Source organism: Culex pipiens, chromosome 1 (assembly GCF_016801865.2).
Source record: "Culex pipiens pallens isolate TS chromosome 1, TS_CPP_V2, whole genome shotgun sequence".
Classification (NCBI taxonomy): domain Eukaryota; kingdom Metazoa; phylum Arthropoda; class Insecta; order Diptera; family Culicidae; genus Culex; species Culex pipiens.
The window spans coordinates 80,793,509-80,864,379 of NC_068937.1; the positions used below are offsets into that span (position 1 = coordinate 80,793,509).

Genomic DNA, 70,871 nt, shown 5'->3' on the forward strand with positions numbered 1-70,871 from the left:
AGAGAAAAAAAAACACTAAAAGTTTGTTTATGTATTTTTCTCAAAATGAAAAATTGATGCTGCTTCGGAGAAGGATACGGCGACGCAGGAATCTACGAATAATCCCGGACGTGCGAACGGTCTTGTTTTTTTTTGCAAGCAGTGACATGACCAAAATATTTGGCACCCTCCGCAAAAGTCAAACCAGTACCAGTTGCTGGCGGATCTTTTTCCGGAAAAGATCCGGCAACAAATTTGTATGGTTTGAAGTTTGCGAAGGCTGCCGAAAAATGTCAACAAATCACTTGGTGCATTGAAAATACAGGAAATACATCGAACGCGGCTGGCAACTTTTTCCAAACCGATCCGCACACGCACACACACGCACAAATTCTCTTCATCCGACGACAACGATGGAATCTGCCACGGAGGTGCGAGCGGCCTCAACAACCGTACACGGCCGCATTCAACTTCTCCACTTTCCAAATACTTACCTTAAGTCTTCAAAGTCGCCGGATGTGGAAAATCCCCGATCACACGCGGAAAAACGAATCGAACACAGCGAAAGAACATGTTGCAAGCACGCGCGAGTGAAAAAAAATGACAGCTCGCTTTAATCATGGTGCGTTCGTTTCATGAGCGTCGGCTGCACATAGATTCAGAATCATGGTGCGTTCGTTTTGTGATCCTTGTTCCTTGCGTATTTTTAATTTTGAGTAAAAATGTTGAAATGTTGAATTGTTTAAATGTTTAAATGTTGAATTGTTTAAATGTTTAAATGTTTAAATGTTTAAATGTTTAAATGTTTAAATGTTTAAATGTTTAAATGTTTAAATGTTTAAATGTTTAAATGTTTAAATGTTTAAATGTTTAAATGTTTAAATGTTTAAATGTTTAAATGTTTAAATGTTTAAATGTTTAAATGTTTAAATGTTTAAATGTTTAAATGTTTAAATGTTTAAATGTTTAAATGTTTAAATGTTTAAATGTTTAAATGTTTCAATGTTTCAATGTTTCAATGTTTCAATGTTTCAATGTTTCAATGTTTCATGTTTAAATGTTTAAATGTTTAAATGTTTAAATGTTTAAATGTTCAAATGTTTAAATGTTTAAATGTTTAAATGTTTAAATGTTTAAATGTTTAAATGTTTAAATGTTTAAATGTTTAAATGTTTAAATGTTTAAATGTTTAAATGTTCAAATGTTTAAATGTTTAAATGTTTAAATGTTTAAATGTTTAAATGTTTAAATGTTTAAATGTTTAAATGTTTAAATGTTTAAATGTTTAAATGTTTCAATGTTTCAATGTTTCAATGTTTAAATGTTTAAATGTTTAAATGTTCAAATGTTTAAATGTTTAAATGTTTAAATGTTTAAATGTTTAAATGTTTAAATGTTTAAATGTTTAAATGTTTAAATGTTTAAATGTTTAAATGTTTAAATGTTTAAATGTTTAAATGTTTAAATGTTTAAATGTTTAAATGTTTAAATGTTTAAATGTTTAAATGTTTAAATGTTTAAATGTTTCAATGTTTCAATGTTTCAATGTTTCAATGTTTCAATGTTTCAATGTTTCAATGTTTCAATGTTTCAATGTTTAAATGTTTCAATGTTTAAATGTTTAAATGTTTAAATGTTTAAATGTTTAAATGTTTAAATGTTTAAATGTTTAAATGTTTAAATGTTTAAATGTTTAAATGTTTAAATGTTTAAATGTTTGAATGTTTAAATGTTTAAATGTTAAAATGTTAAAATGTTTAAATGTTTAAATGTTTAAATGTTTAAATGTTTAAATGTTTAAATGTTTAAATGTTTAAATGTTCAAATGTTTAAATGTTTAAATGTTTAAATGTTTAAATGTTTAAATGTTTAAATGTTTAAATGTTTAAATGTTCAAATGTTTAAATGTTTAAATGTTTAAATGTTTCAATGTTTCAATGTTTCAATGTTTCAATGTTTAAATGTTTAAATGTTTAAATGTTTAAATGTTTAAATGTTTAAATGTTTAAATGTTTAAATGTTTAAATGTTCAAATGTTTAAATGTTTAAATGTTTAAATGTTTAAATGTTTAAATGTTTCAATGTTTCAATGTTTAAATGTTTAAATGTTTAAATGTTTAAATGTTTAAATGTTCAAATGTTTAAATGTTTAAATGTTTAAATGTTTAAATGTTTAAATGTTTAAATGTTTAAATGTTTAAATGTTTAAATGTTTAAATGTTTAAATGTTTAAATGTTTAAATGTTTAAATGTTTTATGTTTAATATTTGTTAATTTACGGATTTGTTAATTTGAATTGTCCGCTAATTCGAATGCTCGCTAATTCGAACGAATTCTAATTAAAAAGCACTCAACCGTCAATGCCAGTTATCAAACTGATGTTGACGTTTCAACACCATTGTTCGACAATTTCCGAACACGTGATTTCAAGCTTTTGACAGCTGTCGATTGTTCCAATTAGCGAATTTGGATTTGCTCATTCGAATTCAGTTCCATTCGAATTAGCAAATCCGCTCTGTACTATCCAGACTCGATTATCCGATGTCTCGATTATCCGAAGTCTCGATTATCCAAAGTTCCGATTATCAGAAGATTTTTTTTTCGTTTTTTTCTTTTTCTTGATTTTAAATAACATTAAATTCGAGTTCTGCGACACCATTTCAAGCAAAACAATGTAAATGAGCCAAAGCCGAATTGTAAACATAGATTCTGTCCTGCTCGTTCCTAATGTAAACATACACTGACGTAAGCAGGATAGACTGTTTGTTTATATTTTAATATTTTAATATTTTAATATTTTAATATTTTAATATTTTAATATTTTAATATTTTAATATTTTAATATTTTAATATTTTAATATTTTAATATTTTAATATTTTAATATTTAAATATTTAAATATTTAAATATTTAAATATTTAAATATTTAAATATTTAAATATTTAAATATTTAAATATTTAAATATTTAAATATTTAAATATTTAAATATTTAAATATTTAAATATTTAAATATTTAAATATTTAAATATTTAAATATTGAAATATTTAAATATTTAAATATTTAAATATTTAAATATTTAAATATTTAAATATTTAAATATTTTAATATTTTAATATTTTAATATTTTAATATTTTAATATTTTAATATTTCAATATTTTAATATTTTAATATTTTAATATTTTAATATTTTAATATTTTAATATTTTAATATTTTAATATTTTAATATTTTAATATTTTAATATTTTAATATTTTAATATTTTAATATTTTAATATTTTAATATTTTAATATTTTAATATTTTAATATTTTAATATTTTAATATTTTAATATTTTAATATTTTAATATTTTAATATTTTAATATTTTAATATTTTAATATTTTAATATTTTAATATTTTAATATTTTAATATTTTAATATTTTAATATTTTAATATTTTAATATTTTAATATTTTAATATTATAATATTTTATTATTTTAATATTTTAATATTTTAATATTTTAATATTTTAATATTTTAATATTTTAATATTTTAATATTTTAATATTTTAATATTTTAATATTTTAATATTTTAATATTTTAATATTTTAATATTTTAATATTTTAATATTTTAATATTTTAATATTTTAATATTTTAATATTTTAATATTTTAATATTTTAATATTTTAATAATTTAATATTTTAATATTTAAATATTTTAATATTTTATTATTTTAATATTTTAATACTTTAATATTTTATTTTATTTTGTGGGAACAGTTTAATATGTAAAAATTTAAGTATTTTAATGTTTTAATGCTTATGTTTTAAAAATAATTTGATTTGGTTTGATTTGATTTTTTTACAAAATCTTTTGTGAAGGTTTGTATTTAAAATATAACTCGTTTTAAATACTTTTATTACATGATTCAAACCCGCATAAAGATTTACTATAAACCTACAGTAGATTTTATGGTTATCACACGATAAATTCTATGGTTATTTTTACCATGATTCTACAGTAGCCTTTATGTTTTTTCACCATAGAATATATCCTATTCTGGGAATTTACTATAAAAAAGGGGTATTGTTAGGCACAGTCACCATAAAAATTTCGACTTTTCCCCATACAAAAAAAAACCAAATACTATACATTCTACCGTATTTTCATTGATGCCTTTTCCGTCCAAAAAATTACCCTGACCATAGAAAACATCATACACTTATAATAAAAACAGTAACCATTACAATGGTTTGCACAGTAAATTCACAGTTCTTCATGGATTTTTCCATACTAAATAGTACGGTTTAAACTATATTCGTACATTGGAATAAATAATAACTACAGTATGTTTCATTGTATTTTCATTTTATTATTTTTTTTTCTTTCCACTACATTATACTGTAAAAAATGAATATGGACAATGAAATATATAATTAAATACAGTATTTTTATGGTTCTTATTGTATTGGCCCAAAAAGCTAGCTGTGTACGTTTGTGTTCGTGTTGGTGCGTGTTACAAACTTTGGCTTTGGTTTCTCTTCCACCCAGTCAGTTCAATTCGAATTCTGAAACGAAATCAAATTAGATTCGAATTAGGTTCCATTTCGAACGCAACAACCGGTTCGAACACGGAACCGGTTGTTGCGTTTGAAACGGTTTCTATTTAGAATCTAATTAGATTACGTTTCCAAATTCGAATTGAATTGCTGGGCTCTTGCAATCTTTTCCGTTCTCTTTCTCGCACTATTGTTTCGCCTTCCCGTTTCACTCGGCTTAGCTGCAATTTTTTCAGCGACAACCTCTATGAAAATCCGTCCGCCATCATCGAATCGGCCAGGTTCGCGCGAAGGCTCCGGTTGATTTCGTCCTCTTGTCACCACCAACACCACAGGAACTCCGTCTACGTTGTCGGTCTACCCTTTTCGCATCTGTAGCAACGCCTTCCAGGAAACGGCCAGGGAAAATTTGGCGATCCAAACAAGCAGCCTGCGGAATTTGAACAGTAAATACTCCACTTTCTGTTTTCCCCCGCTCCTGCTTACCTGGTTGCAGTAGGATTGCCCTCTTGGTGATCAGTTGACCCGTGGATGAGATTGTTGCACTGTTTCCATTGATTTCATCCGGAAAGAAACTCCCCGGCAGCATTACTTGGCTCATCCTTAATCCACGATCGAAATAGTCCCTGCAATAACGAAAACAAATAATAAAAAAAATAGTCAGCAAAAAAAAAGTTTTTTTTGTTTGTTTATTCTCAAGCAGGCCAAGGAAAATGTCTGCAAGTGCTGCAAAGTGAGATTCCACGAACACGGAACCGGTTGTAGCGTTTGGAACAGGATTTGTTAACTATTCGAATTGAATTTCGTTTCAGAACTCAAGTTGAACTGACTGGGTTGTTACGTTTGAACCGGAATCCGAATCGAGAACCGTTTCAGAATTGAAAATACTGGGCCGTAGCTCTGTCCACCTCCAATAGCGTAGAAAAAATGTCCCAAGAAACAACCACACTTCAAACTCACCCTGGTCCGTCACTCGGCAGAAACAACACCCGGAACGTCATGACGGCGGCCGGGAAAGTCCGCAGCTGGAGCCGTGCCTTCTTTTCCAAAACGAGCGCCTCCGTTGTGTTGAATCCCGGTAAAAAAGAGAAACACAAAAAGCAGGCCATGAAAAATGCCTACTGCTGGGATTCCGCCCTTTCAAGTTTCACAAAACAGCAAATACTCATCCAGATTTGCTCATTCCGCCATTTAGGAGCTGTTCCGGTACGGCCACCCGCACGATTTAACGACAGAGGATCCTTTTTCACAATCACACACTACTTCACGTTGAAAATCTCAAATAAATCCGCGGCCACCACCAACGTGATTGAACACGCACGCAAGTGAAAATTTTTGACAGCTCGCTGCGTTCGTCATGGTGCGTTCGTTTGGTGAGCGTTGCCAAGTTCAGTCATGGTGCGTTCGTTTAAGCTAAGTATGCAGATCGGAAGGAACTGTAAGGTCCGGAACATTCCCGTTTTTTACAATCACTCACTCAATCACGCACGCATCCGTCTTCTGCCGCTGCTCGTTGCATTCTCCCCGCACAAAGGGAGAGCCGCCCAACAAGTGGGGCCGCGCAGCTTCTTTGTTCCTCGTTTTGTGTCGTCCTTCGTATGCTTGACAATGTGGGGAAACTTGTGTTAATTAGAAACATCAAATTGTGCGCTAGCCGTGTTAGGACCCTACATCCCACCTTGCTTTTAAAAACAAAATATTTTAATCGCCCTTCAGTCGCGTTTGTCTATTTTGCAGAGATATGTGCAAAAACAATAACATCAGATTATCGCTTAATACATCAAATAAATTCAACAGAAACTTACTACTCTTTAAACATGCTTACTGGCTGTGCTAATATCACATGCTCATTAACCCACCGTTTGTAAGGGCACTTGTAAGAAAGGCGAAAACACGCGACTTCCCGAAGGTTAAGAAACGGTATACGATTCTTCACGAAGCACAATAAATTATATATTCTTGCAACACAATCTATTTACGCTGACGGCATTTTCTAAACTTTATAAACTGATCATTTTCATCAACTACATATTCTTAAATGTGATAACACTATCCACTTTCCTCCCCTTTGACTAATTTTTACATGTTTTTTTTTCAAGGTAAATTAAACATTATGAAATCAGGTACCTGATCGAAACCTGCTGATTCAAACAATGTACTTCCTTTTCATTGAAGAACATTATTTTTGAAGAAAGAAACTTCACCTAATTATGGCAGCAAACGAGCTACTCTAGCTGAACAGTCTTAAAGGAATATATAATGTTTTGGTATACTAAGTCAACTCATCATTTGAAAACATGATAATAATTACATGTAACTCTCGCCAGTAACAGATTGTTAATCACATGTTGGTTTGCATCGACTTTTGTAGATAATACGATTCTCAGGATTAATTATCATTCTGCTGCAATTGTATCCCGCACTCAATTGTTGGCATGTCCGATCAACATGCTTCATTTCATATCTAAATCAGGCTAATATCCACTTTTGGAAAAATCGAGAATTTATTTTCTCCAGGTGGTAGAAGATGTTCCAACGCATCTTCTGAAACTTGAACTTCTCTAAAATATTGTAAATGCTAATCACCAACCGGCGAAGATTCGGTGACGAACACAACAAAGCGTTTTTTTTTACGGAATACTTGATTTGGCATAATACCTGAATCCTCAACTATGGGCAGAATAAGTTACGTGATTCCAGAAGTTTGAAATAAACAAATCATGCTCGGAATCAAAGTATGCTTTATAGTCGCAGCCAACCAACAGTTCAGTACAAACCACCGCACTTTTCGCAGTAGCTAGACTGACGCTCTCTACAATCGCAGCATGTTAAAATTATCTAGCCAGGCATAATACTATCCTCCACGACTAACACATATTTTTTTCACGCTAATAACGAAAAAAACTTCTATCACTTGAGTAACTTTTGGTGCCATACAAAAACTCAACAAAACAATTGTATATGAGCAATTCTCTACAAAACCGGCCGATTTCGACCATTTTTATTTTTTGTATTTTTTGATTTGGCTCAAACTTTGTGGGGGCCTTCCCTATGACCAAAGAAGCCATTTTGCATCATTAGTTTGTCCATATAAATTTCCATACAAATTTGGCAGCTGTTCATACAAAAATGGTACGTAAATATTCGAAAATCTGTAACTTTTGAAGGAATTTTTTGATCAATTTGGTGTCTTCGGCAAAGTTGTAGGTATTGTTAAGGACTATTTAGAAAAAAATAGGTACACGGAAAAAAAAATTTCCCGATTTTTTTATTAACTTTTTTTTCACAAAAACTCAAATTCCCAAAATACGTATTTTTTGATTTTCGAGATTTTTTGATATGTTTTAGGGGACAAAAATCCGCAACTTTTGAGCTATAGAGAAACATGGTCAAAAAATCTGCCGCCGAGTTATGATTTTTTGAAAAACTGGTGATTTTTGGAAAAAATCGAAATTTCATACATAAAATTTTTTTGACCTCATTTTTTTATGCAAAATTGAATTTGCAATCGAAAAGTACTTTACAGATTTTTTGATAAAGGGCTCCGTTTTCAAGATATAGCCACCGAAAGTTTGATTTTAGCGAAATATTTGCAGTTTTTCAATTTTTAAAAATAGTGACCATGAGTGACCATTTCTAAAAATATTTTTTTTGAAAAGTTCAGAAAATTTGCTATAAAATTGTCCAAGAGACATTGAAGATTGGACCTCTGGTTGCTGAGATACAGCGGCTTAAAGAAAAAGAAACACGAAAATTGAAGTTTTCTAAGTCTCACCCAAACAGCCCACCATTTTCTAATGACGATATCTCAGCAATTAATGGTCCGATTTTCAATGTTAATACATGAAACATTCGTGAAATTTTCCGATCTTTTCGAAAAAAATATTTTGAAAAAAAATAAATCAATACTAGCATTTTTAATGGGCATAATATTCAAAGTTTGGCCCTTTTAAAATGTTAGTCTTGATTTAATTTTTTTCAAAATATTTTTTTCGAAAAGATCGGAAAATTTCACGAATGTTTCATGTATTAACATTGAAAATCGGACCATTAATTGCTGAGATATCGTCACTAGAAAATGGTGGGCTGTTTGGGTGAGACTTAGAAAACTTCAATTTTCGTGTTTCTTTTTCTTTAAGCCGCTGTATCTCAGCAACCAGAGGTCCAATCTTCAATGTCTCTTGGACAATTTTATAGCAAATTTTCTGAACTTTTCAAAAAAAATATTTTTAGAAATGGTCACTCATGGTCACTATTTTTAAAAATTGAAAAACTGCAAATATTTCGCTAAAATCAAACTTTCGGTGGCTATATCTTGAAAACGGAGCCCTTTATCAAAAAATCTGTAAAGTACTTTTCGATTGCAAATTCAATTTTGCATAAAAAAATGAGGTCAAAAAAATTTTATGTATGAAATTTCGATTTTTTCCAAAAATCACCAGTTTTTCAAAAAATCATAACTCGGCGGCAGATTTTTTGACCATGTTTCTCTATAGCTCAAAAGTTGCGGATTTTTGTCTCCTAAAACATATCAAAAAATCTCGAAAATCAAAAAATACGTATTTTGGGAATTTGAGTTTTTGTGAAAAAAAAGTTAATAAAAAAATCGGGAAATTTTTTTTTCCGTGTACCTATTTTTTTCTAAATAGTCCTTAACAATACCTACAACTTTGCCGAAGACACCAAATTGATCAAAAAATTCCTTCAAAAGTTACAGATTTTCGAATATATACGTACCATTTTTGTATGAACAGCTGCCAAATTTGTATGGAAATTTATATGGACAAACTAATGATGCAAAATGGCTTCTTTGGTCATAGGGAAGGCCCCCACAAATTTTGAGCCAAATCAAAAAATACAAATAAAATCCATTTCCGGTTTTGGTAGAGAATTGCTCATATACTTAAGAAATTAAAATAAGAAAATGTCCAAGCATGTACCAAAACAGCTCAGTACAAAAAACACTAAAGCACAACCTCCTACTCGGTTTATGTCTACATTCAAAACAGTTGGTATAGTTCGAAAATTGTTTTACAAATTCTCTCTTTCAACCATATAAATCGGTCCCCGAAACTTCTTATTTTTTCTGACTTATAGTCTTCGCATTTCTTTCATTATAATCAACAAAAAACCATAATAATGGCAACGGAAATTGCGCAAAACACTGAAATCATTACGCTGCTTTTCCGTTTTTTTATAGTAAGCAAAAACTAGATTTGATCTACCTAGAGATAGTTCCTAACTTAAAATAAATTCCCTCTGACTTTATTGTACATGTATATTGTAATTCAAATAACAATTGAGCAGAACCTAACTATTTAAGACTTAAACAATTTTATATCTAATGTCAGTTCTGACCAGTGTTTTTTTTTCACAGTGTCAAATACTTCTCTCAACATTACTTCAGCTTGTTTATACCAAAGGGACATACCTTCCTTATCTGTATTATGCTACATGACTTTTTAATACGACTTAATCTTCGCTAATATTCACACCTTTTAATCTCTTTTCATGGAAATACAATTGTTTGTCGTCTGCCAATTGCATAGCTATTTTTCCAAATATACCCAAAAAAAACAAACAGCTTTTTGGATATAAAGACTCTAGTAATCGAACGGTTCACAAACATCAATCTGGTGCAGCTACTACAAAATCATAGCACTCACGCATCACCTTTTCATTAAAACTTCAGAAGTGTACCAGTAAATTCAGATATCGGATATTGGAAGACTCAACTTTGTTTTTTTTTCATGTATTGGCATTTTCATCATTTTCAACTTTGTTTTATTTCTTGCACATTGTCCAAATTGTAATTGCATCCCACAAGCACATAAACCATCATTCAAATATTCCTCTTTTCTTTCTTTTCTCACGTTTTGGTTAGTGTATCCACTTTTGTTAAAAATCATCCTCAGTTACATTTGTACGGTATCTATAATTATTTTCTTTACGAAACAAAGTTAACGTTATGCTGTCGGTCATTTTTGCTTGTACCAGTACTAGTCCTTCCTGTCCGGCACGGTGACATCAGGAGTGTGAATCTTGTGCGCGTTATGATTGATCCACACGAGCAGAACTTAACAATTAAAACAAGTTGCCCAAAGTTATCTGATATAAAATAATACCTAGTTTCAAGTTCGCAAACTGGAAGTTTATTTCCTCCTTCATCCTTCAAGCTAAAAGACCTTCCAATTCCCAAACTGGAAGGTTTCTATTCCATCAGCCCCCTGGCTTGAAGTCCTCCCAGTTCCCAAACTGGAAGTTCACTTCATCTCTCAGCCCCCAGGCTGGCATCCTTCCAGTTCCCAAACTGGAGGTCCTCTTCCTTCAGCCCCCAGGCTGGCACTCCTTCCAGTTCCCAAACTGGAAGTCCCTCCAGTTCCCAAACTGGAGGTCCTCATCCCCCAGCCCCCAGGCTGGCACCCTTCCAGTTCCCAAACTGGAAGTTCTCTATTCTCTCAGCCCCCAGGCTGGCACTCCTTCCAGTTCCCAAACTGGAAGTCCCTCCAGTTCCCAAACTGGAGGACCTCTTTTCTACTTAGCCCTCAGCCTTTCGCTCATAAAAAACACCTTCGCAAATCAATACATTAGCTCACATCCTAAAAACTCCACAGTTTCACTATTTCCACAATTATGCTGAATATCACATAGTCAATCTCCCAATGCCCATTTTTTTAAAAACACTGCTCAGATTTCACAAGGCTAAACTCAAGTTCATTCATCCCATTTCAAATTCAATAATATTCTTTTTGATTTTACTTAAATCGGTTACTAATGAGATTACACAAAATCAAACAATTAATTAGCAATTCCATCTCTAACTTAGATTAACACAACATACATTCTTGTATAACAAAACAAATAACTTATGTTTACATTTTAAACCCAATAAAGACCGCATAAAAGTTCTAGTCTCAATGAATGTTGTGCCAAATAGACAGATTTTCTTTTATTTATTTATTCATTTATTTATTTATTTACCGATTTTTTTTTATTTATTTATGTTTTTTTTTTTACGGGGAAACAATATAAGCCACCCCCGCAGCCTAGTTTATTGTGCAATGTGAAAACCTCATTATCTTGGTAAAACAACTAACATTACTCACTTCAAAAAAATGAACGCCAAAAATCACAATCAATCCTGCAAAACAACCACGCGGACCCCGCTGCCTGCGCATAATTGATGCAGCAAAAGCAATTAACAATTATCACTGAACAAAATCCTTTTTTATTATTTGCACTCATTAATACTAAAATGCGCTTACCTTGTGTTTATTATATATATTTTTTTTAGTTTTCCTCTGTGCATAAATGGTTTCTTTCGCCTTTAAAAACTTTTTTTTTACTCCTCGTCGCCATTTGTAATGTCCGGAACATTCCCGTTTTTTACAATCACTCACTCAATCACGCACGCATCCGTCTTCTGCCGCTGCTCGTTGCATTCTCCCCGCACAAAGGGAGAGCCGCCCAACAAGTGGGGCCGCGCAGCTTCTTTGTTCCTCGTTTTGTGTCGTCCTTCGTATGCTTGACAATGTGGGGAAACTTGTGTTAATTAGAAACATCAAATTGTGCGCTAGCCGTGTTAGGACCCTACAGGAACGTGGTCAAGAAATCAGGGAATTAAGGAATTAGGAAATTTGTAAATTAGGAATAAGGAAATTTGGGAAACTATTAAATTATGAAATAATGGAATTATGAAATAAGGAATTAGGAAATAAGGAATTAGGAAATAAGGAATTAGGAAATAAGGAATTAGAAAATAAGGAATTAGGAAATAAGGAAATAAGAAAATTACAGAATTAAGGAATTAGGAAATTTGGGAATTAGGAAATTTGAGAATCAAGAAATTTGGGAATTAGGAAATTTGGAAATTATGATACTAGCAAATAAGTAAAATAAAAAAAATAAGAAAATTAGGTTATATGTAAATATGTTAGGAAATTAGGAAGTTAGGAATTTCGGAAGTTAGGAAATAAGGAAATTAGGAAGTTAGGAAATTCGGAAATTAGGAAATTAGGGAGTTAGGAAATTAGGAAATCAATAAATTAGGAAATTAAATTCTTAAATTCTTAAATTCTTAAATTCTTAAATTCTTAAATTCTTAAATTCTTAAATTCTTAAATTCTTAAATTCTTAAATTCTTAAATTCTTAAATTCTTTAATTCTTAAATTCTTAAATTCTTAAATTCTTAAATTCTTAAATTCTTAAATTCTTAAATTCTTAAATTCTTAAATTCTTAAATTCTTAAATTCTTAAATTCTTAAATTCTTAAATTCTTAAATTCTTAAATTCTTAAATTCTTAAATTCTTAAATTCTTAAATTCTTAAATTCTTAAATTCTTAAATTCTTAAATTCTTAAATTCTTAAATTCTTAAATTCTTAAATTCTTAAATTCTTAAATTCTTAAATTCTTAAATTCTTAAATTCTTAAATTCTTAAATTCTTAAATTCTTAAATTCTTAAATTCTTAAATTCTTAAATTCTTAAATTCTTAAATTCTTAAATTCTTAAATTCTTAAATTCTTAAATTCTTAAATTCTTAAATTCTTAAATTCTTAAATTCTTAAATTCTTAAATTCTTAAATTCTTAAATTCTTAAATTCTTAAATTCTTAAATTCTTAAATTCTTAAATTCTTAAATTCTTAAATTCTTAAATTCTTAAATTCTTAAATTCTTAAATTCTTAAATTCTTAAATTCTTAAATTCTTAAATTCTTAAATTCTTAAATTCTTAAATTCTTAAATTCTTAAATTCTTAAATTCTTAAATTCTTAAATTCTTAAATTCTTAAATTCTTAAATTCTTAAATTCTTAAATTCTTAAATTCTTAAATTCTTAAATTCTTAAATTCTTAAATTCTTAAATTCTTAAATTCTTAAATTCTTAAATTCTTAAATTCTTAAATTCTTAAATTCTTAAATTCTTAAATTCTTAAATTCTTAAATTCTTAAATTCTTAAATTCTTAAATTCTTAAATTCTTAAATTCTTAAATTCTTAAATTCTTAAATTCTTAAATTCTTAAATTCTTAAATTCTTAAATTCTTAAATTCTTAAATTCTTAAATTCTTAAATTCTTAAATTCTTAAATTCTTAAATTCTTAAATTCTTAAATTCTTAAATTCTTAAATTCTTAAATTCTTAAATTCTTAAATTCTTAAATTCTTAAATTCTTAAATTCTTAAATTCTTAAATTCTTAAATTCTTAAATTCTTAAATTCTTAAATTCTTAAATTCTTAAATTCTTAAATTCTTAAATTCTTAAATTCTTAAATTCTTAAATTCTTAAATTCTTAAATTCTTAAATTCTTAAATTCTTAAATTCTTAAATTCTTAAATTCTTAAATTCTTAAATTCTTAAATTCTTAAATTCTTAAATTCTTAAATTCTTAAATTCTTAAATTCTTAAATTCTTAAATTCTTAAATTCTTAAATTCTTAAATTCTTAAATTCTTAAATTCTTAAATTCTTAAATTCTTAAATTCTTAAATTCTTAAATTCTTAAATTCTTAAATTCTTAAATTCTTAAATTCTTAAATTCTTAAATTCTTAAATTCTTAAATTCTTAAATTCTTAAATTCTTAAATTCTTAAATTCTTAAATTCTTAAATTCTTAAATTCTTAAATTCTTAAATTCTTAAATTCTTAAATTCTTAAATTCTTAAATTCTTAAATTCTTAAATTCTTAAATTCTTAAATTCTTAAATTCTTAAATTCTTAAATTCTTAAATTCTTAAATTCTTAAATTCTTAAATTCTTAAATTCTTAAATTCTTAAATTCTTAAATTCTTAAATTCTTAAATTCTTAAATTCTTAAATTCTTAAATTCTTAAATTCTTAAATTCTTAAATTCTTAAATTCTTAAATTCTTAAATTCTTAAATTCTTAAATTCTTAAATTCTTAAATTCTTAAATTCTTAAATTCTTAAATTCTTAAATTCTTAAATTCTTAAATTCTTAAATTCTTAAATTCTTAAATTCTTAAATTCTTAAATTCTTAAATTCTTAAATTCTTAAATTCTTAAATTCTTAAATTCTTAAATTCTTAAATTCTTAAATTCTTAAATTCTTAAATTCTTAAATTCTTAAATTCTTAAATTCTTAAATTCTTAAATTCTTAAATTCTTAAATTCTTAAATTCTTAAATTCTTAAATTCTTAAATTCTTAAATTCTTAAATTCTTAAATTCTTAAATTCTTAAATTCTTAAATTCTTAAATTCTTAAATTCTTAAATTCTTAAATTCTTAAATTCTTAAATTCTTAAATTCTTAAATTCTTAAATTCTTAAATTCTTAAATTCTTAAATTCTTAAATTCTTAAATTCTTAAATTCTTAAATTCTTAAATTCTTAAATTCTTAAATTCTTAAATTCTTAAATTCTTAAATTCTTAAATTCTTAAATTCTTAAATTCTTAAATTCTTAAATTCTTAAATTCTTAAATTCTTAAATTCTTAAATTCTTAAATTCTTAAATTCTTAAATTCTTAAATTCTTAAATTCTTAAATTCTTAAATTCTTAAATTCTTAAATTCTTAAATTCTTAAATTCTTAAATTCTTAAATTCTTAAATTCTTAAATTCTTAAATTCTTAAATTCTTAAATTCTTAAATTCTTAAATTCTTAAATTCTTAAATTCTTAAATTCTTAAATTCTTAAATTCTTAAATTCTTAAATTCTTAAATTCTTAAATTCTTAAATTCTTAAATTCTTAAATTCTTAAATTCTTAAATTCTTAAATTCTTAAATTCTTAAATTCTTAAATTCTTAAATTCTTAAATTCTTAAATTCTTAAATTCTTAAATTCTTAAATTCTTAAATTCTTAAATTCTTAAATTCTTAAATTCTTAAATTCTTAAATTCTTAAATTCTTAAATTCTTAAATTCTTAAATTCTTAAATTCTTAAATTCTTAAATTCTTAAATTCTTAAATTCTTAAATTCTTAAATTCTTAAATTCTTAAATTCTTAAATTCTTAAATTCTTAAATTCTTAAATTCTTAAATTCTTAAATTCTTAAATTCTTAAATTCTTAAATTCTTAAATTCTTAAATTCTTAAATTCTTAAATTCTTAAATTCTTAAATTCTTAAATTCTTAAATTCTTAAATTCTTAAATTCTTAAATTCTTAAATTCTTAAATTCTTAAATTCTTAAATTCTTAAATTCTTAAATTCTTAAATTCTTAAATTCTTAAATTCTTAAATTCTTAAATTCTTAAATTCTTAAATTCTTAAATTCTTAAATTCTTAAATTCTTAAATTCTTAAATTCTTAAATTCTTAAATTCTTAAATTCTTAAATTCTTAAATTCTTAAATTCTTAAATTCTTAAATTCTTAAATTCTTAAATTCTTAAATTCTTAAATTCTTAAATTCTTAAATTCTTAAATTCTTAAATTCTTAAATTCTTAAATTCTTAAATTCTTAAATTCTTAAATTCTTAAATTCTTAAATTCTTAAATTCTTAAATTCTTAAATTCTTAAATTCTTAAATTCTTAAATTCTTAAATTCTTAAATTCTTAAATTCTTAAATTCTTAAATTCTTAAATTCTTAAATTCTTAAATTCTTAAATTCTTAAATTCTTAAATTCTTAAATTCTTAAATTCTTAAATTCTTAAATTCTTAAATTCTTAAATTCTTAAATTCTTAAATTCTTAAATTCTTAAATTCTTAAATTCTTAAATTCTTAAATTCTTAAATTCTTAAATTCTTAAATTCTTAAATTCTTAAATTCTTAAATTCTTAAATTCTTAAATTCTTAAATTCTTAAATTCTTAAATTCTTAAATTCTTAAATTCTTAAATTCTTAAATTCTTAAATTCTTAAATTCTTAAATTCTTAAATTCTTAAATTCTTAAATTCTTAAATTCTTAAATTCTTAAATTCTTAAATTCTTAAATTCTTAAATTCTTAAATTCTTAAATTCTTAAATTCTTAAATTCTTAAATTCTTAAATTCTTAAATTCTTAAATTCTTAAATTCTTAAATTCTTAAATTCTTAAATTCTTAAATTCTTAAATTCTTAAATTCTTAAATTCTTAAATTCTTAAATTCTTAAATTCTTAAATTCTTAAATTCTTAAATTCTTAAATTCTTAAATTCTTAAATTCTTAAATTCTTAAATTCTTAAATTCTTAAATTCTTAAATTCTTAAATTCTTAAATTCTTAAATTCTTAAATTCTTAAATTCTTAAATTCTTAAATTCTTAAATTCTTAAATTCTTAAATTCTTAAATTCTTAAATTCTTAAATTCTTAAATTCTTAAATTCTTAAATTCTTAAATTCTTAAATTCTTAAATTCTTAAATTCTTAAATTCTTAAATTCTTAAATTCTTAAATTCTTAAATTCTTAAATTCTTAAATTCTTAAATTCTTAAATTCTTAAATTCTTAAATTCTTAAATTCTTAAATTCTTAAATTCTTAAATTCTTAAATTCTTAAATTCTTAAATTCTTAAATTCTTAAATTCTTAAATTCTTAAATTCTTAAATTCTTAAATTCTTAAATTCTTAAATTCTTAAATTCTTAAATTCTTAAATTCTTAAATTCTTAAATTCTTAAATTCTTAAATTCTTAAATTCTTAAATTCTTAAATTCTTAAATTCTTAAATTCTTAAATTCTTAAATTCTTAAATTCTTAAATTCTTAAATTCTTAAATTCTTAAATTCTTAAATTCTTAAATTCTTAAATTCTTAAATTCTTAAATTCTTAAATTCTTAAATTCTTAAATTCTTAAATTCTTAAATTCTTAAATTCTTAAATTCTTAAATTCTTAAATTCTTAAATTCTTAAATTCTTAAATTCTTAAATTCTTAAATTCTTAAATTCTTAAATTCTTAAATTCTTAAATTCTTAAATTCTTAAATTCTTAAATTCTTAAATTCTTAAATTCTTAAATTCTTAAATTCTTAAATTCTTAAATTCTTAAATTCTTAAATTCTTAAATTCTTAAATTCTTAAATTCTTAAATTCTTAAATTCTTAAATTCTTAAATTCTTAAATTCTTAAATTCTTAAATTCTTAAATTCTTAAATTCTTAAATTCTTAAATTCTTAAATTCTTAAATTCTTAAATTCTTAAATTCTTAAATTCTTAAATTCTTAAATTCTTAAATTCTTAAATTCTTAAATTCTTAAATTCTTAAATTCTTAAATTCTTAAATTCTTAAATTCTTAAATTCTTAAATTCTTAAATTCTTAAATTCTTAAATTCTTAAATTCTTAAATTCTTAAATTCTTAAATTCTTAAATTCTTAAATTCTTAAATTCTTAAATTCTTAAATTCTTAAATTCTTAAATTCTTAAATTCTTAAATTCTTAAATTCTTAAATTCTTAAATTCTTAAATTCTTAAATTCTTAAATTCTTAAATTCTTAAATTCTTAAATTCTTAAATTCTTAAATTCTTAAATTCTTAAATTCTTAAATTCTTAAATTCTTAAATTCTTAAATTCTTAAATTCTTAAATTCTTAAATTCTTAAATTCTTAAATTCTTAAATTCTTAAATTCTTAAATTCTTAAATTCTTAAATTCTTAAATTCTTAAATTCTTAAATTCTTAAATTCTTAAATTCTTAAATTCTTAAATTCTTAAATTCTTAAATTCTTAAATTCTTAAATTCTTAAATTCTTAAATTCTTAAATTCTTAAATTCTTAAATTCTTAAATTCTTAAATTCTTAAATTCTTAAATTCTTAAATTCTTAAATTCTTAAATTCTTAAATTCTTAAATTCTTAAATTCTTAAATTCTTAAATTCTTAAATTCTTAAATTCTTAAATTCTTAAATTCTTAAATTCTTAAATTCTTAAATTCTTAAATTCTTAAATTCTTAAATTCTTAAATTCTTAAATTCTTAAATTCTTAAATTCTTAAATTCTTAAATTCTTAAATTCTTAAATTCTTAAATTCTTAAATTCTTAAATTCTTAAATTCTTAAATTCTTAAATTCTTAAATTCTTAAATTCTTAAATTCTTAAATTCTTAAATTCTTAAATTCTTAAATTCTTAAATTCTTAAATTCTTAAATTCTTAAATTCTTAAATTCTTAAATTCTTAAATTCTTAAATTCTTAAATTCTTAAATTCTTAAATTCTTAAATTCTTAAATTCTTAAATTCTTAAATTCTTAAATTCTTAAATTCTTAAATTCTTAAATTCTTAAATTCTTAAATTCTTAAATTCTTAAATTCTTAAATTCTTAAATTCTTAAATTCTTAAATTCTTAAATTCTTAAATTCTTAAATTCTTAAATTCTTAAATTCTTAAATTCTTAAATTCTTAAATTCTTAAATTCTTAAATTCTTAAATTCTTAAATTCTTAAATTCTTAAATTCTTAAATTCTTAAATTCTTAAATTCTTAAATTCTTAAATTCTTAAATTCTTAAATTCTTAAATTCTTAAATTCTTAAATTCTTAAATTCTTAAATTCTTAAATTCTTAAATTCTTAAATTCTTAAATTCTTAAATTCTTAAATTCTTAAATTCTTAAATTCTTAAATTCTTAAATTCTTAAATTCTTAAATTCTTAAATTCTTAAATTCTTAAATTCTTAAATTCTTAAATTCTTAAATTCTTAAATTCTTAAATTCTTAAATTCTTAAATTCTTAAATTCTTAAATTCTTAAATTCTTAAATTCTTAAATTCTTAAATTCTTAAATTCTTAAATTCTTAAATTCTTAAATTCTTAAATTCTTAAATTCTTAAATTCTTAAATTCTTAAATTCTTAAATTCTTAAATTCTTAAATTCTTAAATTCTTAAATTCTTAAATTCTTAAATTCTTAAATTCTTAAATTCTTAAATTCTTAAATTCTTAAATTCTTAAATTCTTAAATTCTTAAATTCTTAAATTCTTAAATTCTTAAATTCTTAAATTCTTAAATTCTTAAATTCTTAAATTCTTAAATTCTTAAATTCTTAAATTCTTAAATTCTTAAATTCTTAAATTCTTAAATTCTTAAATTCTTAAATTCTTAAATTCTTAAATTCTTAAATTCTTAAATTCTTAAATTCTTAAATTCTTAAATTCTTAAATTCTTAAATTCTTAAATTCTTAAATTCTTAAATTCTTAAATTCTTAAATTCTTAAATTCTTAAATTCTTAAATTCTTAAATTCTTAAATTCTTAAATTCTTAAATTCTTAAATTCTTAAATTCTTAAATTCTTAAATTCTTAAATTCTTAAATTCTTAAATTCTTAAATTCTTAAATTCTTAAATTCTTAAATTCTTAAATTCTTAAATTCTTAAATTCTTAAATTCTTAAATTCTTAAATTCTTAAATTCTTAAATTCTTAATTTCTTAAATTCTTAAATTCTTAAATTCTTAAATTCTTAAATTCTTAAATTCTTAAATTCTTAAATTCTTAAATTCTTAAATTCTTAAATTCTTAAATTCTTAAATTCTTAAATTCTTAAATTCTTAAATTCTTAAATTCTTAAGGGTGCACAGCAACCGAAGAAGTTGTTGTCTTCTTATTCCAAATTTGTCAAACTTACGGACCCAATCCTGAAAGAATCTGACTGTCAAAATGGTCAAACTTTATTGTAAATAACTTTGAAGACTGTAATTTAGGGGATGAATAAAAAATCATATCGATAGTTCCCGTATTTTTGAAGATACAAAAATGTATGTAACAGAAATCTGGGTGCAAAAGCGATGGTTGATGTGTACCGTTAAATTCTTAAATTCTTAAATTCTTAAATTCTTAAATTCTTAAATTCTTAAATTCTTAAATTCTTAAATTCTTAAATTCTTAAATTCTTAAATTCTTAAATTCTTAAATTCTTAAATTCTTAAATTCTTAAATTCTTAAATTCTTAAATTCTTAAATTCTTAAATTCTTAAATTCTTAAATTCTTAAATTCTTAAATTCTTAAATTCTTAAATTCTTAAATTCTTAAATTCTTAAATTCTTAAATTCTTAAATTCTTAAATTCTTAAATTCTTAAATTCTTAAATTCTTAAATTCTTAAATTCTTAAATTCTTAAATTCTTAAATTCTTAAATTCTTAAATTCTTAAATTCTTAAATTCTTAAATTCTTAAATTCTTAAATTCTTAAATTCTTAAATTCTTAAATTCTTAAATTCTTAAATTCTTAAATTCTTAAATTCTTAAATTCTTAAATTCTTAAATTCTTAAATTCTTAAATTCTTAAATTCTTAAATTCTTAAATTCTTAAATTCTTAAATTCTTAAATTCTTAAATTCTTAAATTCTTAAATTCTTAAATTCTTAAATTCTTAAATTCTTAAATTCTTAAATTCTTAAATTCTTAAATTCTTAAATTCTTAAATTCTTAAATTCTTAAATTCTTAAATTCTTAAATTCTTAAATTCTTAAATTCTTAAATTCTTAAATTCTTAAATTCTTAAATTCTTAAATTCTTAAATTCTTAAATTCTTAAATTCTTAAATTCTTAAATTCTTAAATTCTTAAATTCTTAAATTCTTAAATTCTTAAATTCTTAAATTCTTAAATTCTTAAATTCTTAAATTCTTAAATTCTTAAATTCTTAAATTCTTAAATTCTTAAATTCTTAAATTCTTAAATTCTTAAATTCTTAAATTCTTAAATTCTTAAATTCTTAAATTCTTAAATTCTTAAATTCTTAAATTCTTAAATTCTTAAATTCTTAAATTCTTAAATTCTTAAATTCTTAAATTCTTAAATTCTTAAATTCTTAAATTCTTAAATTCTTAAATTCTTAAATTCTTAAATTCTTAAATTCTTAAATTCTTAAATTCTTAAATTCTTAAATTCTTAAATTCTTAAATTCTTAAATTCTTAAATTCTTAAATTCTTAAATTCTTAAATTCTTAAATTCTTAAATTCTTAAATTCTTAAATTCTTAAATTCTTAAATTCTTAAATTCTTAAATTCTTAAATTCTTAAATTCTTAAATTCTTAAATTCTTAAATTCTTAAATTCTTAAATTCTTAAATTCTTAAATTCTTAAATTCTTAAATTCTTAAATTCTTAAATTCTTAAATTCTTAAATTCTTAAATTCTTAAATTCTTAAATTCTTAAATTCTTAAATTCTTAAATTCTTAAATTCTTAAATTCTTAAATTCTTAAATTCTTAAATTCTTAAATTCTTAAATTCTTAAATTCTTAAATTCTTAAATTCTTAAATTCTTAAATTCTTAAATTCTTAAATTCTTAAATTCTTAAATTCTTAAATTCTTAAATTCTTAAATTCTTAAATTCTTAAATTCTTAAATTCTTAAATTCTTAAATTCTTAAATTCTTAAATTCTTAAATTCTTAAATTCTTAAATTCTTAAATTCTTAAATTCTTAAATTCTTAAATTCTTAAATTCTTAAATTCTTAAATTCTTAAATTCTTAAATTCTTAAATTCTTAAATTCTTAAATTCTTAAATTCTTAAATTCTTAAATTCTTAAATTCTTAAATTCTTAAATTCTTAAATTCTTAAATTCTTAAATTCTTAAATTCTTAAATTCTTAAATTCTTAAATTCTTAAATTCTTAAATTCTTAAATTCTTAAATTCTTAAATTCTTAAATTCTTAAATTCTTAAATTCTTAAATTCTTAAATTCTTAAATTCTTAAATTCTTAAATTCTTAAATTCTTAAATTCTTAAATTCTTAAATTCTTAAATTCTTAAATTCTTAAATTCTTAAATTCTTAAATTCTTAAATTCTTAAATTCTTAAATTCTTAAATTCTTAAATTCTTAAATTCTTAAATTCTTAAATTCTTAAATTCTTAAATTCTTAAATTCTTAAATTCTTAAATTCTTAAATTCTTAAATTCTTAAATTCTTAAATTCTTAAATTCTTAAATTCTTAAATTCTTAAATTCTTAAATTCTTAAATTCTTAAATTCTTAAATTCTTAAATTCTTAAATTCTTAAATTCTTAAATTCTTAAATTCTTAAATTCTTAAATTCTTAAATTCTTAAATTCTTAAATTCTTAAATTCTTAAATTCTTAAATTCTTAAATTCTTAAATTCTTAAATTCTTAAATTCTTAAATTCTTAAATTCTTAAATTCTTAAATTCTTAAATTCTTAAATTCTTAAATTCTTAAATTCTTAAATTCTTAAATTCTTAAATTCTTAAATTCTTAAATTCTTAAATTCTTAAATTCTTAAATTCTTAAATTCTTAAATTCTTAAATTCTTAAATTCTTAAATTCTTAAATTCTTAAATTCTTAAATTCTTAAATTCTTAAATTCTTAAATTCTTAAATTCTTAAATTCTTAAATTCTTAAATTCTTAAATTCTTAAATTCTTAAATTCTTAAATTCTTAAATTCTTAAATTCTTAAATTCTTAAATTCTTAAATTCTTAAATTCTTAAATTCTTAAATTCTTAAATTCTTAAATTCTTAAATTCTTAAATTCTTAAATTCTTAAATTCTTAAATTCTTAAATTCTTAAATTCTTAAATTCTTAAATTCTTAAATTCTTAAATTCTTAAATTCTTAAATTCTTAAATTCTTAAATTCTTAAATTCTTAAATTCTTAAATTCTTAAATTCTTAAATTCTTAAATTCTTAAATTCTTAAATTCTTAAATTCTTAAATTCTTAAATTCTTAAATTCTTAAATTCTTAAATTCTTAAATTCTTAAATTCTTAAATTCTTAAATTCTTAAATTCTTAAATTCTTAAATTCTTAAATTCTTAAATTCTTAAATTCTTAAATTCTTAAATTCTTAAATTCTTAAATTCTTAAATTCTTAAATTCTTAAATTCTTAAATTCTTAAATTCTTAAATTCTTAAATTCTTAAATTCTTAAATTCTTAAATTCTTAAATTCTTAAATTCTTAAATTCTTAAATTCTTAAATTCTTAAATTCTTAAATTCTTAAATTCTTAAATTCTTAAATTCTTAAATTCTTAAATTCTTAAATTCTTAAATTCTTAAATTCTTAAATTCTTAAATTCTTAAATTCTTAAATTCTTAAGGGTGCACAGCAACGAAGGAAGTTGTTGTATTCTTATTCCAAAATTGTCAAACTTACGGACCCAATCCTGCAATAACGGGATTGTAAAATTAATCAAACTTTGTTGTAAATTATTTTGTGGACAGTACTTTAGGGGATGAATAAAAAAATATTTCGATAGTAGCTGTAGTTTTGAAGATACTAAAATGTCTGTAACAAAAATCTGGGTGCAAGAGCTCTGGTTGATGTGCACCGTTAAATTCTTAAATTCTTAAATTCTTAAATTCTTAAATTCTTAAATTCTTAAATTCTTAAATTCTTAAATTCTTAAATTCTTAAATTCTTAAATTCTTAAATTCTTAAATTCTTAAATTCTTAAATTCTTAAATTCTTAAATTCTTAAATTCTTAAATTCTTAAATTCTTAAATTCTTAAATTCTTAAATTCTTAAATTCTTAAATTCTTAAATTCTTAAATTCTTAAATTCTTAAATTCTTAAATTCTTAAATTCTTAAATTCTTAAATTCTTAAATTCTTAAATTCTTAAATTCTTAAATTCTTAAATTCTTAAATTCTTAAATTCTTAAATTCTTAAATTCTTAAATTCTTAAATTCTTAAATTCTTAAATTTTTAAATTCTTAAATTCTTAAATTCTTAAATTCTTAAATTCTTAAATTCTTAAATTCTTAAATTCTTAAATTCTTAAATTCTTAAATTCTTAAATTCTTAAATTCTTAAATTCTTAAATTCTTAAATTCTTAAATTCTTAAATTCTTAAATTCTTAAATTCTTAAATTCTTAAATTCTTAAATTCTTAAATTCTTAAATTCTTGAATTCTTGAATGCTTAAATTCTAAAATTTTAAGAAGAAAATATTTCAAATATTGAAAATGCAATTTGTTTCGGAATGAAATTTTAGTGAGGAATTTGGATTACAATGTGTATTAAAATTCATAGATTTAGAATTTTTAATATTTCGAAATTTAAAATTTAATCATATTAAAATTTTAGATTTTAGTTTTTTTGAGCTTATATTTTTGAAGTCAAATTTCATTGATTAGATTTTTATAATTTGTTTATTGCGCAATTCCCACTAACATGGACTTCGCACTAATTTATTGCTATCGATCGCACTATTGCGACTTGTCAAACTGGCTTGGGAAATTTAAAATTTCCTAGAAAATGATCAAAGCGAGCCAAGGTTACTCGCTCGTTTTTCGGCTGTCAATCGCAATTTTGAAGTGCGAAAGTCCAGTTTGGTGGAAAATGCGACTGGAAATGTAAATAAACAACAACTGGTTGCCTAGTTTTTCAAACTCTTGTTGTCAAAAGTGCGAGAGAAAACTGCGGGCCAAATCCAAGTTACAGTGCAAGGGTCAATATATTGATTTATAGTTTTCTATTTTGTTTATATTGGACAAAATTATTGTTAAGTCCCTCTGTTTTGCAAAAAGATTTTTTTTGTGACACTTTTCTTGACTTGAGGTATTTTTTAGAAGGATTTTTCGCTTTCAATCCTTCAAACATAAAATATGTTTCATTTTTTATCAAATACTTTCTGTATTAGTTTTTTTTCTTTGAAAATAACATTTCTTGAATGTTGGTCGCGATTTTTTTTATATAGCGCGGCTTTCGCGCGGATTGGGGTTTCGGTCGGCGCGGATTTTTTTCGACTTTCCCGTAACAACCCTGTGGTTTGCTTTTTTTCGATTTTGCCATTTTTCCATGTTGCTATTTTATTGATTTACTATAGTGCTATTTGGCTATTTTGCTGTTTTATTAATTTAGCTATTTTTATATTTTACCATTTTGTTGTTTTACTTTTAGTCTTTTTTGCTATCCTGTCATTTCAAGCAAAACAATGTAAATGGGCCAAAGCCGAAGTGTAAACAAATAGTCTGTCCTGCTCGTCCCTAATGTAAACATCCACTGATTTTGCTATTTGTTTAATTTAGCTGTTTTGCTTTATGCTGTTTTGGCATATTTTGTTGTTGTTTTGCTTTTTGGCTCTTTTGCTATCCTGTTATTTTTTAAATGTTCTATATTGCCATTTAACCTTTTTGATATTTTGCTACTGTTTGATTTGCTAGTTTGTTTATTTTAAATTTAGCTATTTTGCTTCTTTTTAACTTCTGCCCCTTTTTCCTATCTTGCCATCTTGCTATTTTAATTATTTGCTATTATGCTTTTTTTATTTTTTTATTTTGCTTTTTAACTAGTTTGCTTTGGGTTTGCTAGTTTGTGTTTAGCTGGTTTTCTTTTTTTCCCATTTTGATATTTTGCCATTTTTTTTACTGGTTTGCTATTTTGCTATTCTGCCTTTTTCCATTTTGATATTTTACTGGTTAGCTTTTATGCTCTTTGGCTATTTTGCTGTTTTTATAAGCTATGTATTTTGCTATTTTTTCAGTTTGGTGTTTTGCTATTTTCCTAGATTGTTTTTTTGCTGTTTTGTTTTTTTCTTTTTAGCCTTTTTCAATTTTGCTTTTTTACTGCTTTGCTATTTTGCAAACTTGCTTTTTTGAATTTTTCTATTTTGATATAATACTGATTTGCTAGTTTGCTTTTCAGCAGGTTTGCTTTTTCCATTTTGCTATTTTATTGGATTGCTATAGTGCTATTTAGCTGTTTTGCTATTTTAACATAACCTGCTTTTTATTTGTTTTCTATTCTACTGGTTTGCTTTTACCATTTTGGTATTATGCCGTTTTGATGGTTTGTTATAGCTATTGTGCTATTTTTTAATTGAGGTGTTTTGCTTTTTGCTGTTTTGGTTTTTTTTTGTTGTTGTGCTTTTTGGCTGTTTTGCTATCCTGTTATTTTTTTTTATTGTTCTATTTTACCATTTAACTTTTTTGATATTTTGCCAATTTTGCTACTGTTTGATTGGCTAGTTAGTTATTTTGCTTGTTGATTTTAAATTTAGCTATTTTGTTTTTTTTTTATTTTGCCTTTTTCCCATTTTGCTATTTTGTTTTTTTACTGGTTAGCTTTTTACTCTTTGGCTATTCTGTTGTTTTTAAATTTATGTATTTAGCTATTTAGACCCTAGCGCAGCCAATCTTTCGAAGGGATCCTGGAGAGTGCCTTTGGTTAGATAACGCCTAGCACTCTTCTCGTCATTTATTCACATTTGTAGTGCGCCATTGCATTAGAATGCATTGAAACACCAAAAGCGTTAAAGCGGCCAGGCCTACTGCGTAAAGCCGTATCGCAGAGACATGATTCGTTTGAAGTGGGTTTTTTTTTATTGAACTATTTAGCTTTTTTTCCCATTTTGCTATTTTACTGGTCTGCTGTGTTTTTTTTTTTTTTTTTAAATTTAGCTATTAAATTAGTTTTCCTATTTTGCAATTTTACTAACTTGCTATCTTGCTTTCTTGCTAGTTCACATTGGTCTGGTCTGAGTATTCTTGAACACCGTCAACCAGAACGCTGGAATGCCATGCGCGTCCTTGATGATCTTCGAGTGCCGGTTTTACAGTTGAGGGCCAATCGCTTGAAGCGTTCCGTCACTCCGGCGTCAACCTCGTCCTCGGACTCTTTCTTCCGGTCGGCCTCACCTCCGACTCCCCGGTGATGACCGCTTTCTTGCGCCCCAGGGGCTGGTACAGCTCCTGGTATTTGCACTCCAACGCGTAAACCTCCTCGAAGAATTTGGCCTCTAACTTGAGGTACTTCTTCTGCAGCTGCTTGCACGCATTCACCCGGTGGTCGACATTCTCCGGCAGGGCCTTAATCACATCCTTCATCATCATCCAGCGCATCGCATTCTATTCCGAAAGATGTTCTTCAGCAGATCCTCGACTTTGTTTTTCTTCTCAATAAAGATATTGATCTCCTTTTCGTTCTCCTTGCAAATTTCCACAATCTGGTAGAAGTTGCGGTCCTCCGGCCACGTCGCCGTCACAACAGCACCTGCTAATCCAGCCAGATCGATTATTTTTGTTCGAATCTGAGGCTCGAAGTCCATTCCCGGCCAGGTGAACTCTTCCGACTTGGTAGCTCGACGTGGGTTAGCAGGAGTTGCTGGAGTTTGTGCAACTCGGCGAGGGCTATAATAGGTGCACGCCTGCGTCGAGGTCACTCGGACGGCGCCACTGTCTGTGTCTCCGGTGCTCAGCACCGTCCATGAAGGTCAAAACGAAGAACGCGTCGAACTGCAATGAAAGGATTTTGTGAGGCTCGTTAAGTTGACTAGGCATGAGGACTAGGCGAGTGTCGTTAGTCCGGAAGGTGGGATGCCAGTACGTGAGAAACTTACCGTCCGCGCGTTTCTCGACGGCCCAGACGGCGTTCTGATTATCCGGTAGCTTCAATACGGCCATTCCGAAAACGTTTAGGCTATAACAACAGACTCAAATCGAGTACCGTGTTATCGGGACCCATGCCTGATACATCTGGGGTGAGTCCTCGTTGGCGATGCGAGATCGGCAGCTCTGGATCGAAGCGTAGGAGTTAATTTCATCGACCTTGATCAGGTTCTTAACTGGTCACCCTCTTCCAGTGGCATGGATTTACCATGCATTTTACCGTGCCCGGTGGAACCATGTCAACGAGTTTAATTTAGTCACGACGTCATCGTCCGTCTCCAGCCAACGGCCAACGGATGATCGCCCGGGCGTGGCCCCAGTCACGTTTGAAGTCGAGGTTGCCCAGCTCCAGTCAGGTCAGCTGACCGAGGAAGATCTTGGCCACCGTTCGTGTGATCTTGCGGGATACGAAGTTTTCCCCGCGGCTCGGCGATTCGTGGTTAAACGGAGTTTTTTTCGTTCTGCGGCGTCTCGAGGACCTTCCGGTGCAGTTCCAACGAACTTGTCTGGTAAAACTTGACCGACTTTTCCAATCCGCACGTCCGGATGACATCCAGCAGCCGGAGCGTCCCCACGGCGTCCACTTCGGCCGTGTATCCGCTCAGGTCGAACAAACCTTGACGGGCCAGGTTGTAGATCTCCTCCGGGCGGACGGCCGAAATGATCTTCACTAGGCAGCTGCTGTCGGTCATGTCGCCGTAGTGCAGAATCATCCGGCCCTGCTTGTCCTGGATAGATTCTGTTCGCTGCGGCCACTGGAAACATCAAACTCTTAAAGATTCGGCAATCTTACCGCGAAAAGGAACGAAGAAAATCGAGAAAAAAAAACAACAACAACAGCAGTAAACATAAACAAATCCTACCGTACAGTACCACCATACGGTATCAAAATAAAAATTTATTTTTTTCTGATTTTGGGCAAATATCACAATAATACGACAAGAAAAAAATATTGCACTGCAGAAAGTATAGTTCTGCTAACTTTTACATAGTTTAGTTAGAAAACTGCGAGAAAAAAATAGATTTTTATTAAAATTATTTAAAACCAATATTACTACTCCGTACGGTATCTGTTTACTTCACAGTGGTGCTATCTATTGGTAAAAATTTAGTTCATCAAATGTACCAGAAGAGGGATATAGAGTACAACAAAAGCGAACCTGGCGGCAATTTGAAGAAACACCCCCGTCGGGTGTTCCATTGAACTGCCGCAATCCGCTTTTCTCCTTGTTTTGTCGTGCGCCTGCCATCTGAGCTGTAATTAAAAAGATAAGTTCTGCTGTCTTTTGGTCGAAGGAGTGCTGCTGCTAGCCGGTAAGAATTAAAAATTTTGTATGCCTTGGAATAATTTTATAGCTTTTTTGATTTCAGAAAATGAATTTCTACTCGATTGTTCAAACTTTTGAAGATGATGAATTTATGCTGTCCGTTCTCCCAACGAAGTGGACGATTCGAGGTGGATGGACAGGTGAAGCAAACTCGGTTGAAGGGCAGGATGTTTGCTTTTGGCCGAAAAACATTGCTGGCCACCGACTGTTAGAAAAAACGAAGAAAGATCCCGAACTCGCCGTTGAAAAAGCCCACTTGCAAGAATATCGCTGCAAAATTAAGCGAACCGGATTTCAGACGTACAACGAGGTGAGTTTTGTTTGTAAATAAGAGATAAATATTCCAATTCCAATTATTTTCTAGGCTGTTCGGAAGCTTAAGGTCATGGAAACAACGCCCGACACGGACGATTTTGACCCTCCAAGGAAATCAGCGAAGGGGAACGGTGCCGTCGAACTTTTTAAAGCCATCCAGGCATCCGGAGGTTCTAAGACTAAGCAGATTCAAACTATAACTGTACCCGAACCCGAAAATCCTCAGCTCAACCTGATCATATCGCTGCTTCACGGTCTGGAAGAGAAAATCGATTCTCTCCAAACATCATACAACACCCTCAAGGACGATGTGGAACAAACTCGCGGTTTAGTGTGCCGCATGAACGCCAAGGTTGACTATTTAGCCTCGAACAGCAGAGTTCCGACAGCATCAACCTCAAACCAGAAGGTAAAATTGAAGAAATTTTCACTTTCGCCTGTGAACTCCTTGGACGAACTAAAATCTCTGGAAGAGAATTGTAAAGACGAGGAATTTGTTATGGAGGCAATTCGTTCAATCGGCAGAATATTCGGAAAGAACCAACAAACCGGAAACGGGGCAACGGTTTGTCTGAGGCTCGTCGACTCGCTATTTACTCGCGAGTTTTTGACGAAATGCTCATGGACGGGTTTGAGTCGTACTCGCTCCGAAGACGGTAGCATTATAACGAAAATTGGATTTCAACGATTCGAGAGAGTAATTGACTTGTTTTATCAAACCGTATCGTATTCAGACCCAGTTTATCCGGTTGAAGAATGTAACAATTTCCTCCGTCGATGCCTCCAAAATGCAAAACAGCGATTCGAGGAGGTCAAGGGAATCCGCAATACTTCATCTCGAAAGAGGCGCAAGAAGATTGCGGATGTCAACGCTACACACGACGCTGCAGGTAGCTCGGATGGTGATATTACGGAGAACGAGAGCAACGGTGAAGAAGAGAACGGATGTGGAACCGTTAAGGTAGAGCAGCCGATCATTCAGCGTGAGGAGATTGTTGAAGAGTACGTCGTGCTAGAGGAAATCTGATATTATTCTGTTATTTCGATCACATTGTTGAACATAACTTGTTTTGTTTTTGTTGATTAATTGTAAACGCAAATAAAAACCATTTTCACCAGCATAAATGTTATTTTATTTAGCATTATAAATTTTCACCTGCTGCAAATGTGTGGAGCAAAGGAACTAACGACGTTTCTCCTTGTATAGTAACTACTACTAACTTACATAGAATCTGATTTAACTCATATTTAGCGGGACTTCCTAGCTTATTAATAGATCGAGTCTTATATACCTTCAGCCAAGAAGAAGATAACGGTTTTGTGAACAAATCGCTATACTCGAGCAGTTGTCTACCATAAATAAAAGTTAAATCTGCACTTTCCATGGCAATAATATTTGAATCTTTGGTCAAAAAATATCGATCGTGTTCTTTAGCGGACAGCATAAAACTATCAGAAAGAGCAATGTATGTAAATTTAGCTGTGTTTGATCGAACAGGATATTTAAGGGCAGGATAAGTTACGTTTGTTTCTGATACTTTTGCTTTGGCGACCCGTTTCTCAGCTATTCTATTTGCAATTTGTTCCAGTGCATGTTTTCCTGAACGAACCAACTTTTTTAATTGTGCTAGATGATTTTCAAACGGATAGGACGAGATTGTGTGTAACGGTCCAAATCTTTTGATCTCTTCTACAACATGGACTAGATTGTGTACGTTACTTGTTATCGAGTTAAAATAGACGTAATAGTTTTTAATATAATCTTCAAAAAGTTTTTGAGCAACTGGCAAAAATTGCTTGTAGTAGTCAGCTGAGCATATTATAGTAGCACAAAACAGATTAGCGAAATTATCAAAATGATCATCGTTCACTGAAGATCAGAATTACACCAAAAAGTGTTGAATACAACCATTTTCGCACAAGACCACGCTTCAACCATCGCGTCGTGTAAACAGCCCGGAACACATTGGCTGGATTCTGGCCAAAAACGCATCGAATGTGTAACTTTTGTTTTGGTGGTGGCCACCTGGTGGCAAAAATAGGAAGCTTTCGAATAGAGGGAATATTGTGATGCCTTGTAGTCATTCTTGTTTTCCTTAGTAAATTGAAATTAAACTACAATTTTTGAAGTTTTTATTAAAAATAAAAGTTATAAATTCACAACAACATAACTAAATCACACGCGCTCGAATTGCGGTTTTTCACAGTTAATCCGACCCCGTCACAGTTGGTGTTCTTCAGTAGATCCTTCCACTCGCAAATGTCCGCAATCTGTTGGATGTTGTGGTTCGCTGACAGACTCAACAATTTGAATGTAATAGGGCCAAATGTCCTCCGAAGGTTCTGGTCACAGCCGCTGCGTTTGCGGCCGTTATGCAAAGACATTCGCGGAACGACTCGAGTTGTGCATTTTTAGGTTCTGAAAAAAAAACATGTTTCGAAGATTCGATAAGGATTGTAATTAATATCAGACTTAATCAATCAATCAATCAATCAATACTCACTTAATTGCCAACGATGTCCAGCTGCTTCTCTTTGGCCGTCAGCTGCGACTTGACGGCTTGCTTCTCGTCGAACAGCGTCTCCTCAGCGTCCCGCTCGCTCATGAAGTCTTCGTTCAGCGTGTCGTAGTCCTGCAACTGTTAAATCAAGCGCCGATCGACGTCCACCTTTTCTTCGGTGAGCTTCTCGAGTTTGGATCGTTCTTCGCCCGGCAGTTCCAGCTTGTTCTGCACCTTGACCAGTTGGGTCTCGACTTCGTCCTATTCGGACACGACCTGTTCAAAGTCGTTCACCTTCTCCTCGAGTTGCTGCTGGAACGTCTTGATCCGGTCGAGTCCTTTCTTCCAGCGTACTCTTCTCCGACTGCAGTTGCTCCACGGACTTGACCAACTCGACGACCTTACCCTGGATCGCTCCCTTCTCCGACAGCGCACCCTCCTATTAGTCTCCTCCAGCTGTCGAACCTTCCGCCGACCGCCAGCTTCTCCTCGATCATCGCCCCAAGCTTCCTCTCCAATCCCTAACCCCTTCCTCCAACATTCTAACCACCTCATTCTTCCGAGCCAGCTCACCGAGCAACTTCCCGCACTGCGCTTTCTTCCCTCTGTCAACCCGCTTGCACTCCGCCTCCAGCCGGCACATTTCCTCGCGCAACGTGTCCCGATCTTCCTCCAGCACCGTCACCGACTCGGTCAGCTCCTCAAACTGCTCGGTCAGGCTGTCCCGCTTCGACTTGACCTCTTCGCTAACGCTATTCCTGCTCGCTATCGAGCGACTCCTGGAGCGAAAAGCTGCGCTGTCCGATTGCGGTCAGGGCTTCTGCGAGTTCTTGGATCTTCTGCTCGAGCTGCTCCTTGTCGGAGCAGAGTCGGGAGATGGATTGCACGTTGAGTTCTATCAGGGTTTCCTAGAGTTCCTGCTGGACACGATCGGCTTCCACCGCGATCAAGTTGCAGTCGGATCGCTTCGAGCTGCTGCTCGACTTCGACGTTGGCTTGAGAAGTCTAGGCGGTAAGCTGCTTCTGGGTTTCCAAAATGTTGGTCATGTCCTTCAGGACAACCTTCAGCTTGCTGCACTTGATCACCAGCTCGTCACGTTCGTTGGACAGATCGCGCAGCTGTTCAGCCTTCTCCGCAAGTTGCGACTCGAGCAGCGATAGCCCAGCTTCCTTCACGCTGATCTTCTTGATCGTACTGTCAAGCTGTTCCTTCAGGCTTATCTTCTTCACTCCCGCAGCTTCCAAATCCTCCCTCAGCTGACCTCAACGACCTTGCTCTCAAACTTCAACCGGTTCGCAGCGTCGCTCAGCTCCTCCTCGAACGCGATCTTCTCCGATCGCATAACTTCATTTAGCATACTCTCGCTCACCTCAAGTGACTCCGTCCGCCGCTTCGCAGCCTCCAACTCCCTCCGCAGCTCTTCAACGGTATCCTCAAGCGAACTCTTCTCCAACCTCAATTTATACTGCACCGCCGACAGCTTCTTCAGCAGGTCGGCGATCTGATCGAGTTTGTCGGTCAGGCCGACGTTCTTGGACTTGAAGCGTCGATCGAGCGAGATGATCTTGTCCTGGAGGACGTTCATACCTGCAAGGAGGGCCTCGTTACATTTGATGAACAGATGCTGCTGGACGTCGGCTTCCGCCAGCTGATCTTACTGGGAACGATCGCGTTGTTCTGATTGTTTTAAGGTTTGCTGCAGATTGCGGAGTTCCGCTTCGAGCGTGTCGATGTGGGAGGAAACAGGTCGTCCGGTGCTGGCTCACCAATCCGCTCCAAACGAGCTTCTATACCTCTTGCTTGTCGCCGGGGGCTGTGTCCTTTTTGGGGGATTGAAAAAGCTCGATCGAGTCCACCTTGATGGGGTTGGAGGCCTTCACTTCACTGGTCCAGGCTGTCGGCGAGCATTTATGCCAAGGTGCGGTCCAGTTCGGTGCTTGAGACCACCTCAGCGAGCGGTTCCAGTCGCGGATTTCCTTCACGGGTTTTGAACCGTATAAAATCGTGTAACGCTAGCTGGTGCACGAACATGTCGTTGCCGCCGATGTCGATGGTGAACTTTTCTGAGTCGATTCCGCGATAAGTTACGTCCGAGGCGGAGAGCATGCTGCTTGATGTTTTCCACGAACTCGCAGCTCTTGACCTCCGCGGATGACTTCCGCTGGCCACCCAAACCGGATCAGTTGGCTGTTGTACGATTTGGCCTTGGTTTGCGAGTTGAGCAGACATTAGCATAATCTCCTTGATGCCATCTTATACACGATAGTTGACGTCCCGGATGATAATGAAACATTGAAAAACGGCGAGTCGTGGTGGTCCCCAGTCCCCGGGACTCCCCACACTTGCCACAAAGTGCAGCCTCGGTGGGTGAGCGTCGAGCAGCTTCGTTGGGCATGGTGCAATTTGCCAATTGTTTTGTTTTGTTGGATACGGATTTGGAGGCAAACCTGGTCGTGGGAAGAAAAAGATAAGTGATTGAAGGCAGAGCGACTTAGAAATTTACCTCGGTCGTCGATGCCCAGCCCTGGACAGCAGTTTATTGTGATTATTTTGCTTGATGTGACCGAACGTCCGCGAGTCGGAAGGTGGTGCGCCGTTCTAATGCGTCATCATGCGACGGAGGACCGGTTTCTGAGTCAGGTTGTCGACCGTTAGGATAGATCCGGTTATTTCCGAATTATCCAGCATCTCGTCGTCGAAGCGCTGTAGCAACACCCGGAAGTCCCCGTTTCGTTCGGTACCGTCCTGCTTTTGGCGCTTCGTAGGTCGTTTCTGCCAGCGTCCGACTTGTAGCAATCCGTCAGAATCCGTTTTCCGTGGATTCATTTGGTTCTTTGTGCTACTCTCTGTGCATCCTAACCTAAAAAACAAACACCACTAACTTCAACAAAAACCTAACATTTTACTGTGCGTGATTCTCCCCGAGGGCACCACCTTGGCAAAGTGGTCAACCGTCCAGGGAAACCAAACCCTTACAAATGGAAAACCGAGGATAGGAATTTTGTCACTTCCCCAAGCACTAAAAATTGCGGTTGAGGAGAACAATGGCATTTTGCCCGTTTCCAGACCGGGATTTATCCCTAGCCGTGCATATGGCCAGCCAGGACAAGAAAATGCACTTTTTAATAAAAATGCACTTTTTAATAAAACTTAAACTGGCAGTTTTCTAAACATTGCCAAACACGGCCGTTTGCAGGCGGCAAACTTTGAAGAACGCGATGCAAAAACTTTCTAACACTTTGACAGGTCAAGATTTCCGATGCGCGCACCTGGTGGTAAATTTGAGAAATTGCCGCTACAAAAGTTTACACATTGGATGGCTTTTTGATCCAAAACCAGAGCGGTGTGTAGAATCGACACATCGATTTCAAAACAACGTGGTTTAACCATCCAACGTGTAACATCGACGCATTTTGGTCGTAATTTTAATCTTCAGTGTTGATATAGTGCTTTAGTAAGTTAATTCCAATGTAATGTAAAAAACTAGCACACTCTGTACCCTTCCAATGACCTACACAATCAATTCCTCGAACTTCTCTGTGTATTTCAGTGGGCAGTTTAATTGATGTCAACGTGGTCGAAATGTTTTCAATCTCCAGTTTTGACCATTTGCTTATCTCCATCCCGTTGTGTCCCTCTTTGTAAAATAGAAGTAAACGCTTTGTGATCCCTAGGTGTAGTAGGTGCAGCGAATCAGCTACTATCACATCTTCTATAATATCAATGGGAAGTCTCAGGAGAGGTGAAACTATTGGCACTCTTTTCATTTTTCCATTCTCGCGGATTTTGTACACTTGATGATGATCAGTATAGGGTATTTTAACCATTAGTGGACCCCCTAGTAGAGCCGAAGCACATTTTTCACAAATTTTCAATATTTTAAGCCCTTTTTTATAACCCTTTGTATAAAACAATGAAATCTGAAGTCTTTTGAACAATTTTGACTATTTGTTTCATCAGTTATTTGTTTTTGAGCAGCAAAATAGCCATTTGAAAAAAAAGTTTTTTTGCCTTGTTATGGACCCCCTTTTCCTATAGTAGACCCGGGTCCATAATCCGATTGTGGACCCGGGTCCACTATAGGCAAACTGTTATTTTTATACCAAATTTAACCGTTATTTGATGTTTTGATGCATGGTGTAGGTCTAATGATAGATATAATGAATAAAAGATGGATTTTGCTCACTTTTCATTATAAACAAATATGTTTTGTTAACAAATTTGGCTTTAAACAACAAAACACCTAACAGACATTTAAACACATTTATTTCCGAAAAAGATCAGAGAAAACGTTTCAAAAACCACTATAAACATAAAAATAACTAAAAAAAGTAATCTTGATGCAAATTTTTCCATATTAATTACATAAATGGTTGACCGAAACTATATAATAGATTTGTTTACAGTTGCTGATAAAACCACGCATATTTATTTAAAAAAATGTTTTGTTATTGATTTATTATTATAAAATATTATTTCAAACTGCAATTATGATGCTTCAGTTAAGTACAATTAACTATAGTTTTGATTAATTATAATTTTTTACGGCTTCAGCATTTTTGGTACTTTTAACATGAAAACAGCTCTATTTATACTCATAATTGAAAAAATATGCGTTTAGGTTGATAACAACAAGCATTTATTGTATGTTTTAAAGAAACTTTTGCTTGAATACACAGTTTTCTTCATTTTTGAAGGTTAAATTAACAGGGGTCCACTTTTGGAAAAGTTTGGATTTCGTTGTCCTATATTGGATCCCCTAATTTTTGTTCGAAAATGGCAGTTCTTCGCTTTATTTTAGTAAAAATCCTTAAACTTACATTATTTCGACTTGCTGAAGTTAAATAATCAGTCAAAAAATGATTGGATGGTTAATTCAATCATAAAATATAAATGCAGTTTTGTTGTGAAAATGCTAGTGGCCATGGCTGATTTCAGATGTCGAACTCAAAACACTTTTTTTGGCTGAAAGGACACGTCAATAACAGCCAACATTATTTTAAATGATGCTGAACATGCCAAATAAATTATTTCTAGACAACAACACGCTTGAAATTGTGATTTTTATTGAATTTTTCATCAAAAACCCTCCAGAGGGTCCACTATAGGAAAGGGGTCCACTAATGGATAACGTACCCTATTCACCGCAGCGGAATTCCTCATCCGTACGTTTCGGCGCCAGTGTTTGAGGAAAAATGTTGGTTCTCACGAGGGTTGAATGGACGCCAACTGTGCAGCATTTTAAACAGCCATGTTGCGAGTTGAAGTTTACGGTACCTGCAAGATTTTTTTTTGTATTAACAGCTCATAAGTTTATTAATGAATGAAATTACCTTTAATAAATGATCTAGCAGGTGAATCGCAGATGAATGCTCTAAGCTGAATTGAAAGCATAATCCCATTTATCTCCACACCAGACCTCAAAATTGGGGCCAGCTCATCGGCGAACGGTGAAAGATATTCTTCGACCTTTTTAGATTTGATTTTACCATAAAATACACCAATCACCATCGGTTTGATATCTGGCCTTTCGTGGATATTAAACAATATTGGCCAGATTTGGCGAGTTCCATTGTTGAACAGTGGTAATCCATCAATGTTTATGTTGATGCTTATTGTCGTTGGCTCGGATAAGTTGGTGAAGTTTTGACGGATGCAATTTTCTGCAAAATAGAATTATCTTAATTATTATGACTACTTGTACCAACTTAAGCGACTAGGTATCACAGTTTCATTAGTATCTCTATTCACCCAAATGTTCTAGTACGCCCAGTTACGTTACTTACCAAATCCTTGGTGTCAGTACTTTCCGCCTTCAATTTCTACAATTGTAGCTTTGGTTCTGGGAGTTTGTAACAAACGTCTCGGGCTTTCTGGCAGTGAGCTGTCTATTTGATGCAATCTTTGCAAAAGGGGTTGCAAGGCTTGATGCGGAATGTTGAATTCAAGACTCCAATTGCGCATAAACGTGGTCAAACTTTCCGGCTGCGCCTGTTCCTCCTCCATTTCCGATTGAACATCTTCGTAGAACTGTCCCTCTTGATCTTCGTCGGACGAATATTCCTCTGGGCTCCAATACTCCAAATCAAAATCAGACTCTTCATTCTGATCTAGAAATTCAGGTCCATAAACATCAGCCTGATCAGCCTCAAATTCAAAGCCTGGAACATCCACGTGTGCTGGTTCTGGCACAGGTTGTCCAGAACTAACGGAACCAGCAGTCTCCCTGGTTGTAAACTCCGCCTCTCTTGTCTGGTACTTCTGCGTCCACCGTGAAAACGTCCCACTTTTTAAGAATTTTTTAAATTTTTCGTCTGATGCCATGGCGGAAACTTTTGTTTTTGTCAACACTTTATTTGTTTTTGGCGCAAAATAAACTGAATGTCATGGTACATTAATGAGCTACTCTATATATACATTAAAAGCTTCTATTTAATGTTATGAAACATTATTGTTATCAATGCTTCGAAGCTTTAATTGGTTGTTCTATATGCAATTATACAGTAACAAATAATGTTTCAAAATACAAATGTTTCAAAGCACTTACAAAAGCTATATAAAGTGACAAAGCATCGAAAATGCTTATAAAGGGTGTATTTAGAGTTTTGATTTAGTGCTTGTGGTTACTTGGGTACAGTGCAGGCCTTCAAAGAGAATCTGAAACAATGCAAGTGAGACGCGGCCCAGTACGCGCTTCAATTTTTTGCCGACTTGTTCAATTGTCACGTCATCTCGACGAACTTCTTGCTCTACCCATTAGCCTAGGTTGGCCGGGGGTTGTACGAGAAGAAGGAATCGGCGCTGGAGAATTTGTTGGGTCGGATATAGGTGCGCACCAAGAAGCATCATAATTCGCCTCATTCGCAGGATGAATATCTGTGGGCACAGAGGTTCGTAAGCTGCGCCAGGACATTTGGGCCGAAAAGCACATCCCTATTTAAAACCTGGCGTTTGACCCCGTCCTGTGCGATGCTCTGCAGCACAACTTGCTGGTGATTCACCCGCCACCGCATCATCCGTAAGTCGTCAACCGGATGATCGAATACACCGATTGCCCGGCGGGACCGATCCTCCCCGGGGCTCACTCCATCGAGCGTTTCCTGGCGAAGGTGTGTCTGACGGTAATGATAACGTCGGTTTGGTGGATGTCGGCAACTTGTTGCTGAAGTACCATGGTAGTTTGTCATCACTTGACTTACTTGGCCCTGGATTTTACCCCCATTTCGAGCTGCAAAAGAAAGCCAATCCGGAGTTTACCAATTTTAATAGACAGAATCTATATCAACCAAAAAAGAAAACAAACTGAGGAGCACAAGAACAAAAAGGCTCGAAATTCATAAATAACTTGAAACATCTCATGTTTCTGATGTTTGTTACTTTATTTCAATTGTTTGAGCGAATCATTTTTGAATAGTTAATTATAATAATAATAAATTAAACACATAATTGCGAGAGCAAGTATCGAGCGTAGCAAGAGAAAAAAAATGAGAGAGCGCGCAAGCGAGAGTATTAATAATCTGCCTTGCGCGCTCTCTCGTTTCCCTTCTCTCGCTACGCTCGTTACCTGCTCTCGTTGCAGGCAAGCACAGGCAGAAACAGTCTGAAGTGGAACGTTTGAGCGGCTGGTTGTTGTTTACGTTTTGTGCGCAGGTATAATTTTCAAACAAATCATTTGATTTACCAGATATTTAATTTACATTTTTGTTGATGATCATTTCAGCGCCGTGGAGAACTTGAAAAAAACTTAACAGCTGGTGCTAGAGGATTCGATCGGCAATCAAAAGAGATCTTGGCGGCAGCCGACCGACAAAACAAAATCGAAATGCAAAAGTTGTTCCGCCGAGGATGCGACCAAGCGAACGCACGATTGGCATCAATCGAGAAAATCATCTGAATCATCAGATAAGTACCTAAATGATATTTGAATATTACATTCTACTAGATACTTTGTGATTTTTTTTCTCTTATTTTTCAGGTTTGGACGATTTTGACAGTATGACCAACTAATCAGAATCAACATTCAACTAGAGCCGGAAGCCGGAAAAGTTCAAATATTTTTGTTGTGAATCATCCGTCAAAAAGTGAACAAAACTGAAAAATATGTAGGTAAAAATGTAAGAAAAACTATAAAATACAATTTCAAAACTATTTCTCAAATAGTGGAACTGGGAGAAAATTATAGAATTAACCTTAAATAACCATGTGAAAACTATTTCTAAAATAGTAGCGCTCGGTAAAAATAGCAAGAAAAACTCTAAAAAACCTTAAAATATCATTTAAAAACCATTTCTGAAACAGTAAAAACCGGTGGAAAAAGGTCGCTTTTTCGCGAAAATTTACTTTATTTTTTTTCATTCGAGCTGTCACCGTCGACGTGTAAACATCGTCGTCAAATCCTAGCTCTCGCGAAAAGTTAATTTATTGGTGCTCCCGGTGTGTTCACCAGCACCCTGGGGAAACGAAAGCAGCCCAAGCCGCCGCCGCTGCCCGGCGAAGGCGATTCCGGCCGGGACAGTGCATCGCAGATCTTGCAGCGGGTGGACTACAAGAAGGCCCGCAAACAGCAGAAGGAAAAAGTGATGACGCCGCCATCTCCGAGACGCCACCGAAGAAATTCGACCGGCGGTATCTCATCGATTTCGGACCAGCTGAACGAACATCGGCCACTGACCCAACCCGGGGGGTCCTCCGGGGGATTCCCGACGGCGAATCAGTTCGAGATGCTGGACTTCGACATCTCCGGCGACGAGCAGGAGGATGTCAACAATGGCGGCGGTGGTGATATTTTGCCCGCTGGTGATGGTGGTGCTAGTGGTAATGCCACCGGTAAAGTTGTGAAAAATGTGCCTCCCGAGCCCGCCAAGGTGAGATGTCCGCCAATCTTCGTCCACGGTTCCAGTGTCCCAGCGCTTAACCGACTGATGTCAACAACCCAGCTGGGCGCCGACGATTACCACCTGCGGGTAAACAAAGGGTACATCCAGATCAGGGTGTCGACTAAATCCCACTTTACTTCTGTGGTGAGTATTTTGAAGCAGGCAAATGTCCAGTTCTACACCCACGGGACCAGTGACGAAACCCCGGTGAAAATCGTCCTTTCCGGATTACCAGTGTTTCCGGTAGAAGACGTCAGGCGGGAACTCGAAGATGTGTTTCTTCGTCCCACATGTGTACGCCAGTTGGGGAAATCGAAGCACGGCGATTACGCGCTGTACCTGCTGCAGTTTGAGAAGGGAACCGTGAAACTTCAGGAGCTGCAACAAATCAAGGCGCTGCTCAAGGTGATCGTCCGTTGGAGGCACTACTCCAAGAAGAAGTCGGACGTCGTCCAGTGTTTCCGGTGCCAGCAATACGGCCACGGGATGAGAAACTGCCATCTGGAGGCCAAGTGCGTGAAGTGTGGTGAGCGCCACCAGACGACCGCATGCGCACTCCCCGCGCGTGCCGACGTTGTGGTCAACGACGACCGTTCGCAAATCCGTTGTGCTAACTGCAACCAAAACCACACAGCGAACTACAAGGGTTGCCCCACCCGCCTCAAGTACCTGCAGGACTTGAAGGCCAAGAAGAAGACGAGTCCCGCCGGCAGAAGCAACCTTCCGAAGGTGTCTGCAGTTCCTGCGCCTGTTCCCAGGCCACCGGGTGGTGACTTGAGCCAGCTGCTCGGCAGCATCGCGAATCCTGGGCTCTCGTATTCGCAAGCCGTGCAGGGCCAGCCCGAGTCGTCAACCTTGTTCACCGTCGAGGAGTTCATGTGCCTAGCCAGTGAACTCTTCACTAGGCTTTCGAAGTGCCAATCGAAGGCCATGCAATTCCTCGCCCTCAGCGAGCTCATCATCAAATTTGTTTATAATGGCCAACCTTAGCTCGCTGAAGGTGATGAATTGGAACTGCCGTTCCATCCGCAACAAGGTTGTGGAATTTTTCCACTTCCTCGAAGCTCACGAAATCGATATCGCTGCAATCACGGAGACCTGGCTGCAGCTCAACAACTCGGTGTACCACGAAAACTACACCATTGTTCGCGCGGACCGTAACTCGCCGGATGCTGCTCGAGGGGGAGGAGTGGCACTTCTGGTGCGAAACGGCATCAACTTCTCCAAGCTGGAAACCTCGACCCGTGCAATCGAGTCTGTTGGGATCACAGTCAAGATGGACCCGGCACCAGTTAACATCTTTGCCGTCTACTACCCCGGTTCTCCTCGCAGGGCAACGCTCAGCCAGCTCCGACGCGATATCCGCCAGCTCAGCAGTATCGATGGGCCATTCTTCCTGGTGGGTGACCTGAACGCGCGACATAGGATGTGGAACTGTGCCAGGGCCAACAAAGCAGGGCAAATCCTGACCCAAGAGTACGAGTCCAAGGACATCTACATCCACGCTCCGGATACTCCCACCCGCTGCCCCGCTGGACGAGGGAGGCCTTCCACGTTGGACCTGGTCATCTCAAACAACCAGGTGCCGATGTCGAAGCCGATAACGCACGTTGAACTGTCGTCGGACCATCTGCCGGTCACCTTTACGATCGACGTTGATGTTCCAGTCGCCCCGGCTGGAAGACTCGTCCGATGCTTCGACAGAGCGAACTGGAGCACTTTTGCTCGCTCGATCGAGCGGGAGGTCGACCTCAACGCTAGCTAGATCAACACTCTAGATCGCTCGGAGAAAATCGACGACGCCATCGACAAGTTCACCGCCATCCTCAAAGCAGCTGAGGAAGCCGCTATCCCTTCGCGTAGGATCCTACCTCAGAAGAAGGACATCCCCGACGAGCTGAAGCTGCTAATCCGGCTGAGGAACGTGCGGCGTAGACAGTTCATCCGAAGACGGGACCCGCTCATCGGAGCGGTGGTGACCCACTTGAACAACGTCATCAGCACCAAAAGCGCCGAGCACCGCTACAAAAATTTCGGCTCCTTGCTAAGGACGCTGGACAACGGCAGCAACAAGTTCTGGAAGCTTACCCGCAACCTCCGGAACACGGTCAAGTACAGCCCCCCGCTGAACGTCAACGGAGACCTCGTAGCGAGCCCTTCAGCGAAAGCCGAAGCGCTCGCAAGTGCGTTCGCCGCTGCCCACAACAATGAGCAACCAGGTGATCCCGAAACATCGGCCGCTGTGGAGAACGCGCTTGGCCACATCCGAGCGACAACTCCTCCCGTGCCTCCGGCCGGCCTTGTCAAGCCGAAAGAGGTCAAGGCGATCATCCGCACGCTTAAAAACCGGAAGTCTCCTGGGCAAGACGGAATCCGGAATACGTGCCTCAAGCAGCTGCCAAGAAAAGGGTTGGTCGTCCTGACCAAAATCTTCAACGCTTGCCTGGCCTTGGGCTACTTTCCGGCTCGTTGGAAGCACGCAAACGTGATCGCCATCCCAAAGGCGAACAAGGACATAACCAATCCAGGTAACTACCGCCCGATCAGCCTTTTGAGCAGCCTGAGCAAACTCCTGCAACGGGTGATCCTCGCCCGGATAAACCGTCACCTGGAGATGGAGCAAACCATCCCACACGAGCAGTTCGGCTTCAAGCCGGGGCACTCAACGGTGCACCAACTCGCCCGTATCTCGGAGATGGTGAAGCGCGGCTTCCTGGCGGGGAAATCGACCGGCATGATCCTTCTCGACGTCGAAAAGGCCTACGACTCCGTGTGGCAGGACGCCGTGGTCTACAAGCTCTTCCGCTCGAACCTCCAGCCGTTCCTGGTCAAGATCGTCGAGTCGTTCCTGACGAATCGGTCGTTTACGGTGATGGTGAATGGCGAGCGTTCCTCCGTCCACAACATCCCCTTCGGCGTGCCCCAAGGATCAGTGCTGAGCCCGACTCTCTACAACATCCTCACCTCCGACGTGCCGATGATCGATGGAGTGTCGTACGCATTCTTTGCGGATGACACTGCATACTTGGCATCGGATAAGGACCCGAAGATCGTCGTCACCCACCTACAGGCGGCGCAGAACAACCTCGAGGAGTTTCAGCGGAAGTGGCGCATCAAGCTGAACGCTGGGAAAACCCAGTCCATCTTCTTCACCAGGAGGCGTGCTGCTCGGCACCTTCCCCGCAGATCGATCAGCGTCAATGGCCAGCCTGCGACGTGGGACGACGAGGTCAGGTACCTGGGTGTGGTGCACGACAAGAAGCTGAAGTACGACAAGCACGTGAACAACATCATCGAGAAGGTGGATCGTTCCACCAAGGCGCTCTACTCCCTGCTGAATCGGCGGTCGAAGCTGAGCATCAAGAACAAGTCGCTCGTGGTCAAGTGCATCATCCGTCCAATGCTGACCTACGCTGCTGCGGTCTGGGGCAACTGCGCTAAATCGCACCGTAAGCGACTCCAGGTGAAGCAGAACAAGCTGCTCAAGATGGTGCACAACCTGGACCCGTGGTACCCGACCGACGATCTACACAAGCTGGCCGGCGTCGACACCATCGACGCAAGCATCGAAAGGGCAACGAGAACCTTCAGGACTTCGTGTGGGATGTCAACGAATCCGCTCATCGAAGCACTCCTCCGTCAACAACTGTGATATTAGTTTTTAAGCCAAACATAGATCTAGGGTTTTTTCTCAAAATTTATTTTCCCTAAAAGAACACCCAGTTAGCAAAATCTAAACTTAGAAATATGTATCCTCCCTGCAAAGGCTAATGAATTGATCTCAGTTGAAAGGTTCTCCAAATCTCTGAATTGCAAATGTAACATCCTGGAGCAGAACTGTTAAATTCTAATAAACACCAATTGAATTGAATTACTTTATTTTTACCATTACACAAATGGTAATTTGACGAAACGTTGTTCGGGGATTTTTAAGGTTACCCGAATAAAATTATATGATGATTTGTATTGTCAAAACCATGAAGTTACAATAGATATTATAATATTTATGGTAAGTTTATGGTTGATTTTTTTTAACTTCATTGGAATGACGATAAAGTTATCGTAGATTTCATGGTTACAGCAAATTTCATGGTTTTGTTATTGGAAATGTTATAAATTGAAACAATAAAACTACTGTACATTTCATGAATACAGCAAATATTATGGTTTTGTTATTGGAAATCTCATAACGCATTTTTTTCCAATTTTTTGTTACGGTAAGTTTCATTGTAATGTTATAGTTGCATAGTGTGAACTAAAATATTAAAATATTAAAATATAAAAATATAAAAATATAAAAAAATAAAAAAATAAAAATATAAAAATATAAAAATATAAAAATATAAAAAGATAAAAAGATAAAAATATAAAAATATAAAAATATAAAAATATAAAAATATAAAAATATAAAAATATAAAATATAAAAATATAAAAATAAAAAAATAAAAAAATATAAAATATTAAAATATTAAAATATTAAAATATTAAAATATTAAAAAATTAAAATATTAAAATAAACATTTAAACATTCAAACATTTAAACATTTAAACATTTAAACATTTAAACATTTAAACATTTAAACATTTAAACATTTAAACATTTAAACATTTAAACATTTAAACATTTAAACATTTAAACATTTAAACATTTAAACATTTAAACATTTTAAACATTTAAACATTTAAACATTTAAACATTTAAACATTGAAACATTTAAACATTTAAACATTTAAACATTTAAACATTTAAACATTTAAACATTTAAACATTTAAACATTTAAACATTTAAACATTTAAACATTTAAACATTTAAACATGTAAACATTTAAACATTTAAACATTTAAACATTTAAACATTTAAACATTTAAACATTTAAACATTTAAACATTTAAACATTTAAACATTTAAACATTCAAACATTTAAACATATAAACATTTAAACATTTAAACATTTAAACATTTGAACGTATTAACATTTAAATATTTTATCATTTGAACATTAAATAGTTAACATTTTGAAATTTCAATATTTGATTTAAATAAAAAAAATAAAAAGGAATAAATAAATAAACGAAGGAACCCAACATAACACTGAACCTGTGCAGCCGACGCTATTGCAACGGACGCACCATTACACTGAATCTGTGCAACGCTCATGAAACAAACGCACCATGGTTGAGCTGTCAGTTTTTTTTCCACTCGCGCGTGTTTGATCGTGTCCGTGTCGGTGTTGGCGGTGTTGGCTGTATCCTCGTGATTTGGCAACTTTTGGCGTTAGTCAAGGTGTCCAACGAGCAGCCGAAGGCAATTGGACAGATTCGCTGAGGGCGGAATCGGGTCCGCTCCGCAAGGCGAAAAGTTTTCAGCATCTTTGTGTGAGTATTGGGAGGATTGTGAAATTTGGCGGAAGGGCGGAATCCTTTCCCGCAGCAGCAGCAAACGTTTACCTTGGCCTTCAGGGGCAGCTGACGTTGAAAAACCTGCAATGTTTTTCTATTTCCAGAGTGAAGCTGTTTGTTTGCGGAAAAATCTAACTTGAAGGAGGAATACGACTGGAACTCGTCTAGTTCGTGCGAGGACGGCCAACATGGAAAGCTGGCGCCGATCTCGGCCGGATGACGAACCAAGTACGACCGACTGGCGCAGTGGTTCCGGAACTGGCGGTGGGGCAACGAACTGTCGACGAGTCTGTCCGGGTCTAGCTTGCGGGACAAGTGGTCCAGGTCAACGAGTTGGCGCGAAGAGGAGAGTGTCATAGGCGATGGGCCTGGAGGGCGGCCACTGCATTCGTCGTCAGCGGGCGGTGGCTACAATCCTCGGATGTCGGCTCTGAGTGGCGGAGATCTCAACACGAGTGAAGGACCGGAAGGTGGCCTACGGCGTCACTGGGACGCCGATGATCAACTGCCGGAGTGGGCCACGGAGAACCCGTCGGATTACGGAGGTAGCTTCGACGCGAGTGGACCATTCCATGACTCGGACAACGGCATTGACGGGCGGCTGGAGGACGATGGCGGGATGGAGAATCACGTGGATCATCGCTATCACCATCAACGCAAGGAAGGTGTGTTCGGTGGCAGTTCACGAAGAAGCGCCCCATCGTCCAAGGAAGGTAGTGCCGCGAAGGAAGACTTGCCCAACCATGCTGCGTTGTCGGCGAAAGCCTCGGAAGAGGTGGACCCCGGCAGCAGAAAGAAGTCTGAACCGGTACGGAACGCTACGGCGGATGAAAAGCCTCCAAAATCCAGCGAATCGGAATCCCGGCGTCCGAGATGGCGTTCCCGGCGTCCCGCAACTGCTGCAACTAATCCCGGTCGCCGACAGGATCCCGTGGTTTCTTCAAAAACATCTTGAGCTGAAAAGTGGGACGAGTTGGCAAGGTTGCGAACCCGTTCCCGGTGTTGAATGACCAGATCCAATGAGTGACCGATCCGGAAGAGCGACGAGGAGTGCTTTTGTAAAAACGTGAGTATTGGGAGGGTGGTTATTTTTTTGCTTGGAAACTTTTACATCGCAGCAACACTCAATTTTCATTGTGGATCATTGCGATATAAATCTGATTAGATTTTTACTCGATGTTGTTTTTAGGCGTATTTCCACCGTGGATTATGGGGAGCTGCTCGTTAGCGCTCAAGGTCAACCTTCGAAAGCAGCAGCAGATCCGGCACCAGCTGTGCTGAAATTAGGAAATGAGGAAATAAGGAAAATAGGAAATCAGCAAATTAATAATTTTAGAATTTTAGAATTTTGGAATTTTAGAATTTTAGAATTTTAGAATTTTAGAATTTCAGAATTTTAGAATTTTAAAAATTTACAATTTTAGAATTTTAGAATTTTAGACTTTCTGAATTTTAGAATTTTAGAATATAGGAATTTAAGAATTTAGGAATTAGGGAATTTAGGAATTTTTGAATTCAGGAATTTAGGAATATAGAAATTTAGGAATTTCAGATTTTATGAATTTAGGAATTGAGGAATTTATGAAATTTTGGAATTTAGGATTTTGGAATTTAGGAATTTAGAAATTTGGGATTTTGGGAATTGAGTCATTTAGGAATTTGGGAAATTAGGAATTTAGGAATTTGGAAATTTAGAAGTTTTGAAGTTTTGAAGTTTTGAAGTTTAGAAGTTTTGAAGTTTAGAAGTTTTGAAGTTTAGAAGTTAAGAAGTTAAGAAGTTTAAAAGTTTAGAAGTTTAGAAGTTTAGAAATTCAGAAGTTTAGAAGTTTAGAAATTTAGAATTCGGGAATTGAAGAATTTTTGAATTCAGGAATTTATGAAATAAGGAATTTTAGAATTTAGGATTTCAGGAATTTAGGGATTTAGGAATTTAGAAATTTGGGAATTTAGGAATTTAGGAATTTGTGAATTTGGGAAGTGGGAGTGGGGTCTCGTGGCGCAGGGGTAGCGGCTTCGGCTGCCGATCCCGATGATGCTATGAGACGCGGGTTCGATTCCCGCCTTATCCACTGAGCTTCTATCGGATGGTGAAGTAAAACGTCGGTCCCGGTTTCTCCTGTCTCGTCAGAGGCGCTGGAGCAGAAATCCCACGTTAGAGGAAGGCCATGCCCCGGGGGGCGTAGTGCCAATAGTTTAGTTTTTTTTTTTAGAATTTGGGAATTTAGGAATTTGGGAATCTAGGAATTTAAGAAATTAGGAATTTAGAAATTTAGAAACTTAGAAATTCAGAAATTTAAAAATTTAGAAATTTAGAAATTTAGAAAATTAGGAATTTAGGAATTTAGAAATTTAGAAATTTAGAAATTTAGAAATTTAGAAATTTAGAAATTTAGAAATTTAGAAATTTAGAAGTTTTGAAGTTTTGAAGTTTTGAAGTTTTGAAGTTTTGAAGTTTTGAAGTTTTGAAGTTTTGAAGTTTTGAAGTTTTGAAGTTTTGAAGTTTTGAAGTTTTGAAGTTTTGAAGTTTTGAAGTTTTGAAGTTTTGAAGTTTTGAAGTTTTGAAGTTTAGAAGTTAAGATGTTAAGAAGTTTAAAAGTTTAAAAGTTTAGAAGTTTAGAAATTCAGAAGTTTAGAAGTTTAGAAATTTAGAAATTATGAAATTTTGAAATTTTGAAATTATGAAATTTTGAAATTTTGAAATTATGAAATTATGAAATTATGAAATTTAGAATTAAGAATTTGGGAATTAAGGAATTAAGAAGTTTTGAAATTTAAGAATTGAAGAATTAAAGAATTTCAAAATTTAAGAATTTCAAAATTTAAGAAAGCTAATTTGATAGAAATTTAACCGAATCCTTAACATGCCAAACATATGTAAATTTTCCCTATGTCTAATTTAGTGTTTTTCTCTTCTACAGGGGCTTATTTCACTAAGGATTGTGCTTCTCGATTACGCGAATGTCTATCCCAATTACGAAGCAGTTGATCCGGCACCGGCGACGGATATTCCGAATAATTTCAAACAGTGCGGATTGAAGCGGAATAACAAAAGAAAACGACATAGAAAGAAAGTGAAGTGAAGTGAAGTGAAATAAAAATTCAAAAAACGATAAAAATACACTAAAACTTACTGTTTTACCATTAATTTCAATGTATAAATATACAATTACAATTTAGTACAATTTAGTGGAGAGAAAAAAAATAAATAACATAAAAATACAATAAAACTTACTGTAGTTATTATTCATTTCATTGTCCGATTATAGTTTTTACAATATCATTTAGTAAGGAAAAATCCATGAAGAACTGTGAATTTACTGTGCAAACCATAGTAATGGTTACTGTATCGAGAAATTAAAAGTGCAACATGGAGTTAAACTTTTTGTCAAGCTACTGTGAAGTTTTCCATGACACTTGCGAAAGTTTCACTCCATATTACCGGCTCACATCTCTCTTTTTAATTTCTCGATTTATTATAGATGCATGATGTTTTCTATGGTTAGGGTCAATTTTTTGACGGAAAAGGCATCAATGAAAATACGGTAAAATGTATAGTTTTTGTTTTTTTTTTGTATGGAGAAAAGTCGAAATTTTTATGGTGACTGTGCCTAACAATACCCCTTTTTTATAGTAAATTCCCGAAATAGGATATATTCTATGGTGAAAAAACATAAAGGCTACTGTAGAATCATGGTAAAAATAACCATAGAATTTATCGTGTGATAACCATAAAATCTACTGTAGGTTTATAGTAAAACTTTATGCGGGTGTACCTTTCCTCTACAGTCTCTTATATTGAAGGTGTGTTTTTTCGATGAAGTGCTACCCTTCAACCTGAGCTCGCCGCCGAATTTGGGGAAAAGTTCACTCGCATTATATATTATTTCTTCTTCGTCGTCTTCGCCAGATATCTTGGTGTCGCTATCGGTTTCAATTTGATTTTCTTCCTCGTTGGCGCTGTCACTGGCCGTTTCGTCGTTCTTATTTGAAATGCTGATGAATTCAAATTCATGTGGATCTTCTTCATCTTCATCTTCTTCATCCGAGACAATCGTGGTTCCGGTACTAACAAATTCAATTTCCGAAGTATCACGCATATTCAAACTATCATTGAATGATTGTTCATCGATAGAAAGGCCAAGCTCGACAAGATTACAAGATGCTGCTAGCCTAGCACGCTCAATTTCATTTTTAATCGCTTCCTTTGATGGTATCTGCTGCACAGCTGGGTATTTTTCGAGCTTTTTGATGATATTGGGAAAAGTGTATTTTTCCTTTTGGCGGTATGATACTAAAACCTTCATGAACGCACGACGGATTCGATCTCCAATTTCCCTCATGCTGAATTCCACTGCAGTCTCCAATGTTGTCGTCATGGAACGCAACTCCCGGAACAGCTCCTCTGCTGGTTGACTTGAAAAACACAGTACTAAAAATTGTTCCGGAGATTCTCTGCACATGTCCAGCAGCATTACAATAGCATGCGCATTTTTGTTAGTATTACGTTCACTAAATTTTTAAAAGAAAGCGGCTCAATATTATTATCGAGCCGTGCCGTAAGTTTTGTATATGCTTCTCCGTAGAGATATCTTAAATTCTTCAATAATTGTAATTGTTCCGACTCCTTATAGAGTTCTATCTCGATTATTGCTGCATTATATACTTGTTTAGCCTCGTGTAATTTGGCAATTAATGTACTATTTCTAGGCTTTATTGTTTATTCGTCAAGCTTATGTAGACTACTTTCAATTTTCTTACATACTAGATATTATTTCTATTGTACAGATTTTTTCGTAGTTCCGGTTTAGACATTTCGAAATGTATGTACTGTGAATTTTCATTATAAAAGCGCATCATTTGATTTAATGGCGAATTTTTTAAATAATTTGTCGTGTATGCAGTTATTCTAAAAAGTTGTGAATGTCTAAGAGTACGGCTTGGTTCATGAATACTATTGCGTATTACTGAAAATAATGCTGCTGACTGTATGCGTTGAGAAATAATGTCGTTGATGAAAGAGAGCATGGCAAATTTACGACGTTCTTGTAATGATTGTATGTTTATGAGCATGCAGCGTGCTTCATACGATGGGAGAGGAAATGCAGTCCAGTTAAGTTTACGTAGTGCGTACAGTAAGAATTGTTTTTGGACAGATTCAATACGTGCTTGGTGTACGGCATAGTATGGATTCCAGACGATACTACAGTATTCCAAGAGTGGCCTGACATACGTTATATAGAGTAATTTAATAGTATACGGGTCCTGGAAGTTGAATGCAAAGCGCTTTATAAAGCCTAATGTACATTTTGCCTTGTTTATTATTGTGTTATAGTGTTCTACAAAAGTTAGTTGTGAGTCTAGGATGACACCTAGATCACGTACTACTTTGCATTTTTCTACTGGTTGGTTTCCTAATAATACTGTTATGTTTGGTGTTTCATGTTTTCTGCTGAAGGCAATGGAATTACATTTCTTTACATTCAATTGGAGTAGGCTTTTACTACACCATGTGTAGAAAAGATTAATTTCGTTTTGGAATACATGACTGTCATTGGCATTTCCTATTTCCATATACAATTTCATGTCGTCTGCATATACAAGTACGTTAATTTTTTTAAGAATGAAGGAAATGTCGTTTACATACAAGATGAAAAGAAGAGGTCCTAGATGGGATCCTTGCGGAACCCCAGAGGTGACGTGAATTGATTCCGATAGTACATTTTGGAAGCGAACAATTTGTTCGCGCTTAGTCAAATATGACTTAAGCCATTCCAAAAGATTCGGTTGAATTCCAATTTTCTGCAGTTTGAAGATTAATAATGGTATGTCGATTCTGTCAAATGCCTTACTAAAGTCTGTGTAAATTGCTTCTACGAAATTGCGATTATGCATTGCATTCAGTGTAAAATTTACAAATTCTAAAAGGTTGGTGCTAGTAGAGCGGCCTTTAAAAAAGCCGTTCTGTTTACATGTGATGCGGTTTTTTACTTGCTGAAAGATTTTTTCATTTATAATAGATTCGAAAAGTTTTGGAATGCAAGACAAAAGGGCAATTCCGCGATAATTACGTATGTCTGATTTTGGGCCTGACTTGAAAATAGGCACCAAAAAAGACTTTTTCCATGTTTGTGGGAATTTTCCAGTATTTATTGACATGTTGAAAAGATGATGCAGTGGATATGTCAATTCTTCTGCAAGGTTCTTTAGGAATGCAGGTGCTATTCCGTCGGGTCCTGGTCCTTTTGATGAGTCTAAGTCCTTCAATGCCTGGCGTACTTCCGTTTCTGACAAAGAATTGACTGAGACGTCATTTGGAAATTCCGGTATATATGAAAAGTAGTCGCGGTCGCGGTCTTCTTCGGAAAATGAGGTGTATACTTCTTTGAAAAATTTTGAAAAAAGATTGCAAATTTCTTTTGAGTTACTGCCTACATTTTCGTCCAGTTGCATTTGCGATGGGAAGTTACTACTTTTGGATTTGGATTTTACGTAATTAAAGAAATTTTTCGGGCATGATTTGACTTCAGATTCGACTTTACTATTATATTCTTCGTTGGCAGAATTGAGTGCCGAAAAAAAATGGTCGGAAATATTTAGATAATTCAGAAGATTTGTGTCATTTGTATTGTTTCTGTATAGTTTGTAGGCTTTTTGTTTTCTGTTTTTTAAATTTCTTAGTTGTGGAGTGAACCACACTGGGTATTTATTGCCTGTGTTATTACGTCGTCTTCTTTTAGTAGGTACGGTTTCAGATGTTATAGTGTTAATTTCCGTATAGAATTTTCCTACTAATTCGTCGACATTTCCTTCATTATTAAATAAATTTTGCCAGTCAATTGCAAGTAGTTTACGTTTGGCTTCTACAAAGTTTGTTTTATTGTATTCCAGGACTTCTTCATATTCCCAGTCAATGGGCAAAGTGTTTTTATGGACATAAATAGAATATTCAATTGCTGTATGGAAGACTTCATTCTTCCAAAGGGGGGTTACAGATTCTTGTACATGAAAGTCTTCAATACAGTTAGTGAATAAAAGGTCTAAAAATGAATTTCTTTGGTTTTTTACATGATTGATTTGGAAAAGTCCATAATTTGCAATATTGTCAAAGAGAAAATGCAAAGTTTCATTTTCCCCAATGACTGGGAGAAGAATTGCTTCATTTTCTTGGTCAGATATAAATTCGACTTTGCTTTGATTAAAGTCGCCATAAATGTGAAGTTTTACTTCCGGTTCTATTGTTGATGTTATGATTTCTACTGTTTTAAAGAATAGTTCATACGACTGTTTATTTGCATGGTCCGGCGGAAAGTATACTGATGCAAAAATGTGTACTTGGCCTGCAATAGTGGCTTTGGCCCAGACTTGTTCAAATTGAAAATGTTTTTCAGTTACAATTTCTTTTGGATTAAGTCTGGCATTTATGGCTAAGAGGACGCCGCCTCCTGACTTTTTCTGACTGAGATTTAAATTTCTATTGCCTAGGAATACAAAATAATTGTTTCCAAAAATTTCTTCAGGGTGGACGCTTTCGTCCCAGTTAGTTTCAGTTCCAAGAATAATGTCGAAAGAATGTGAGAGAATGTTTAAAGAAATTTCCTTCATTTTGCCTGGGCTTTTCATGCGATTGAAATTCTGACAATGAATTAGAATTTCATTCGCATTCTGTTGTTCCGTTGAAGAAATTTTTGGAGACATACTTAAATTATTAATAGTACTTACTGCCTCTTGCGAGGGTGTCATTTCTTCTTCCGTGTTAGAAGGCGTCAATGCTTGTAAAAATTCGACGATGTAGTCGGCAGGTAAAATTTGTTGGTGGCTTCGCGCGAATGCTGCAGGTATTGAAGTCTTCTAGTTGTTACATATTTCCTGTAGGTTTCCAGGTCGGTGAGGGTTTGCTTAGGTGAAATTCCAATTGTTGAATTGTATTCCATGAAGATGTTCATAAGATGTTCAGGTTCAGTAGGCAGGCCATTGGATGCAAAAAAGACATGCATGCTGGTTAGTGTTAGTCCGTCTATGCAGACGTCCGGTTTTTGGTCCTTCAGATACGCCAAGTATAGTCTGAGATTGTCATAGACTTTAATTTCGCGGAGTCTGGCCAGCAGGAAACGGCCATCGCCGACTGCAGACTGTTCAGTTAGGCGTACTATGGGCGGCTTCATTGGGTCCAGACAGAACATACTGTCTGTTACTTCAGGAGTTTGTGATGACGTTTTTGCTGGCTGCGGCGTGGTGGCGTTTAGAGGTGGGACGATTGGCGTTTTTTCCTTCCGGTAGGGGTTGATGGTTTCCCCTTTTCGGAAGTTGATGAAGTTTGAATTCGATGTAGTTGGAGGTTGGCCAGAAAATTCGACCCTTGCCTGGTCTAGAAGTTCCTTGTCGGACAATTTGGTTGACGAATGAGTGAAAAAGTTGCTGCTACTTGCGTTGTCCTGGTCGAATTGATTGTCCTTTAAGTTAAAATGTGGCGTACTTGGGTTTCGGCCTGCGTCAGAGTTGCAGTTGGTCTGGTGCTGTTGCCGACGAAGATGTTGATGTGATTGTTGTTGCTGTTGCCGGCGTTGCTGATGATGTTGTTGTTGCTGGTGCTGAATTTGTTGACGATGTTTTCGGTTGCGGCGACGTGCTTTTTCGGCTTCCTTTTCCTGAAGACGGCGAGTCCGCTGCCTGGCGTCGAAGTCGGTCCAGTCTGGCTTCCACATTTTTTTGCTGCCGATAAGTCGCCAGCCAGATTCGATTTCCAGTACGGTTTGTTCGTTTAATTCTTCTGCCAGTGATTTTTGCCGGACTTCAATTTCATTGTCTTGCAGTTTATTGATGGATGAAGTGAGGGCCCTCACTTCATCGTGGACTGCTAAAATTATGTCCGAGGGGCATTTTTCTGCTGAGGCAATTGTTTTAATTATGTCATCCCGGTGGGATGACGTAATTTCCTGGATACGGCAGAATGATTCAGCGAGTTTATGATTCTGGTCCGAGGTGGTGTCTTCAAATGCTTTTCTGACTTCGTTTAAGGGGAAGTCCATTGCCGGTGCCTGTGTTAATACTGCCGAAAGTATTCGACTTGCGATTTCTGCAGATTTCTTAATTTCTTCCTGCAGGCCTATGATTTTATTATGCAGTTCATTAAGGGCTTCTTGGTTTGTCTTGTCATTAGTCTTGATGTGAGTCAAGATCATATGACTGCCTTCTAAATGATGCTGCATTATTTTTCTAATGTCGATTTCCATATGTAGGTTATTTCGACAAAGGCTGCATATAGGAAGTACATGTAGTTGCAAGTCGTCTTCGGAGCCACGTTTGACCCCAATACATGCTGCGTGAAATTGTCGATTACAAATGCCCGTACAGTTCCAGAGGTATTGTTGGTCGAAGGGTGAAGAGCACGTCGGCACATAGCACTGCATTTTGCTTACGTTTGTTAATAAGTGCACACGCGACGCGCGACAAAAAAAATAAATATGTTTACGTTTACGTTTGAGGACTGGGTCAGTGAAGGTAAATAAAAATAAGGTGTAGAGCGAATTAAAAAACGCGTCCGTCCGGTAAAAAGACTCAACTGCAACAAAACCTCCTAGTTGGGGCTTTTGATAAATTATTTAATATTTTTGATAACTTTTCAAAATGTAGTTCCATTTAAAGTATTCTCACGCTTTGATGAACGGAACCGACCGTTCCCACAACCGACGCTTCCCTTCTGCGATGAGATGTTGGTTGGTTATTGATGGTGCTCGCCTTGAGGATCGGCATATGGCTTGTGTCAGAACCGCCCGTTCTCACAACCATTGCTCTCCTGCTCATTTGATGTTTGATGCTTGTTGAATTGCCAAGGGCCTGCAACCCGGGTTGTGACGGAACCGACCGTTCCCACAACCGGCGCTTCCCTGATTTGTTTTATTTCTCTTGTTTTCAGGATAGAGTCTACATCCGGATTGTGGTAGTACGGACCGTACTCACAACCGACGCTCCTCTTGCTGTTGCGATATTTTTTTTCATCAATATCATCACAAAATTTTTTTTTAGATATTAATTCTCAATTTTTCACTTTCTCTTTTTGTGTTCATCCTGCTTCCTTTTTTTTTAGATATTAATTTTCAATTTTTCACTTTCACTCTTCATGTTCATCATGAACAGTGCCATGATCGCCTTCGCCGCCTTCTCGCAGGCGTAATCGACGTGACTGTTGAAGTTCAGCCGGTCATCCACCATCACCCCGAGGTACTTGAGCGCTCTCTTCGAGTGCACTACGTGTTCCCCAACGTGTATCTGGGCCTGCTGCACCTTTTTGTGGTTACTAACCAGTATCATCTCCGTCTTGTGGTGAGCGATCCGCAGCTTCACCTCGAGTATCCAGTTCTCGATCATTGCGATTGCCTCCATAGCCAGCACTTCGACCTCCTCGACATTTTCGCCGGTTACCGTCAGCACTATGTCGTCTGCAAAGCCAACAATCTCTACGCCGTTGGGTAGCCCCAGTGTCAACACTCCGTCATACATTCCGTTCCACAGTGCTGACCCCGAATGGATCCCTGCGGAACTCCCGCGGTAACAACAACGGTTTTTTGTCCATCGGCAGTGTCGTAGACCAGCACGCGGTTCTCGAAGTAGCTCTTCAAGATCATGCACAAATAGTCAGGCACCTTCATTTTGTGCAGCGCTGCTGCTATGGCCGCCCAGCTCGCACTGTTGAACGCGTTCTTGACGTCAATCGTGACGTCTGCGCAGCAACGGTTCCCCCTGCTTTTTTTCCTCCGCGCTTCGTCGGCTTTCTCGACCACTTTCCGGATGGCGTCCACCGTGGATCTCCCTTTACGGAAGCCGAACTGCCTCGCTGCTAAGCCATGCTCGCTCTCCGTGTACTTGGTCAGCCGGTTAAGGATGATCCGTTCCAGAAGCTTTCCGAGGGTGTCCAGCAAACATATAGGCCTATACGATGATGGGTCCCTGGTGGTTTGCCTGGCTTCGGCAGCAACACGAGCTTTTGAACCTTCCACGGGTCGGGGAAGTGTCCTTCGTCCAGGCATTTCTGCAGGACTGTTCGAAACCTGTCCGGGAATGCTTGAACCGCCGATTTCAGGGCGAAATTCGGGATTCCATCCGGGCCGGGAGCTTTCTTCACCTTCAATCTCTTCGCTACTGCCACAAGTTCTTCGTTGGTGATCAGATGACCTTCGGCGTTGCTACCCCCTTCGTCGTTGTACGGTGTAGGAGGCCATGTCGTTGGGTCATGTCTTGGGAAGAGCCCTTCCACAATGACCTTCAGCTTGTCGGGACACGTTTCAGCAACCATCGATGGGCCTCTGATCTTCGCCATCGCGACACGATATGCGCTCCCCCAAGGGTTTGCATCAGCGTCTTGGCATAACTCCTTGAAGCAGTTTGTCTTGCTGCATTTGATCGCTTTCTTGAGCGCGGCCTTTGCAGACCGGTACTCCTCTCTGCGCTCCTCTCTAGTTGCTTCGGATCTTGCTCTCTGGACTCGTCTTCTGGCGCTGAGGCAATTTGCCCGAAGGGTACCGAGTTCTTCATTCCACCAGTAAGCTGGACGACGACAGTTCCTTGGCTCCAGTCTCCGCGGCATGGTTGTGTCGCATGCTGTCACCAGTTGTGCTGTTAGCACGTCGGCACTCAAGTCTTGGGGACCATCACACCAATGGAGCGCTTCCACGAAGAGACCCTCGTCGAAGTACTGCAGCTTCCATTTCCTTTCGTAGGACCGGCTGCTCCTATCTGGTACAGGGGCTCGTCTCCCGATGCTGTACCGGATCGCTTGGTGATCACTATGGGTATAGTCCTCGCTCACCCTCCAGTTCATGTCGGCCGCCAGTCGCGGGCTACAGAACGTAACGTCGATAATGGACTCACGACCGTCTTTGCGGAAGGTACTGCTGGTTCCGCGATTCGCCAGCCTAACGTCTAGCTTTGCCAGAGCTTCCATTAGGCTATGCCCCCTAGCATTGGTGCCTCTGCTACCCCACTCGACCGCCCACGCGTTGAAGTCACCTCCGATAACGATCGGGCTTCGTCCGATCAGTTCATCGGTCAGACTATCCAGCATCTGCTGAAACTGCTCCAAGGTCCATCTTGGGGGAGCATAGCAGCTACAGAAGAAGGTTCCGTTTACTTTGGCGATCACGAATTCTTCAAACGCCCTCGAGACCACTTCCTGTATGGGGTACCGCCCCATCACGTGTATCGCCGCCATTCTTGCTGTATCCGCGGCCCAGTTTCCGTTGTCGTGTGGAACTCGGTACGGTTCTGCAATAATTGCCACGTCACACCCCGTCTCCGCGGTCGACTGCCACAGCAGTTGCTGTGCAGTGTCGCAGTGATTGAGGTTCACCTGGGACACCTCCATTACTTTTTGCCCGAGGCCAGCTTCTTAAACACCGGGCAATTAAAGCCACCCGTCGCATGGCTATTGCCATCGCCTTCTTTACAGAGCACGCACTTCGGCTTATTTTTGCAGTCTCTTGCCATGTGGCCTTCTCTACCACATCTTCTGCAACTGTTGGTTCGATCGGGACCGTCGCAATTTCTCGCCTGGTGGCCGAAACCCATACAGCGGAAACACCTCGTCATCTGCTGAGTCACTCGAGGAACAGGCCTCAGTGGGCACACCGACCACCCTACTTTGACCTTGCCGGCTTCCAGCAGCTTAGACGCCGAAGGCGTCGATAGTCGGACCGACGCAATTTGCGTGCCGCCGTAGGCTTTCCTCAACCGGATTGCCATCGGTGTCGTGCGGTCATCCAGAAGAACGATCAGCGCATCTTCTAGCTCTTCCTCCGTCGTGATCTCGTCCAGGTTCCTGCACTCGATCGTTGTCTCCGGCGATAGCGCCCTCACCTTCGACTCGTAGCCTACGGCTTTCTCGACGAGGGACTTAAAAGCTGAGCTCTTGACCGCGGGGTCATTCTTCAGCTCAAAAAGCATCGCTCCGGTCTGTGTGCGCCTGGTTTTAACCACGTTCTCGCCAAGCTCCTTGAGTTCCGGATCGGTTCGTACTTTCCGGAGGAGGTCTGCGTACGAAACACCTTCCTTCACCTCGACCACCAAAGCCTCGCCTTTGTTACGCTCCCTGCGAAACTTGGGTTTTTGGGTGCCTCGTTCTGCTTCCCTTTTTTCTTCCGCTTCTTTTTCTTGACCTTCTCCCATTCCTCCTTCCCTGGGTCTGGTTCTGGCTCCTTCGCTGGGTCCGGACAGTCTCCATTCCCCTGCTTCTGCTTCTTTGCGTCCTCCTCCTCTCCAGGCGTTTCCCTGTCCCTTTTAAAGCCTGGGCCGGGCGGCGTTTTCGGTTTTTTCTCCCGTAGCGCTTCCTCCTCCAGTTTTGCGTTCAGCGTTTCTTCGGCTCTTTCAGCTCTGAGCTTCAGTGAATTCCGCGTCACCACCAGCGAGCTGTTTTCGCGCTCTGCGGCATTCATGGCTGCCTTGACTCCATTCACCATCTGCTTGATTCTGGTGTGGATGTTGTTTTTGTCCTTGATGAAATCAAAGAGTTCGTTAACCCTCCTTCTGACCTCCTGCAACGCGGTCCTTCCGAGCAGGACTCCGTCCTGATGGGTACTGCCGGCGAAGTTCAACAAGGATGACTTGGGTGTCTCCTCTCCAATTACTCCTATCTGCTGACTCGAAGCAGCCGCCTGGTTCAACACTGGGGATCTCAACACCTTCTCGCTTCCACGGAACGCGCTCGCCACTCCGCCTGCTGTGTCGCCGCCGTTTGACTCGCCTCCTGCCATTTCGACGTTTGTGTCCTCTTCAACCTCCGTGTTTTCCGATGCTTGGGGCGCATCGGTGTGTGTGTGTGTGTGTGTGTGTGTGTGTGTGTGTGTGTGTGTGTGTGTGTGTGTGTGTGTGTGTGTGTGTGTGTGTGTGTGTGTGTGTGTGTGTGTGTGTGTGTGTGTGTGTGTGTGTGTGTGTGTGTGTGTGTGTGTGTGTGTGTGTGTGTGTGTGTGTGTTTTTTACAAGGTCGGAATCTGCTATCAGACACCTGAGAATTCATTTCTCAGGTAGTGTGGGGTTGGGAAAACAAAAAGAGTTTTCCCGACCCACTAAACCAGTCCTTGAACGCCGTGCCCTTTTCCCCCCGGGACCACCTTTCGGTATAACTTCGGGGGGAGGCGTTGCATTTTCTGCACTAGTCTACTTACAGGATCTATGCCGGGTGCTAGAACCATTTCCTGTTCTACATACATATGAGTCCATGCGAGGGTTTAACCGCGCCCAAGAATCGCGTTGCTTTTGATCGGTTAGTCATATGCAGCCCTCTCCTTGGACCATCGAGACGTGTACCGATTTGGTAGAGCCAACCGTCATAACGTGCTCTCCTTCACAGCCACACTCGTGGGTTCTCAACTCCTGTGACCATCGAGACGTGTACCGATTTGGTAGAGCCGACCATCATAACGTGCTCTCCTTCACAGCCACACTCGTGGGTTTTCGACTAGGCTTCTAGTCGTTCCTCCTCTGGTCGTCTCTCCATTTCCGCTGGAGAGCCGAAGTGATCTGCGTCACCGCTCCGACGACCGCATTCCACTTGGCGATGTCGCTGCACATTCTTCGCACCACATTATCCGGGCTGGTGTCTGCTCCGATAATGGCTAGCATTTCGCTTCGCGCTGCCTCGAAGCGAGGGCAGCTGAACACCACGTGCTCCGGTGTTTCCTCGCAATCGACGCAGTCCGGACAGAGAGGAGACTCTGCATGTCCGAACCTGTGCAGGTACTTCCTGAAGCAGCCATGGCCCGACAGGAACAGTGTGAGGTGGAAGGTGACCTCTCCATGCCTTCTGCTCACCCACGTGGATACGGACGGGATAAGCCGATGCGTCCATCTGCCTTTCTCCGTGGTGTCCCACTCACGTTGCCACCTTGCCAGCGATTCGGCTTTCGCCGCTTCCCGGATACCTCTCGTGCCTCTCCGGGTGTAGCGCACGGTGTCCTCCTCCAGTGTGATGCCGATGGGGATCATTCCGGCTATGACGCCAACTGCTTCCGACGAAATGGTCCTGTACGCGCTTGCAACCCGCATGGCCATCAGTCTCTGCGTTCTGTCGAGCAGCGCTCGATTTCGCTTCGTCCCCAGCGCCGTCCACCATACCGGTCCGCCGTACCTAAGTATGGACGTCGCGACACTTGCCAAGAGTCAGCGCCTACTGCTCCTGGGTCCAGCATTGTTCGGCATAATCCTCGACAGTGCCATGATCGCCTTAGCCGCCTTCTCGCAGGCGTAATCGACGTGACTGTTGAAGTTCAGCCGGTCATCCACCATCACCCCGAGGTACTTGAGCGCTCTCTTCGAGTGCACTACGTGTTCCCCAACGTGTATCTGGGCCTGCTGCACCTTTTTGTGGTTACTAACCAGTATCATCTCCGTCTTGTGGTGAGCGATCCGCAGCTTCACCTCGAGCATCCAGTTCTCGATCATTGTGATTGCCTCCATAGCCAGCACTTCGACCTCCTCGACATTTTCGCCGGTTACCGTCAGCACTATGTCGTCTGCAAAGCCAACAATCTCTACGCCGTTGGGTAGCCCCAGTGTCAACACTCCGTCATACATTCCGTTCCACAGTGCTGAACCCAGAATGGATCCCTGCGGAACTCCCGCGGTAACAACAACGGTTTTTTGTCCATCGGCAGTGTCGTAGACCAGCACGCGGTTCTCGAAGTAGCTCTTCAAGATCATGCACAAATAGTCAGGCACCTTCATTTTGTGCAGCGCTGCTGCTATGGCCGCCCAGCTCGCACTGTTGAACGCGTTCTTGACGTCAATCGTGACTATTGCGCAGCAACGGTTCCCCCTGCGTTTTTTCCTCCGCGCTTCGTCAGCTTTCTCGACCACTTTCCGGATGGCGTCCACCGTGGATCTCCCTTTACGGAAGCCGAACTGCCTCGCTGCTAAGCCATGCTCGCTCTCCGTGTACTTGGTCAGCCGGTTAAGGATGATCCGTTCCAGAAGCTTTCCGAGGGTGTCCAGCAAACATATAGGCCTATACGATGATGGGTCCCTGGTGGTTTGCCTGGCTTCGGCAGCAACACGAGCTTTTGAACCTTCCACGGGTCGGGGAAGTGTCCTTCGTCCAGGCATTTCTGCAGGACTGTTCGAAACCTGTCCGGGAATGCTAGAACCGCCGATTTCAGGGCGAAATTCGGGATTCCATCCGGGCCGGGAGCTTTCTTCACCTTCAATCTCTTCGCTACTGCCACAAGTTCTTCGTTGGTGATCAGATGACCTTCGGCGTTGCTACCCCCTTCGTCGTTGTACGGTGTAGGAGGCCAGGTCGTTGGATCATGTCTTGGGAAGAGCCCTTCCACAATGACCTTCAGCTTGTCGGGACACGTTTCAGCCACCATCGATGGGCCTCTGATCTTCGCCATCGCGACACGATATGCGCTCCCCCAAGGGTTTGCATCAGCGTCTTGGCATAACTCCTTGAAGCAGTTTGTCTTGCTGCATTTGATCGCTTTCTTGAGTGCGGCCTTTGCTGCCCGGTACTCCTCTCTGCACTCCTCTCTATTTGCTTCGGATCTTGCTCTCTGGACTCGTCTTCTGGCGCTGAGGCAATTTGCCCGAAGGGTACCTGTGGGATATAAGACGAGGTGATACAATGATTTATGAAATTTAAGTATTTTAAATCAAATGTATGACACAAACGAAGCATTACGTAAATTTAATACACACGGGTAATTTGTATGCAAGATTTAGTTCACATTTGACTCAAACAGGATAGTAGTGTAGCTAAAACGCATGTTAAGAGAAACGCAAATTCGATCTCGCGATTTGACAGAAGCCGAAACTTGCCGGATATACAGTGAGCGATTTTAGAAGAAAACGCAGGAGAGGCAAAACAAAAGAGAACGAGCGCGCGGCGCTCGATGAGCAAATCGGCGTGATTCTCTTGAAAGCTCGTTCTGGCTTAGTTGGAGTAAACGAGACAGCAGGATGAGCTTTCGGATTGAATGATGACTCGTGAGCGAGTAAGGAGAGAATAGCGTGCTCTTACTCGCTGCGAAGGAGCTCGATGTCGATCGATGTTTCAGTCTGGTTTGTATTTTTGAGGCGAAAAGTCATGCGTCAATTTCTTTGACGGTTATTTTGAAGATGGCCGCGATGGGACACGACAATGGCGTGGCTTAGCTCCCTTTTTGTGTGTTTCGGCGGTAGTGGATAATTTAGTGTTTCATTGTATGGGGGAATACTGCGTTCTCACCGGCCGATGGTACGTATTACACGTGGGAAAGAATTACGGTTGTTTCTACCAGCAGTCTGGTGAAAAGGTGTTTTACAATTTAGTGTGGTCAGGTAAAAGTGAGTTATAATAACAACTGCTCGGTAACGAAACCAAAGAGGAAATTTATAAAAAGACAAAACAAGACTGGCCAACACTAATCAAAGGAAAAAAAAGACATTTCCTAGAGAAAACTGGCAAAAAAGACTGGCCAGCGCAAAGAAGGAGAAGAGAATGAAAGCCATAGAGGAAATGGCAGATAAGTTTAGTCAGCAAATTGACAAAGGCAAAAAAGATTGAAAAGCCTTAGCAAAAATGGCAAAAAAGAATGAAAAGCCATAGTATCCAGTGGATACGGGAAGGTCCGCAGCAACGGTCGAATGATTACGCTGTCAGCTTTGTAAGCGGATGATCATGGGTTCGATTCCCATCTGCTTTAATCTTCCATCGGATGGGAAAGTAAAACGTTGGTCCTGGTCTTAGTTGTTGTTAGGCCGTTAAGTCATTCCAGGTGTGGGAGTCGTTCCCCTAGTATAAGTGCAAACATCACACCAAACCAAGCCTGCTCCTGTAAAATCACTGGCGACGGTTGGACTCACCAAGGTCGTCAGTTCGAACCCTGGGGTGGAAGGTTTCTTGGAGTAGAAAGAGGTTTAGGTGCTCTCCCCATTCAAGCTTTCGGACTTCTAGGTTCGAGCAGAAACTTGCAATAGAGACCACAAAATACCTAGGGGTCGTTTAAGTGGATAGTTTGATTTTGAGAAGGTCCGTCGTGGAATCAGACTCGAGACGATTGAGTGTTCTGTTGTTCCAGACGAGAAAAGGACGATAGCAAGCAAACTGTCGAGTTTAGAAATATAATTGAATTGATCAAGAGTTTGTAATCGCGATAATATGTATTCTCCGACTCGTGTTTTGAAAGCAGTTTTAAGAAACTTAAAAAAAACTGAATATGCCAGAATGGAAAGCATTTTCCATGCGACTTATGTTTGAGCTTCGATTGAATGTCGTGGACTGAGTTACAGAATGTTTTGTCGAAGAAGTAGATTGATCTGATGATTTCAGGAAATTTCAATCAGTTTTGAGTAAGAATGTAAGAAGGGTAGTCTGGAAACCTACCCGACTTATGTTTGAGCTTCGAATGATTGTCGTAGGCTGAGTTAAAGATTGTTTGTCAAGGCAGTAAATTAAACTGATAGTTTCAAGAAATTCCAATAAATTTCAATCAGTTTTGTGTGAGAATTTTAAAAGGGTAGTCTGGAAACCTACCCGACTTATGTTTGAGCTTCGATTAAATGTCTTGGGCTGAGTTACAGAATGTTTTTCAAAGAAGTAAATTGATCTGATAGTTTCAAAAAAAATTTCAATAAATTTCAATTAGTATTGTGTGAGATTTTTAAAAAGGTAGTCTAGAAACCTACCCGACTTATGTTTGAGCTTCGATTGAATGTCTTGGGCTGAGTTACAGAATGTTTTGTCAAAGAAGTAGATTGATCTGATGATTTCAGGAAATTTCAATCAGTTTTGAGTGAGAATTTAAGAAGGGTAGTCTGGAAACCTACCCGACTTATGTTTGAGCTTCGATTGATTGTCGTAGGCTGAGTTACAGAATGTTTTGTCAAGGAAGTAAATTGATCTGATAGTTTCAAGAAATTTCAATAAATTTCAATCATTGTGAGAATTTTACAAGGGTAGTCTGGAAACCTACCCGACTTATGTTTGAGCTTCGATTGAATGTCTTGGGCTGAGTTACAGAATGTTTTGTCAAAGAAGTAGATTGATCTGATGATTTCAGGAAATTTTAATCAGTTTTGAGTGAGAATGTAAAAACGGTAGTCTGGAAACCTATCCGACTTATGTTTGAGCTTCGATTGATTGTCGTAGGCTGAGTTACAGAATGTTTTGTCAAGGAAGTAAATTGATCTGATAGTTTCAAGAAATTTCAATAAATTTCAATCAGTTTGAGTGAGAATTTGAAAAGGGTAGTCTGGAAACCTACCCGACTTGTGTTTGAGCTTCAATTGAATGTCTTGGGCTGAGTTACAGAATGTTCGTCAAGGAAGTAGATTGATCAGATGATTTCAATAAATTTCAATCAATGTTGAGTAAGAGTTTAAGTAAGGGCTGATACTGAGGAAGAGATGTAATAATTTTAGATTCAGATGGAAAATATTAATAAATAAGAAATGATAATTTAAACTACATTAATAGTAATAGTCAGATAGTCATTGAGTCATGAATGAAGAAAAAACATGCGGAAAAGATTAACTATTAACTATTAATTATAATAAAAACATAAAATAGATTTATAAATCAGTAACTGCGAAGATTTAAAAACAAAATCCTAAGAAAAATAAGTGGAAGTGATCAAGATGAGAATTAAGTAATTTGAGAAAAGAAGCAATAAATTGCTGTAAATGAGTTATTACAAATGCGATACTGAAAAGTAAAAAAAAAAAAGGAAGCATACAGAAAAGTAAAGATTATAAATAACGGGCTGTGGGAAATAGCTTTTAAAGATAACGGCATATTTAGAGACGATCAGAGTTTAAAAAAATATATATATATATAATAATACATTAAGATACGAACAGATGTTGAAAGCTCAGAAAAGAATTGACAGAAAAAAATTAATACAGAGAAAATCGAATGATTAAAATATAACAAAACCATTTATCATACCATGCAGGTGCGAGTGAATAAATAAGAGATAAGAAGGAATAATAAATTGCTATAAATTAGTTATTACAAGAGCGATATTCAGACAGGAGACGAAAGAATTATTTGAGGGAAGGAAGCATACAGAAAGGTTAAGATTATAAATAACGGACTTTGGATAACAGTTAAGAATTTAAGAAAATAAAAATACATCAAGATTCGATAAGATGTAAAAATAAAAAAATAAACGAATAGATATGGCATTAAATTATGAATAAGGTACAGAGATGGCACAATTCGTAAATAAATACACAACATGAGATTAGCGGAATGTGAAATTAAATAAAATCAAGAAATACATTGGACTCTCTATGTATCGATTTAAAGAGACCATCGAGAGTGGGAGGTATCAAACTATTGAACGAAAAGCAAAGCATGCTATTTGAAGAGACTACAACAAGAGAGTCAACTGCAAACATTAAAAAAAACTTAATCTGCTACTCTAAAGTCAATAAATATTTAAAATATAAATAAGAGTGAGCAAGTAAAGTGAATAATTAATATAAAAAAAAGTTGAAGTATAGAAACATAAAGCCAAGAAGGAAAATTTTGTAGTAAAGTTGAAGTAAAGCCAAAAGAAAAACCACAGGTAAAAGTGAGTGGCAAATTTGATGTAGGATTACCTTAAACAAAATGGAAAAGTAAAAAAAAATGCTAAAATTAAAAGAAAAAAAAGAAAAGACAGTTTCAAACGGCGAGTTAATTTCATTAAAATGTTTATAATGGAAGGAGAAGAGAACTAAGCTAGTTGGACATAAAAAAATGTTTAAAACGAATAATGAATAGTGTATATGGCACCAATTTCTATGAGAGAATAATTTAAGAGTTTATTTAAAGGTTCTATAAGCTATTGTCTTTCATATGTTTATAGGACCTGATAAAAAAAAGTCTAGAATTAAAGATGCATACATGAAAAGAGTACAGGAGGGGAATATTGTGGGATATAAGACGAGGTGATACAATGATTTATGAAATTTAAGTATTTTAAATCAAATGTATGACACAAACGAAGCATTACGTAAATTTAATACACACGGGTAATTTGTATGCAAGATTTAGTTCACATTTGACTCAAACAGGATAGTAGTGTAGCTAAAACGCATGTTAAGAGAAACGCAAATTCGATCTCGCGATTTGACAGAAGCCGAAACTTGCCGGATATACAGTGAGCGATTTTAGAAGAAATCGCAGGAGAGGCAAAACAAAAGAGAACGAGCGCGCGGCGCTCGATGAGCAAATCGGCGTGATTCTCTTGAAAGCTCGTTCTGGCTTAGTTGGAGTAAACGAGACAGCAGGATGAGCTTTCGGATTGAATGATGACTCGTGAGCGAGTAAGGAGAGAATAGCGTGCTCTTACTCGCTGCGAAGGAGCTCGATGTCGATCGATGTTTCAGTCTGGTTTGTATTTTTGAGGCGAAAAGTCATGCGTCAATTTCTTTGACGGTTATTTTGAAGATGGCCGCGATGGGACACGACAGGTACCGAGTTCTTCATTTACTGGTGGAATGGACGACGACAGTTCCTTGGCTCCAGTCTCCGCGGCATGGTTGTGTCGCATGCTGTCACTAGTTGTGCTGTTAGCACGTCGGCACTCAAGTCTTGGGGACCATCACACCAATGGAGCGCTTCCACGAAGAGACCCTCGTCGAAGTACTGCAGCTTCCATTTCCTTCCGTAGGACCGGCTGCTCCTATCTGGTACAGGGGCTCGTCTCCCGATGCTGTACCGGATCGCTTGGTGATCACTATGGGTATAGTCTTCACTTACCCTCCAGTTCATGTCGGCCGCCAGCCGCGGGCTACAGAACGTAACGTCGATAATGGACTCACGACCGTCTTTGCGGAAGGTACTGCTGGTTCCGCGATTCGCCAGCCTAACGTCCAGCTTTGCCAGAGCTTCCATTAGGCTATGCCCCCTAGCATTGGTGCACCTACTACCCCACTCGACTGCCCACGCGTTGAAGTCACCTCCGATGACGATCGGGCTTCGTCCGATCAGTTCGTCGGTCAGACTATCCAGCATCTGCTGAAACTGCTCCAAGGTCCATCTTGGGGGAGCATAGCAGCTACAGAAGAAGGTTCCGTTTACTTTTGCGATCACGAATCCTTCAAACGCCCTCGAGACCACTTCCTGTATGGGGTACCGCCCCATCACGTGTATCGCCGCCATTCTTGCTGTATCCGCGGCCCAGTTTCCGTTGTCGTGTGGAACTCGGTACGGTTCTGCAATAATTGCCACGTCGCAACCCGTCTCCGCGGTCGACTGCCACAGCAGTTGCTGTGCAGTGTCGCAGTGGTTGAGGTTCACCTGGGACACCTCCATTACTTTTTGCCCGAGGCCAGCTTCTGATAGACCGGGCAATTAAAGCCACCCGTCGTGTGACTATTGCCATCTCCTTCTTTACAGAGCATGCACTTCGGCTTATTTTTGCAGTCTCTTGCCATGTGGCCTTCTCTACCACATCTTCTGCAACTGTTGGTTCGATCGGGGCCGTCGCAATTTCTCGCCTGGTGGCCGAAACCCATACAGCGGAAACACCTCGTCATCTGCTGGGTCACTCGAGGAACAGGCCTCAGTGGGCACACCGACCACCCTACTTTGACCTTGCCGGCTTCCAGCAGCTTAGACGCCGAAGGCGTCGATAGTCGGACCGACGCAATTTGCGTGCCGCCGTAGGCTTTCCTCAACCGGATTGCCATCGGTGTCGTGCGGTCATCCAGAAGAACGATCAGCGCATCTTCTAGCTCTTCCTCCGTCGTGATCTCGTCCAGGTTCCTGCACTCGATCGTTGTCTCCGGCGATAGCGCCCTCACCTTCGACTCGTAGCCTACGGCTTTCTCGACGAGGGACTTAAAAGCTGAGCTCTTGACCGCGGGGTCATTCTTCAGCTCAAAAAGCATCGCTCCGGTCTGTGTGCGCCTGGTTTTAACCACGTTCTCGCCAAGCTCCTTGAGTTCCGGATCGGTTCGTACTTTCCGGAGGAGGTCTGCGTACGAAACACCTTCCTTCACCTCGACCACCAAAGCCTCGCCTTTGTTACGCTCCCTGCGAAACTTGGGTTTTTGGGTGTCCTCGTTCTGCTTCCCTTTTTTCTTCCGCTTCTTTTTCTTGACCTTCTCCCATTCCTCCTTCCCTGGGTCTGGTTCTGGCTCCTTCGCTGGGTCCGGACTGTCTCCATTCCCCTGCTTCTGCTTCTTTGCGTCCTCCTCCTCTCCAGGCGTTTCCCTGTCCCTTTTAGAGCCTGGGCCGGGCGGCGTTTTCGGTTTTTTCTCCCGTAGCGCTTCCTCCTCCAGTTTTGCGTTCAGCGTTTCTTCGGCTCTTTCAGCTCTGAGCTTCAGTGAATTCCGCGTCACCACCAGCGAGCTGTTTTCGCGCTCTGCGGCATTCATGGCTGCCTTGACTCCATTCACCATCTGCTTGATTCTGGTGTGGACGTTGTTTTTGTCCTTGATGAAATCAAAGAGTTCGTTAACCCTCCTTCTGACCTCCTGCAACGCGGTCCTTCCGAGCAGGACTCCGTCCTGAGGGGTACTGCCGGCGAAGTTCAACAAGGATGACTTGGGTGTCTCCTCTCCAATTACTCCTATCTGCTGACTCGAAGCAGCCGCCTGGTTCAACACTGGGGATCTCAACACCTTCCCGCTTCCACGGAACGCGCTCGCCACTCCGCCTGCTGTGTCGCCGCCGTTTGACTCGCCTCCTGCCATTTCGACGTTTGCGTCCTCTTCTACCTCCGTGTTTTCCGATGCTTGGGGCGCATCGGGACCCTTTTGTTGGTTTGTTTCACTTGTCTTCATTTTGAATCCCACGAGTCGCTAGGGAAATACGGTCCGCTGCGCCAGTGCCCTGCCGTGACGCAGTAAGGGCAAATTACGTGTGGGGTGCGCCCCTGTGCCCCACAGGCTCCGTTATCGACTGGGAATTTGTTGAACCCCCCCAGCCATGCATCCCTCGACACGGGTTTGTGTGTGTGTGTGTGTTTTTTTTTTTTTTTTTTTTTTTTACAAGGTCGGAATCTGCTATCAGACACCTGAGAATTCATTTCTCAGGTAGTGTGGGGTTGGGAAAACAAAAAGAGTTTTCCCGACCCACTAAACCAGTCCTTGAACGCCGTGCCCTTTTCCCCCCGGGACCACCTTTCGGTATAACTTCGGGGGGAGGCGTTGCATTTTCTGCACTAGTCTACTTACAGGATCCATGCCGGGTACTAGAACCATTTCCTGTTCCACATACATATGAGTCCATGCGAGGGTTTAACCGCGCCCAAGAATCGCGTTGCTTTTGATCGGTTAGTCATATGCAGCCCTCTCCTTGGACCATCGAGACGTGTACCGATTTGGTAGAGCCAACCGTCATAACGTGCTCTCCTTCACAGCCACACTCGTGGGTTCTCAACTCCTGTGACCATCGAGACGTGTACCGATTTGGTAGAGCCGACCATCATAACGTGCTCTCCTTCACAGCCACACTCGTGGGTTTTCGACTAGACTTCTAGTCGTTCCTCCTCTGGTCGTCTCTCCATTTCCGCTGGAGAGCCGAAGTGATCTGCGTCACCGCTCCGACGACCGCATTCCACTTGGCGATGTCGCTGCACATTCTTCGCACCACATTATCCGGGCTGGTGTCTGCTCCGATAATGGCCAGCATTTCGCTTCGCGCTGCCTCGAAGCGAGGGCAGCTGAACACCACGTGCTCCGGTGTTTCCTCGCAATCGACGCAGTCCGGACAGAGCGGAGACTCTGCATGTCC

At 36.5% G+C, this 70,871-nt stretch overlaps 4 protein-coding genes, 1 long non-coding RNA gene and 1 pseudogene across 8 annotated transcripts in view; 2 read left to right on the forward strand and 4 right to left on the reverse strand.

The window, feature by feature from the left end:
• Positions 1-702, reverse strand: part of LOC120427384 (uncharacterized) — a 2,347-nt gene extending 1,645 nt beyond the window's left edge. The window contains exons 1-2 of one of the 3 annotated variants that reach the window (XR_005606870.2): positions 474-702; positions 1-15 (exon numbers count right to left, since the gene is read on the reverse strand). The exon at positions 1-15 is cut by the window's left edge and continues 171 nt beyond it. This is a non-coding gene — a long non-coding RNA (uncharacterized LOC120427384). The other 2 variants (XR_005606868.2, XR_005606869.2) reach the window with 2 other exon arrangements.
• A 3,170-nt stretch (positions 703-3,872) lies between these two features.
• On the reverse strand, positions 3,873-5,903 carry LOC128093841 (uncharacterized). Of its 2 annotated transcripts, none has more exons than XR_008212783.1 (3): positions 5,010-5,434; positions 4,767-4,953; positions 3,873-4,532 (listed from the first exon to the last, which is right to left on the reverse strand). XR_008212783.1 is itself a non-coding variant. In XM_052711680.1 (3 exons), exons 1-3 carry the CDS (start codon positions 5,630-5,632, stop codon positions 4,868-4,870), a joined length of 375 nt encoding a protein of 124 aa, XP_052567640.1. In that variant the 5' UTR covers positions 5,633-5,903; the 3' UTR covers positions 3,874-4,867. The 2 variants fall into 2 exon arrangements, 1 of the variants encoding a protein (XP_052567640.1); XM_052711680.1 differs by adding an exon at positions 5,484-5,903 and having other exon boundaries at positions 3,874-4,953; positions 5,010-5,149.
• Positions 5,904-26,702: 20,799 nt separating this feature from the next.
• On the reverse strand, positions 26,703-28,512 carry LOC120427366 (uncharacterized; annotated as a pseudogene).
• LOC120427382 (uncharacterized) lies at positions 28,510-30,435 on the forward strand. The gene is made up of 2 exons (XM_039592235.2): positions 28,510-29,389; positions 29,444-30,435. The coding sequence occupies exons 1-2, from the start codon at positions 29,126-29,128 to the stop codon at positions 30,419-30,421; spliced, it is 1,242 nt and encodes a 413-aa protein (XP_039448169.1). The 5' UTR covers positions 28,510-29,125; the 3' UTR covers positions 30,422-30,435.
• Positions 30,436-31,898: 1,463 nt separating this feature from the next.
• On the reverse strand, positions 31,899-33,481 carry LOC120427365 (golgin subfamily A member 6-like protein 7). The gene is made up of 4 exons (XM_039592222.1): positions 33,158-33,481; positions 32,914-33,077; positions 32,443-32,674; positions 31,899-32,033 (listed from the first exon to the last, which is right to left on the reverse strand). Exons 1-4 carry the CDS (start codon positions 33,479-33,481, stop codon positions 31,899-31,901), a joined length of 855 nt encoding a protein of 284 aa, XP_039448156.1.
• A 12,317-nt stretch (positions 33,482-45,798) lies between these two features.
• Positions 45,799-48,482, forward strand: LOC128092425 (GRB10-interacting GYF protein 2-like). Its single transcript, XM_052706191.1, has 2 exons — positions 45,799-46,150; positions 46,279-48,482. Exon 2 carries the CDS (start codon positions 46,596-46,598, stop codon positions 47,127-47,129), a length of 534 nt encoding a protein of 177 aa, XP_052562151.1. The 5' UTR covers positions 45,799-46,150; positions 46,279-46,595; the 3' UTR covers positions 47,130-48,482.
• Positions 48,483-70,871: the final 22,389 nt, after the last annotated feature.

Bases quoted from the DNA above. Each gene is read 5' to 3' on its own strand.
- LOC128093841 (XM_052711680.1), bottom strand. From the start codon at position 5,632: ATGGCCTGCTTTTTGTGTTTCTCTTTTTTACCGGGATTCAACACAACG. The intron at 5,150-5,483 runs GTGAGTTTGAAG...TCGTTATTGCAG, and splicing joins CTGCCGAGTGACGGACCAGG to GGACTATTTCGATCGTGGAT. The intron at 4,954-5,009 runs GTAAGCAGGAGC...CAAATTCCGCAG, and splicing joins GGCAATCCTACTGCAACCAG to GCTGCTTGTTTGGATCGCCA.
- LOC120427382 (XM_039592235.2), top strand. From the start codon at position 29,126: ATGAATTTCTACTCGATTGTTCAAACTTTTGAAGATGATGAATTTATG. The intron at 29,390-29,443 runs GTGAGTTTTGTT...ATTATTTTCTAG, and splicing joins GATTTCAGACGTACAACGAG to GCTGTTCGGAAGCTTAAGGT.
- LOC120427365 (XM_039592222.1), bottom strand. From the start codon at position 33,481: ATGAACGTCCTCCAGGACAAGATCATCTCGCTCGATCGACGCTTCAAG. The intron at 33,078-33,157 runs GTCAGCTGAGGG...ACGATCAAGAAG, and splicing joins TTGAGAGCAAGGTCGTTGAG to ATCAGCGTGAAGGAAGCTGG. The intron at 32,675-32,913 runs GCTTACCGCCTA...TTTTCGCTCCAG, and splicing joins ATTTTGGAAACCCAGAAGCA to GAGTCGCTCGATAGCGAGCA.
- LOC128092425 (XM_052706191.1), top strand. From the start codon at position 46,596: ATGTCGGCTCTGAGTGGCGGAGATCTCAACACGAGTGAAGGACCGGAA.